The 52,285-nt window shown below is 40.5% G+C and overlaps 1 protein-coding gene across 3 annotated transcripts; it reads left to right on the top strand.

The window, feature by feature from the left end:
- The first annotated feature begins 6,476 nt into the window (after positions 1 to 6,476).
- Positions 6,477 to 52,064, top strand: LYN (LYN proto-oncogene, Src family tyrosine kinase). 3 transcript variants are annotated; one of them, XM_048508223.1, is made up of 12 exons: positions 6,477 to 6,725; positions 25,939 to 26,075; positions 27,753 to 27,798; positions 27,890 to 27,995; positions 30,928 to 31,026; positions 31,132 to 31,235; positions 32,264 to 32,413; positions 38,049 to 38,231; positions 39,309 to 39,385; positions 46,518 to 46,671; positions 48,843 to 48,974; positions 49,806 to 52,064. In XM_048508223.1, exons 2-12 carry the CDS (start codon positions 25,944 to 25,946, stop codon positions 49,988 to 49,990), a joined length of 1,368 nt encoding a protein of 455 aa, XP_048364180.1. In that variant the 5' UTR covers positions 6,477 to 6,725; positions 25,939 to 25,943; the 3' UTR covers positions 49,991 to 52,064. The 3 variants fall into 3 exon arrangements, with proteins under 3 accessions (XP_048364180.1, XP_048364182.1, XP_048364181.1); XM_048508225.1 differs by having other exon boundaries at positions 25,939 to 26,012; XM_048508224.1 differs by lacking the exon at positions 6,477 to 6,725 and adding an exon at positions 7,756 to 7,852.
- The last annotated feature ends 221 nt before the right edge of the window (positions 52,065 to 52,285 follow it).

The raw sequence follows: 52,285 nt of genomic DNA on the forward strand, positions 1-52,285 counted from the left end.
TTTGGGGTCATCTGCAAATTTGATTACCATGCCTTCTATTCCATCATCCAAGTCATTGATAAAAATATTGAATAGCACTGGGCCGGGACAGAACCCTGTGGCACCCCACTAGTCACTTCTCTCCAGGATGAAGATGAGCTATTCATGAGCACCCTTTGAGTTCGGTCGCTCAATCAATTACAAATCCATCTAATAGTAGCATTGTCTAGTCCACATTTCACTAGCTTACTTGCAAGAATATTAAGGGACACCTTGTCCAAAGATTTGCTAAAATCAAGGTATGCTACGGCCATAGCATTCCCTCCATCTACCAAGCTTGTCACTCTATCAAAAAGAGAGATAAGATTAGTCTGGCATGACTTGTTTTTCAAAAACCCATGTTGACTTTTTGTGATTACAGTATTCTTTTCTAAGCGCTGGCAGACTGTCCGTTTAATGATCTGCTCCAGTCTTCCCTGGTATAGATGTCAGGCTGACTAGATGGTAATATTAGGGTCCTTTTTGAAGATGGAGATAACTTTGGCCCTCCTCCAGTCCACTGGGACTTCTCCTGTTCTCCAGGAGTTTTCAAAGATTATAGCAAGTGGTTCTAAGATTACTTTTGCCAGTACTTTTAATACCTTGGGATGTAGCTCATCAGGGCCTGGAGATTTGGATTCGTTTAAAGTAGTCAGGTGTTGCTGCACTAACTATTTATTCGGGGCTGAATTTCTCCTACTGTATCTTCTGTTTCATTTTTCCCTGGGTGAGCTGCCTTTCCTTTTTGAGAAATGACTGAGGCAAAGAAGGTGTTGAGTAGTTCTGCCTTTTCTCCAGCCCCTTTTGGCATATTGCCATCTTCTCCATGCAGTGACTCTAGTCTAGCCTATCTTTTTTCTTCCTTTTGCTATGGATATAACAAAAAAAGGCCTTATTTGTTGTTTTTAACCTCTCTGGCAACCTCAGTTCATTGTGAGCTTTAGCTTTTCTGACTTTCTCCTGAGACATCCTGGTTATTTGTTTGAATTCCTCTTTGGTGATCTTTCCCCTTTTCCATTTCTTGTACATGTCCTTTTTAAATCTTAGCTTAGTTGAAAGTTTTTTAGACAGCCATCCTTAGACAGTTTCCTTTGACACCTCCCATGTTTCCTCCTTATTGGAACTGTTTGAAATTGTGCCCTCAAGATCTCACTTTTAAGAAATTCCCATCATACCATTCTCTTTTAGTATTTTTGAGCACGGGATCGCGCCCAGCAGATTCCTAAGCTTACTGAAATCTTTCTTAAAATCTGCAATGGGTGAATGACAACGCTTAGCATCCTCTTTCCACTGTATAACAAACTCCAGGAGAACATGATCACTCCCACCTAAGAACTTCCTACCACTTCCACTCCACTAATCAGCTCATCATTATTGGTTAGGGGCGGATCTAAAATAGATGCTCCCCTTGTTGCTTCTTCCATCCTCTGGACCATGAAATTGTCTGCAAGGCAGGTAAGAAATTAGTTGGACCTGATTGCCATGGAAGAGTTTGACTCCCAAGAAATATCCAGATAATTAAAATCTCCCATGACTACTAATTCTTTTATTTCTGAAAGTTTGGTCATCTGTTCCAAGAATGCATAATCTATCTCTTCAGAATGGCATGAGGTCAGACACAATGAGTTTGGTGCTGTTTCTCTTCCCCTTAATTTTTACCCAAATGCTCTCCACCTGGCTTGCAGAATTTAAGTCACTGACCTGCTCACATCTGTCATAATGTTTTACGTATATTGCTACTCCTCCTCCTTTCCTATTTGATCTGTTTCTCTGAAATAGGTTATACCCTTCAATTCTTATGTTCCAATCATGAAACTCATCTTACCAGGTTTCAGTGATACTTATAATATCATATTTGTTTTGCTGTGTTAAGAGTGTACGTTCATCTCTGTGCATTGGAGTAGAGACATCAAAGGCCATTTCCTCTGGCTGCTTCTTTAAGGTTTTTCCCCTCCCGCTGTTGGCTTCTTGACCTATTCGCTCAGTTCTCTCTATAACCTTTGGACTATCATCACTATCACAGTCAATCATTATGTCTTGGCTCACTGTTTTGCCAAAGCTGGGATAATGAAACCAGTGGTGTATCTGCCTAGGGACAAGGGGTACCCCTTGTCCCCGGACGCCACTCTTCTGGTCACATGGGGGGTGCAAAATCGGTCCCCCATGTGACCAGGAAGTCCTGCTGGGGGAGTCTGGGGGGGAGGTGGGCACCCTAAACCTTGCCCATGTCCATGGTGACATGGGTGGGGTCAAGGGCAGTGGAGCAGAGCCAAGGTGGGCGGGGCGGGGGCAGAGCCTGGGGCGTCTTGGAGACAATTTGTCTCCAGGCGCCATTTACGCCTGGTACGCCTCTGAATGAAACAGCCTTACAAAAGCTGGGCTCATTTCTCCAGGACCAGAGACAGAGAGTAGCAGTTGGACAGAGAACACTATTATGCCAGTTATTGGTGTGGGGGGACCTGCAAGGGGCAATTCTCTCCATAATGTTGTTTGAGATAGTTAAAGTAGACCTGGATGAAACTTAATCCATTGAAGATGAAGGTTCTGCGGCTGTGCTGGAACTACTAGCTATGAACTCTTGACAGTATGCAGCTATCACCTGTACTGACTGTCAAGTGCTTAGGCATGATCCTGGATGCTTCCTTATCTATGGAGGCCCAGGTCTCAAATATGGCATGCTTGGTTCCAGGTGGTATGCCAGATCAGATTCAGTGTTCTGGTACTCACCTTCAAAGCTCTAAAAAGTCTGGGATCATCGTCCCTGTAAGACAGCCACTCCCAAAATGCTTTGCACTCTACCAACAATTTACTGGTGGTGTCTGGCCCTATACCAGCTGTCCTCAGTCAGGACCAGAGGTGTTTTAAGCCAGGCCCCAGCCTGGTGGAACACTCTGTCAAATGAAACCAGGGCCCCTAGGAATTTTTTGCAATTCCACAAAGCCTGTAAGATGGAGCTGTTCTGCCAGACCCATAGTTGAGGACAGCAATGGTTTCCATCTTTACTGGCCTCCCCCACTTCTTCCCCCTTTCCCTCCCCCAATATGATGGATGATGGCTACAATGATACACGGATGACAATAACTGGATGAATTTATTTGAGGGTGCCAAATATGCTACGGAAATCATGAGATTTTATCAGATTTTATGAGCTTTTATCATTTTGGTTGTTTATAATACTATTATTCTTTGTTGTAAGTTTCCCTGAGCCCTGTTGGAGAAGGGTGGCATAGAATACCAATAAATTGTTTTATATTATGTTTTATGTTTTATATTATGTATTATGTTTTATATTATGTTGTATATGTTGTATATGTTATATATTATGTATTATGTTTTATATTATGTTGTTCACCGCCCGGAGCCCTTCAGGGATCGGGCGGTATAGAAATTGAAATAATAAATAAATAAATAAATATAAATAAATAAATAAATAAATTCCTAGCTCCTAAACCCATAACAACCAACAAAAAACATCGTTTTAGAAATGCACTGCCCCAATAAGAATAAATGGAAACCCATAATCACACACTGTGGATGATGGTACACAGAAACAAGATGCTTTCACTTCCTTTGCTCTCTAGTAGACTGCAGCTGCAGTCTGTCAGTTACAAAACAGGAGGAAGAAGGACTCGATGGTCTCTGTAACCATATCCCTTTTAAGTGTATTCTGCAGTGTTCATTGGACTAATAGGAGGGTTTGGGAGAAGCCATGAAGTGGTGCCATGAAGTGGTAAAGTTAAGGATTTTGTCAGTTCTGTTGCCACAGGACTGTCAAGATGTTTAAGTGACAAATTACTCAGACCACCTGGACAGAAGGATCAAATCATTTGTGCTGTTGTAACCATAAACTAATCCCACTTCAGGTTTCTGTGGGATGGCAGTTTATTATCAGCCAATCCCGGAGTTCATCTGCATCTCTTTGTACATTCTGTGTCTGCATCAAAGGGCCTGGACCTGGCCACTATCATCAACTCCAAGAGGCCTGAATGGATTACCATGACATTACACCCCTGTATCTGTAACTCCTGTGACTCTTTGTTTTAATTATGTTTAGCCACTTTGTCCCCTTCCGCACATGCAAAATAATGCGTTTTCAAACCACTGTTTGCAAGTGGATTTTGCTATTCCGCACAGCTTCAAAGAGCACTGAAAGCAGTTTGAAAGTGCATTATTCTGCAAATGCGGAATGAGCCTCTGAGAGTCTTTGTTCTAGATGGCTGGAAAAGCAGAATATAAATACAAAGCACATTAAGTTAATAACAGACTCTAAGGCATTATGGCCTTGTAGCAGTGGTGAGTTCTCCTGCTCACCAACAACATGCAGGCAAAGGGTGTACACAGTTTTTGATCAAGGTGTGTCCTGAAGCTTTCCAGAACTGAACAATCACTATTTTTGTTAATACTGGAATGTCGCCATGTATTGTTACCAAAGAAAACATGCTGCATATCAGCCAAAGAGACCAAATACTTGCTAATTTTTTTAACCATTCTGTACTTAAGTAATAATATAAATATGAAATCTTTGGGTTTTTTAAATTTATCTTCCCTGTCAGTCACACTGTATTTCATAGCTGTGCTTATAACCATGACCTGGTGGTACAAATGTACCAACTAGTGTGTGATTCACACTTCTATGCGGTACCAAAATGTGTATGTGTGTACTTTCAAGACACAGCTGACATGATGGCCCCACAGGATTTTCAAGACAAGAAACTTTTGGAGGTAGTTTGCCATTGCCTGCCTCTGCATCACATCCCTGCAATTCCTTGAAAGCCTCCCATCCAAATTCTGACTAGGGCCAACCCTACTTAGCTTCTGAGATCTGATGTGATCAGGCTAGCCTGGGGATATCCATGTCAGAAATACCAAAATATTGCTTTCTAATTACATTCTATGGAAGATTTTTTTTAAATTTCAGGCTTCCAGAAAGTTTTACAGGTAGATATTTTATTATTTAGTTACCATTTCTGTTTTCTGAGGCAGAAACAGGTGTCTGGAGTATCCTCATTAATTAAATGTAAGATCTGTCTTACCCCTTTACCCTCTGTAATGTAGTGCAGGGACAGGAATTCCCAAAACAAAGTACAAATGTGGACCACTTATCACAAAAATAATGCTGGTATACAGAGGAAGCACAACCTGTTAAATATGTCGGTGTAATCTTTAACAATCTTTATGTATGGGCTCAATTTATCACAGAGTGCATGACTGATCCAGGTATGCTTAGATATCTAGAAAATAACTGCATTTTCGAATCAGGTGGGGAAATATGTTTTGTAATATACAGTACTGGAATGATGGAATTCAAATAACCAATGAACAAAAATGCAATTATTCCCTAATCACTCCGAAGTTCAATACTCAATCCTTTTAATTGAAGAAGGTTCTATACTTGCCAAGGAAACAAAAAGTTAGGACTGGATCCTACCCCATCACTGAGCAAAATTTTCCCAGCAAACTTTAATGGCAACGTGCAAATTTGAACATGGGTCTCCCAATCCTACTATTTATCATGTGATTTGTAATACCAGTCTTACTACAAACAGTAAATTATGTGAGTTTGAATGTATAACGGATAACATTATGAAGTATATTTCTTGTTGATTTTCCTCTAGAGCAGGGGTAGAAAACCTGCAGCTCGAGAGCCGCATGCGGCTCTTCTGCCCTTGCACTGTGGCTCCACGAGCCGAGCCGCCAGCCTCATCCTTGCCCGCCCGTGCATCAACTGCCCGCGGTCGGCTGCCCATGGGCTTCCCCTCTCGCCCGCCCCATTGGAGGGGGGCGGGTGCTTTCCCAGCGGCTGGCAAGGCCGAGCCACCGGCTTCATCCTTGCCTGCCCTGCAGGCAGCAGGGTGGGCGCATCCATGCGCTTCTCAGAATGAGCGGAGTAAAAGGCAAAAAAACCCCAATATATATATAGTGTTATCTTTATTTTAAATGTCAAAAATTATTTGCGGCTCCAAGTGTTTTCTTTTCTTGTGGAAAACGGGTCCAAATGGCTCTTTGAGTGTTAAAGGTTCCCTACCCCTGCTCTAGAGTCTTGAAATAGCAGCCCTGGTGCTAGAAGGGCTTTCAACCAGAGTCCAGCTCAGTAGGTTAACTGCTGGCATGTACTTGCTCTGTCGACTTTGATCGCCTGCCCACCTTTTATTTCCCTTTGCCCTCCAGCAAGTAGGAAACAAAGAACACCGATAGTTATTTTGCATAAAACCTAGATAACGATCATTAAGGCCTTCCCTCTTCCCTTCTCTTTATTTATTTGTGGATGCTGCATTATAGCGGCGAGCTATTTTGCAGCGGGGGGCGACCAGAGCTACCTCATAGGAGCACCTCCTTAGTCCTGCCCCCTCTGCAAGAGCCTCACCTTAGTTTTAACAAACAGCACAAGATTTTCCGTCCGGCTTCAAGTGCCCCACGCGCCCACCCCGGCCTTCCCAAATCACTATGCAAATCCTCCCCGACCAGGAAGTAAGCAGCAAACCCTCGGCCAGGGGCCAGCCGCTGAAGTTCCTCTCTGCAGAAGAGCGCAGCTGGCCGCTCTGAGAATGAGCATTTCGACGTCGCCTTCTGTGTGTTTTCGGGTCCTTTTGCAAGAATCCCGAGTGGCCTAGTTTTGAGCGACATACCTACCGGCTGCGCCCCCCACTCCCGCAGCTGAAGCGACCGGGCGATTAATTTGCCGGTACCGGATCTCCACCTTCAGGAAAGTAAGTCCCCCCCCCACTCCCCTCTAACACGTTGGTCTGACGTCTGTTTCTTGTTCAGAGAGCTGGAAAACTGAGTTTCGGGGACGAGAAATGGCTGGACTAAAAACTGGTTAAACTTTTCCAAGTTCAGCCCAGAGTTCGTTGCCAACTAACAGCCGCGGCAAGCAGGGTTGCCGGTGGAGGGGAAGTCAAGTCGTGGTTGCCTTGTGAGGGTCAGAGCTGCCTCCGTCTGGTAGTTGCCTCTTACTAGCCAAACGTGGGAGATGCTACAGGTGGATAGAGAGTGGGCCAGCTGGGCGCAACATCGCCAGCGTTTACTTTCAGGGATCTCGTACGTTTGATTGAACCCAAATGTCGCCTCCGGGGTGGTTTTCTGTGTTTCCCGGCTGTATTAAAGATCTCCTAACTTCGCGGTGGGGGTGGGGGTGGGGGTGGGGGTGGGGGCGGCCAGCCATGGATCTCTACATTTACCCCAGGGATAGTGAGAATGACTGGAACGGCGGGACACCTGGATCCCATCCGCCTCAGAGTTGTCCAGACTAGCCTCGGGCAGCTTTCTTTTCTCAGAGGTCCTTGGCGTCAGATCAGATAAGCAGTTTGTGCCATTCGGTTGGGTAACAAAGAGCACAATAATAGTAAAGGGCTGCTAATATCCAAGCAGGTTGATTTGTGTCAAGTCCTGAAACCTGATATCCTCTCTTATCCTCCCCCTTTTAAAGCCCTGTAATGTGGACCATATGGGAAGCACATTTTTTAAAAAGAGGAAATGGACAGTTTGTGCTTCTGACCTCCTAGAGGAACCTTTCTCTGAACACGAGATAAAACCTGTTACAATGCATGAGTAAAAGGGAAGTCAGTGTTATTTTCACAAGGGCGCTCTCGGCTTCTGCCTGAGGGAAGGGCCACGGCCACCAGTCCAGTTTAATTAATCTATCTTGTGAGGCTGATGAATTTTAAAGGGCATTTGACCTATAGTTTGAATGCTTCCTAAGGATATTTGATAGCACTTTATTCAGTATATCCATTGACAGTGCTTTGCTTTTTTTAAACAACTCCCTGGAACATCTAATAGATCTACCATTCTCCAAACAGTGTCTAAAAGCAAATAGTTTAAGTGAAGAAACATGGTGAGTAGCCCAAAAGGTTTTTTTAAAAATGAAGCATATTTCTTTTATTTTTCAAGAGAGTGAAATCCTGGGCATGCTTGCTCAGAATGAAGTTCCACTGTCCTCAGTAGGGTTTAATCATCAGTTGATTAATTCATCTTGACTAAGAAATGTAGACTGTTGTTCATTTGATCAATTTACATTTTTACCCTGGGATCTATATCTTAAAGGTGTGGTTTCATTTTGTCTCCACTAGTCCTCTTGACTATTCCCCTTTCAAGTTTAGGATTTTCAAAGTCTTGTCACTGTTTATCCCATAACTCTTCTGGCTTTCAGTGCAGAATGAACAAAAGTTAACAGTTAATGAGGGTAGTGGATTACTGTGAGCTGACATAATACACTAAAACAAAATGTCTTAATTTTAAAAATGGGGCAATACAGCAGCAAAAATTGCTTCCTGTTTTTTCAGTTACCCGAAAGGGAACCAACTAAATGTGACATGAGGCGAGTACTAGCCGTTCTGCTTGAAAGCAGCAATGCCTTGGGGAACAAAAACAGTTGCTTATTTAAATTAAAACATTTGCTCTTTTGGTATATTTACCACCCACTCATCCCTCAAAGTGGTTAAAATGGTGAAGCAAGTCCGCACCTGCTTAGTTGCAAAATGTTTATATACCATTCCAGCTTATTCACTGGGGCAGTCTTTTATTTGGGTTTGGGGAATGTTATCCTGTGCAGTTCTAAATGGGGGAACTGTTCTGTTTCTGTAATTCCATATCCTTGTTACTGACTGGTGTTCATAAAAAATAATTTTATAAATTACCTTAATTCTTTTGGTCAGAAGGGTGTAATACAAATGCTATAAATAAATAACATTTAGTAACTTATCAATATGCATAGCATTCGAAAATAAAATGAAATGCAGATTTTCCCAAAGAGAGGAACTGGAGGAGGATGGGAGGTGACAGGAATAGAGGTCAGTCTCCTTTCCTCCTATGAGACAGGATGGGCAAAGGGGAAGTCAGATGGTGACAGAGTTTCCAACAGTACTAAAAAAAAACCCTCACTGTGTGCCTCCCCTCTGTACTCTACAGGCCATGAACAGTTGTGGGCAAGACATGAAACAAGTGAAGAATATTCAGAAAAGTATAACCATAGTTTGGTTAACTTGGACCTTGTCATTTTAAGCTCATTCATTGTTGTTTTAAGCACATTCTACAGTGACTATTGTGGTACTTTGGTATGAATAAAGCAGCTGTTGCTTTATCACTTTTATTAAAGATTTTTAAGCACACAAAACTGGTCTTGAGGAACATATAGCTTAGCAATGATAATTTTTATAATGATACTTTTATCATTGTTGATTAGATTTAGGCAGTGATTCTAGGTACATTTAGTTGGGAGTAAGTTCCACTGAATTCAGTAATCATCAAATTTGTTATGCTGATAATGGCAGAATGCCATTTTGGGAACTATCTTATGGAATACAACTTTGTAGTGTAGCGAGAAATATACTTCAAAAAGAATAATCCTTTATCATTACTTCTTTATTTTAATTGTTTAGAACTTCTACTATAGCATTGTGTAATACTATTAGTTTGATCAGATATTGTATAATGTACTTTATGATTTTTGTTAGATTATTATAAATATTGGTTAATTTCCATTATTATATCATTCTCTACTGTCAGAAACAGATATACATATTAATTGTCTATGTATTAGATTATTGGGTATCGTGTGCTTGTTTTGGCAGTGATCACCTACAGCTCAGACTGGATGTTGATTTTAAAAGCGCTGGTTTTGTCTTGGAAGCCTGATGTTGCTTGACTTGTTTTGTGAAAGACTTTTCAATGTTTTTCTCAAAAATATGTTTTTATGATAGTACTGCTGTTCATATTGCTTTGCTAATGATTTGTCTTTGTTCTCTGTGTGGGTATGCATGTGAAAGCTAAAGACAATGCTTTTAATCTATTTTGACCTACAAAGTTTTCTTTTCCAATGCATTGATTCCTCTTCCCTTTTTCTTTTCTGTTGTGCTGTTCAGGTAATATACTTACTCTTCCTTTTGCATAAATTATTCACTAATTATCTGCTTGGAGAGGCTGCATGGTGTACTGGCTAAAGCACTGGTCTCTAATCTGGAGAACTGGGTTTGATTCCCCACTCTTCCACATGACACCTGCTGGGTGACCTTGGGTCATTCACAATTCTCCCAGTACGCTCTCAGCCCTCATGGAGGCAATCAATGGCAAACTACCTCAGAACGTCTCTGCAAGTCAGCTGTGACTTAACAGCACACACAAACCCAATGAACTGCTTCTCTTGGGCCCTTTCCGCACGGGCCAATAACGATGCTCTGGGGACGGCAAAAATGCCGTCCCCAGGGAGCCGTTGGCACAGGCGGCGCTGCCAAAATGCAGCAGCAACAACCTGGCTCCCTTCCCCCTCCCCCAGGGCAGCCTCAGGCCTCCTCCAAAAACCTCCCTCCTGGAGGGAGGTTTTTGGCACAACAGCGCATTCCCGGCGGCGCGGTGCGAACGGCACCACTGGGAATGCACTGTTGTCCCCGTCCCTCTCCCACTCACCTCGTCGCCTCCATCGCCCTGCTGGCCTCCAAAGGCCCTCCCTCGCTGTCCTCCGACCCCTGGAGGTTGGAGGGCAGCGTGGGCTGGTCTACGGAGGCCAGCAGGGCGACGGAGGCGATGGGAGAGGGACGGGGAAGAGGCGGGTCGGCCGGGCAACGGTGCTCCATGGCGCTGTCATCCCAACCGGTTCTGGGACCGTCCATGCGGACGGTCCCAGCGTTGTCGGGTCGGTGTAATCTATGTGCGGAAGGGGCCAAGGTCTCTCCGGTGTCAGGTTTCTAAGCCTGGTTCAAAACCACATGAGCCATGAGGTCAAAACCTACAGTTTACACGAGGAACAGACATGCTTACATAACTAATAAAAGGATCACATTTCCCTGTGAAGTTATCCTAAATACTGCTGCAACAAATAGTTGGATTTGAATATATATTCACAGTACATTAGGATACTGTGTAGTGCATAGGATAAAAAGAACATTGCCTAACCTTTATTCAACACCTTTTAAGTATTAAAAGAAATGACTTTTGCACCCCATTATTTTCTTGTTATAAGTCTTTTTTAATGAAAGGGAGTTGGAGAACATAGTTTAAGACAGATGCCGGAATTTCAGATGGGGAAGTGAAAGTTTCTGAGGTAGTCTGGAAGAGGAGGGGGAAGTGGAGAAATCTATATTTGGAGACACGGAGCTCAAGTTGAGACGCCCAAGATATTTAACGTGATACCTAGTATGTGACTGATTTATGGTAAAATATGTGTGTGCTTTTGAGTACGCCTCCAGGTTACTTAAGTCTGTGTCGCATATGTGCAGTCTCTATGAGTTATGGGGTTAATGTCATAAGTGTCTGCTGCCAATATGGATACTGGCCTCCTTTTGGATCACTCTCAGGAGGCACTCTGCTATAGAGTAGGAGAAGTGGAGCTTCAGTACTATCTGGCTGCTTTAAACTCTTCTAAAGAAAAAGCCTCCTCTTTGCTGCTTTAACCTTATCTTCTCCAGTGCAAAACAATCTCCGTAAGTTACCTGTTGTTGAAATATGCTCTAGATATATGAATTAAGGTGACATTAATGAACTAAAACAGTAGTAGTAACTGAATGAAATTCTCTATTATGGGGCATCTTTGTGGACCAGACTATATGAACTTAAAAAAACTATTGTTCCATTTGTTCATTTATTTACTAATTACAATTTACTAATAAGTTGGAACTGATAGAGCACACAGAAAATGACACTGCACTCTTCCTACTGCCACCCTTTTGTAAAGGATAGGACCAGATTTTGAAAGCTGTCTGGTTTTATGGGAATATTACCATTTTGATTTCATTTCTCCCATGTGAGAAACAAACCCATGAGTCTCTATTTTCACATTTTTTCTCTCCTCACACTGAAATTTGCCAATAAGTTGAACACATTTTCAACATTGTTTGTATATCAATGCACAGGTGTAGCTGCAACAGGGACATGTGGGGACATTTGCCCTGGGCATCCCCCGTTGCGTCACATGGTAAGCAGAAAATCATTTCCCACCCTTCCAGGAAGGAGGAGGGCATGGCTGGGCCTGGGCACATTCGTGCACCACCCGGGACGAGGCCTGCCCCCGTCGGCCAGCCTGGTGAGCCATGGGTGTGCTTTCTGTCTGTCTGGAGAGCACACCCATTGGCCCACCAGGCTGGCCGATATCGTGTCCAGACCCAGCCATGCTAGACCTGGCCACCAGCTAAGTGCGGCGCACAGGGAGCAGGGCACAGGGGGTGGGGCACGCGGGCCATTTGGAGGTACCGGAAATTTTGGAGTCTGCCCGGGGCGCCATTTTCCATATTACACCACTGCATCAATGACATGTAAATTGTGTAAGGAGAAAGGACAGCAGTGAAAACAAAATAACTTGAATCCAATGCCAATGACCCCACACAAAATAAAAAAGGAGCACAAATGACCACGTGTAACACTTCTATCACTCATCTGTTCTTACATGTACTTTTCCCTGTCTCACTGTTCACTTCTCTTATTGGCACTATAAGAACTATAAAAACATGCACTCCTGTTTTATACATAAACTAGCAGGATACCTGTTCTTCGCTATGGAGATTATAAAAATTTCCCCTCCTTTTCCCTCCCCTCCCTTACATGCCACCCCTCACTCCCTCCCCTTCCCTTGAATGACACCTCTCACTCCTTCCCCTCCCCCTCCCTCCGCTAGGGTGGGTGGGCCATGTCCAGATGCCGGGCCTTCCCTCCCCTTCCTTGCATGCCACCCCTCACTCCTCCCCTTCCCTTGCATGGCAAAAAAACTGAAACTACTGAAAAATACTAAAAATATGAAACATACCTGATAAAATTACTCTTGAAGTTTGAAATAGCATGAATTCATAAAAATATTCATACTGGAAAAATACTGAAAATATAGAATGTACGGCATAAAAATACCCTTAAAGGTTGCAATTTCAGGAATTTATAAAAATAAAGATCCTTTAAAAGGGAGCAGCAGTGGCGTAGGAGGTTAAGAGCTCGTATATCTAATCTGGAGGAACCGGGTTTGATTCCCAGCTCTGCTGCCTGAGCTGTGGAGGCTTATCTGGGGAATTCAGATTAGCCTGTACACTCCCACACACGCCAGCTGGGTGACCTTGGGCTAGTTACAGCTTCTCGGAGCTCTCTCAGCCCCACCTACCTCACAGGGTGTTTGTTGTGAGGGGGAAAGGGCAGGGAGATTGTAAGCCCCTTTGAGTCTCCTGCAGGAGAGAAAGGGGGGATATAAATCCAAACTCTTCTTCTTCTTCTAAAAACACTGAGAATACTAAAACATAGTGAAAATATAAAAGTTACCTGATAAAAATACCGTGAAACGGTGAAAGTTTCAAATGTAATGAATTCATAAACACTATTAACTATTTACAAACGGTAGGATGAGTTTCTGTCTCAGGATAAAACATTAAAAGGCAAATAATCACCACCCCTAGCTTTGTGGTCTACATAACCATACTAATAACTTGTTCAGCATACAGTTTTCATTTCTCCCTCAGATTAAGTGCTCAAAACTTTCCTGTAAACAATATTCTTGGTTTTTCTCTCTGGTTGAAGGATGACCAAGTTGTCAGGTGAACTAACTCTGGAGCACTCTGAATGTCCCTCTTATTGTTATCACCCCCAATAAAGTATATCCGAAGAAATAACGGCTGCTGCTGGGGTCCCATCATGAGGCTTCCTATCCTGTGGTAGATCTGTCCCTGCACTTTGAATGTTGGCATGAAATTGCTCTCTTTCACCTCTCGGGTTCCAAAATACGTCATTTGGAAGCATCCACTGTATTTCCAGGAAGCAAAAGAAAGTGTTCTGCCATTGGATGCTGATGCGTGAGAAGGCTGTGAAGAGGTTCAGGGTAAGGTTGAATGGCAGGGAGCTGAACTTTACCGCCACTGCAGCACATTTCTGGGGGCTCATTCCTCCACTTCAGAGCATGACACCAAGCACAGCGCAATCGAAGTCCGAGATCAATCACCTTGTCTCCACAGTAATCAATGTGAGATCCATATTCAAAACCCAACAAATATTTTTTAGTCCAAGGTGATAATTTGATTTGTAATCTTTTTTTATTGTATTTGGCTGTAGCAGTCTGGTTAACATGAGGGTTGTTAGAAGAATACTTTTTCACAGCCTCGCTATGAACTTCGGGGTGACATTCAGCATACTTCATCAGAACCTCTCTATTAACTTCGGGGTGACTTTAAGCACACCTCATCACAGCCTCTCTATTAACTTCAGGGTGACATTCAGCATACCTCATCACAGCCTGTCTGTGAACTTCGGGGTTGTTTTTCGCATATTTTGCAGCAGCTTCCTGTAGTTGTCTTTTTCTAATTGAATCTGTTAATCACTTTTTGTGGTTAATCCCTCTCCTCCCTTTAGCTGTTTCAACAGAAGGAACAGGTTCGTATGCGGTGAGGATGTTGGTGGTAGAATCCAGTTGGGCCACCATTGGCTCCATTGTGCTTGTTGTTTGGTGGGCATTATCAGAGGAGACTTTGTTTCGATTCATTACACATGGGAGTAGAGGCATCAAAAGTGCCCTTCATTAAAGAATCTTCTGTGAAGCGAATCATTTGACTCACCAAACTGCATCCTTTAGCTGGCTTGGCAAGCAAGGTTTTGCTAACTGTCACCTTTAGAATGTTCATGCAGATGGCCAGAGTTCAACAGTAACGCAGATGGCCAGAGTTCAACAGTAAATGTGTCATAACTCAAGTAAAACTGAATATTTTGAAAAATCCTTTCTTAGTGAGCACCTAAACCACATAATGAACCGGTGTGCCAAATTTCAACTTTGTAGGTTAGGTGGTGTTTGAGTTCTTTTGATGAGTCAGTGAGTCAGTCTGTCAGTCAGTGGTATTTCACGTTTATAGATATAGATTATAGATAAAGATTACACCTTTCCTACTTCCTAGTTCTTCTTCCATTTAGAGTAAGAACAGGTACTTGCACAATTGCAGGCAACCTCTTGTTGCTTTTCTCCAAGTTGCTTCAAGTGTGTCATTTGCTGTATTAGATGTTTCTAGATTTTTTTGCGAGTTTTACTTCACTCCTGTAGAATCCACGGTTTCCACAGGGTAAGCAAACTATAGCATTCAAAGTGCTTCTGTTTGTTTTCCCTGGCTGCTATTTGACAGGGCTTGTATGGGGGACACCCAACAATAAAAAATAATTTAACTAAGTAGAGTTTATTATAACGTGTCTGAAAGCATGGAGCAAAGGCAGTCGTTGATACAACTGAGAGCAGTTTCTTAGTTTTATCTTTAATTATCTATTCTTGATTAAAGGCTAGTTTTCATAGAAATGTTGTGTAAAATACAAAGCAGAAGTCTTCGTATCAGTGCCATCAAAAGGTTTATATTCAGCTCTTTTGTGGTCTGGCTGGATCCCAGGCTAAGCAGTAAAAGTCAAAACTGCTATTTACAAAAGCAGAACAGCAAAAAGCAACTATGGGGACTGGGATAAAGAAATGCTTTTATATACATGAGAAAGCTTGAAACATTTATATGTGTTATGTGTGCATGTGTTAATATGTTAGGGCACTTTAGTTCACACTGAATGATACACTTTCAAACCACTTTCAGTTCACTTTAGCAATCATTTGACAGTATATTTTCCCTCGGGTTGTCAGTCCATCCTGGCTACAGGCAGGGGTTTGGGGGGTTATACCTTATCTCCAGACTACAGGTATCAACTCACCCCAAAATCTCTAGTAGTTTCCCTAACCTGGACCTGGTAACCCCCCAAACCTCTTGTGAGTCAATGGGGCTTACTTCTAAGTAGATCTGTTTAGGGTTTCCCTTAATTTCTTACATTAAAAGATTGTGTTTGTCTTGTAGTAACTTGTGATTCATTTTGATATTTAATAACTTTCTCAGGTTTCCTTTTTGTTGTGATCCATGTTGGTATTTTTCTACTATATTCAGTACATTCAGTGAGAAATCCATTTCCTGATGTATCTTTTTATTTTCCTCCCATTTCAGACATTGTTCTACTATTTGCTGTACTATCTAAGAAAATCTTACCCTAAACAGCAACATTTACACATTTTAGAAAATCATACCCCTAATCCCCTTCTGTACGGACAGAATAATGCACTTTCAATTCACTTTCACAATTATTTGCAAGTGGATTTTGCTATTCTGCACAGTAAAATCCAGCTTCAAAGTGCATTGAAAGTGGATTGAAAGTGCATTTCTGCACATGTGGAAGGGGCCCTAGTTTAGCAATAACAATAGAAAACTTGTAAAGCCTCTAACATAAAGTGACCAGATTTTAACACTGGTAAAGTGGAACACCATTGACCTTCGCGCCCCGCCCTTCCAGGTATCTACTTCCAGGCTCTCAAGGGTCATCCCGGGAGGTACACAAATACATGTCATCCAGGGGACTGTCCCGATACCCTTCGAGTGTCACACCTTTCCGTTTAACCCGAATGGACGATAAGAAAAGGTGCTTCAGATCCTTTTTTTTCAAATACCTTAACTCATCAGAGCTGCAGTCCTCTAACATCACTCCCGTAACCTCGTTAAAGCCCTTTCTTGGGCGCAGGGGTGTAGCTAGGGGAAATGGAGCCCGGTGCAAAATCTGAGTTTTGCGCCCCCCACCCTGTGGACGGCTTCCCCAAGACCAAAGGCCGCCTCCCCACTATGACCAAAGAACAATTTTTTGCTTACTGCGTGTCATCTCTAAGAAGTCAAGCAATCACATTATAGAACATGCACTTAACTCTCACAAATCTGAACACATGCTCACAACTCACAAATCTGGGCTCCCTAGTTGAAACAATATTGAAAGTGATGCTGTTTAGGGAATGTGGGTGGGTGGGATGGAATCCACCCTGAAAACAGCATCACTTTTAATGTTGTTTAGACTAGAAGAGCCCAGGGATTCTCCTTTTAAATCCCAATTTCTTTAAAGGGAGAATCTGGGCTCCCTAGTTTAAAAAACAACATTGAAAATAGTGATGCTGTTTCAGGGTAGATTCCCCACCCACCCCACAAACAAGCATCATTACTTCCAATGTTGGTTGTTGTGTGTTTTCCAGGCTAAGCGATGACCGTGTACTGGTAGATGCTTAGCCTTCCTAATAGTTTCACCTGCATCTGTGGCTGGCATCTTCAGAGAGTAAGATATCACAGAGAGAAGTCTGTTATACACTGTGTCCAGGACTTCTCTTATTACAAGACTTCTCTCTGTGATACGCCTCTCACAGAAGATGCCAGCCACAGATGCAAGGCGAAACATTAGGAACAAGATCTACTTCAAACCACCCACCACACGTGTCCAGTGAGCATGCTCATTTGACAACCAGTTGAATCCATCTGTGGAAAAGCCTTCAACAATACTTCTTCAATTATTTTAAATCTAGGGAGCCCAGGATTCTCCCTTTTAAATCCACTCAGAAGGGACCAGAAAGGGACCAATATCTGTAGGGGAAAATTGGAGTGTGCCTTGTCAGGGTAGCAATGAAAGTTAAAGCACTACTTCAAAATTTCAGGCTACTTTCAGGAGACTATCCTGATGATACCACCCAGGTTTTAGTGTGAAGTTTGGTTCAGGGAGTCCAAAGTTATGGACCCCCCAAAAAGGGGTTCTCCTGCATTCCCCATTGTTTCCAGTGGGAGCTAATAGTAAAACCATAAAACCATACTTCACCAAATAGCTGGCTGGTATCAGCAAGAGTCCTATCTCTGATGATAGACCACCCATGGTTTTGGTGAAGTTTAGTTCAGGGGGGGTCCAAAGTTATGGACCTCCTCAAAGGGAAGCTCCCATCTACTATTAGTCTCCCATTGGAAACAATGAGAATGGTGGCACCTTTTGCTGGGGTCCATAACTTTCGGGACCCCTTGAACCAAACTTCACTCAAACCTAACTTGATATCATCAGGAATGTCACCTGATGATAACCTGAAATTTTGGTACCGCTGAGGTTCTAAAACATTGCGCCCCTGCAGGCTCGACACAAAGTAAAAAACACTAAAATATTTTTAAAATGCATTTTTTTTTGAGGTTTGGGCAGCCCTTCCCAGGCATGCGCTTCCGGTACATCCTTGCACACCCTCTTCGGCCCCTGGTTTGCTACTGCCACTGCTCTCCCCAGTGCGCCTTACCAAATCTACATAGGCTTTCCTTCTTGCATCACTTCCTCACCATGCATTGAGCCCCCCCCTAATTTCGCTGCCTGCTCTTAGGTGGATCTGTTAGAAATCGGAACTGATGATAGCAGTGTCTTGAGAAATGCTATTCCTTGGAGATTCTGGTCTTTAACTTTCTACCTGGCACTGATGTAATTCCTTCTTCCCTCCAGGGCTACTAACAACTAAGCAATAAGCAGATTGCATTGACAATCTTTCTTGTCTTCTTAGTAGACAAAAAGTGCAAGCTTGAAAAGGTTTCCCTGTCACGTTTAAAAGTTTCTGGCCTTTTGAGAAAGCCACATAAAGGACAGGAGTTCTCAGAAACATGCACAGGAGAAAGCTGGGGCACTAAATTTCTAAACTGATGCTTAAATATACAGGCCAACTGGCCAGATTCCAAGGCTGGTGGCCTGGTGCTGGCATTGAGCAGGCTTCCAAAGAACTGAGTCCCTGAGAATCTCTTTTGTGGTGGGGGCTGTGGGTGAAATTGATGCTAAACTGATGCTTAAATATACAGGCCAACTGGCCAGATTCCACACAGAAAAAAATCCCAAAAACTTCTTATTTTTTGAAGGAAAAAAGCCCCCCAAAACTCAAGCCTTAATCTGAAACAGCCTCCAGGGTTTGGCCTTGAGAAGGGGACCCAGCCATTCATATGGCTAGCTTATTTCAACAAACTCGGGAAGGGGGACTAAGTGTAAGCGTCTCCTCAGTACAATAGAAGTCGAGTAAAACATAAGAAAGAGCCTGCTGGAGACAGACCAGGAGACCATCTAATCTGGCACTCTGCTACTGCGGCGAGCGCCCACCAGGGTATGCCTTTGGGAGCCTCACATGCAGGATGTAGAAGTAGCAATGGCCTTCTGCTGCTGCTGCTCCTGGAGCACCCTGATCTGCTAAAGGCCTTTGCAATCTCAAGATCAAGGGAGGATCAAGATTGGTAGCCATGGATGCGACTTCTCACTCCATCAATCTGCCCAAGCCCCTATTAAAGAAGAAGCTATCCAGGTTAAAGCATCCATCACCCTACCTGCTGTGGCAGCATTATTCTCCCAAACACTCAATCACGTGTTATGCGTAAAAATATTTCCTTTTATTAGTCCTAATTCTTCTCCTAAGCATTTTTTCAATGGATGTCCCTGCCCTGAAGTTCTAGTGTTCTGAGAATAATAGTATGGAAACTTCTTCACTATAAGCTCAGAAGCCTTCTACTGAACTGGGTCAGTGGTGGCACCATAAAGCAAAAGCAAGAATCTGAGAGTCTCTGCTAAGCTTTCAACATTTCAATACCTAGCAACAATCCGCGAAAGTCCCCACTCCACCCATTCAACCCAGGCATCTTCCAGAATACCAAGCAACAGAGACCTTTGGTTTAGAAACAACTTAGAAACGCAGAAGGGGATTTCGTTTTAGCAGCTCAAGTTCATCACCTATGAATCTGCCATTGGAAAAGACACAACAATTCAAGACTGGAAAAAGGTAGCACGCTTGCATGATGAGCTAAGAAAAAGAATGAAACTGGTTCTTCCCCAGCAAACATCGAATTGACCAAAGCACCCATGAATTTCACCACTTCCACTCCCTCCCTCCCCAACTCCCAATCTTTCTTGACCCCCCCCCTCCTGCGTTGGGAGATCAGGAGGAAGCCTCTCTTCTCCCCTCTCCTTCCATCCACCAGCCGAGCAAAGCAGCCGAAGGAAAACCAGAGCCAGGAGATCCCAGCCCACAAAAGTCCCAACTCCTGTGCTTGCTAGGCTAGCTGTGGAGACTGGAGTGAGTCGTCAGGCTCTCTGCAGGGAGGGGGAAGGGGAGTTGAGCAGTCAATTGCTCCTTTTGCTTAGGGCTGCTCAGGGCTCTCACCGTTGATTGCTCTGGCCTGGCTGCCGGGCTGGCTGCTGCAGGCTTGGCTTCTTTGGGATGCGGAGGAGCCGGAGGCCACAGCTGAGCAGCAGACTGACTGAGAGGGGGAAGGGAGAGGGGCCGGGGAGAATTTTGCGCCCCCCCACGTGACCCATAGCCACGCGCCCGGTGCGTTGGGCACCCCCTGTCACCGTCTACCAGGCATGAGACAGCTTCATGAGCAGCCAGCAAACTGGCAATCGGGACTTTTTTACAGAGGCGTATGGAGGGATCGCTGGAGAGCAATTAGAGTTGGTACCATCGGGTGGGTCCCACCAAAAGCGGGATGCCTGGTCACTATACTCTAACAGGAAGTATTTAACACATTTGTATGGAATCCAAAAACACCTCACTAATTATGCTGTGCACAGAAACCTGTATTCTTTGGCAAGATCAACATATACTATATAAATTCTTAGTTGGCCAGTGTGCTTGGTCAGTCTGCTAACTCACTCTCTCCTATTCAATCTGGACTATACATCAGTGAGACGTGAAAATACAAAAGGAGCAACCTTCTCTCTCATCCAAATTTCATTAATTTTTGAATTTGGATTAGTTGGTATTGTAGCTATATTGAACAGAATATGTTCAGTTTGGGTTTTAAAGGGTTATCAATACCATCTGTTTCCTCAAATTTATTGTATGTAGTCAGACATTGTATAGAAATGTCAAAAGTTATTCTTATGCAAGCGAGATGATATTTTAACTCATTCAGAGGGAGTGGTCTGTGATTTCTGCAGATTTGCTCTTTGAGCTGCAGGTCTGATCATGGTTACCTCATCGACAGTAGCAGATTTTCTTGTAGGAAAACCACAGAAAGATGGGAAGAACAAAAAAAATGTGCTGTCTCTGAATAAAATAAGCCCACAGTTCTTTGGACCCATTTGACTATTTTAAAAAACCCACTAATAAATATGTACATTCTAACTAAGGATAGACTTTTAAGCATCTGATGGTATATTCAAGTCTATGGGTGCATATACAATTTATTTATTTACTTACTTCATTTATAGCATGCCTTCTTTCCACAGGACAGCCAAAGTGGATTTATTATCATAAATCTCTTGTTCCATAGTTCTCACCCTAGTTTTGCTTTGTTCATATTATGATTCAGGCAAAATCTCCCATATTGAATCCAGACCTTATTTAAAAGGCATAGTGCAAAATATTAAATCCTAGGTGTGACTCCTTTCATATGTTCAGCTCTCATAACTTGAGAGGCTCAGGGTGGCCAAAAGGTATAAAATCCTAGGCCAGCCTTAGGAAGAACCCTTGGCATGCATGTTAAAGTCCTCCAATCTGTCAGTCCAGGTGTCTCTAGCACCACACCTGAGAGCACGCTAACTCAGAGAGGGTTCCCACTGGGTAATTAAGCAGCAAGTTGACAAGCAGAATGATTGTCTTAATTCTTAATTGCCATCGGTCTAAAATCAACGCCACCAATAGTTTTCCGCAATAGTTTGCAGTAAATGCTTGTTAGACTGATGCAATAAAGGGGAAAAAAGAGCTGATCTTAAGTACAATCTAAATCCACTGAGGTCAATGGCCTTCATTGTGAAATCCTATGGCATATTTTTGAGGTAATACCAAGCAGTGGTTTGGTGCAAAGTAAATGAGCTAGAAAGAGCTTTGAGCTCATACACTTCCTCTTCCTTCTCATGTACCACAAATTGATGAGATACTTCCTGGTTTTCAGTAAACTATATGATACAGTTGTTATTAGTAGTAGTAAGTTATAGTTTGCCTTGCCCTAAAAACCAGCACTGCCAGTAACAATGTAATGCTGTTTTCTGAGCAAGTGTGACACATAGACTGCAGATGGAGATGTCTGAAAAAACGAGAGAAGATAAAAGCTAGAAGCTTCTTCTTGGCTCATTTTTTTAGTACCAGACTTTAGTACCACTTATCATGAAAGCACTCAGAAAGAATAAGGACAAGGAGCAAGTTTCATGGTAAAACAAAATGAAAAGCAACCTAATTCCTGGCTGATGCTAAAGGTAACTTCCTAACACATACACTTGTATTTTTATCCTTTCATCCATCTCCAGAACTGGGTTAGTCTTGCATCCTCTTGGGGTTTTGCCAGTTTTCCCTCATGTTCTATGTTGTTTCCTGCTGACATCGACACAAAGAGAACTCCACTCTCCAATATGCCATTTTTAGTGTCTAGTTTCTTGTATGGAAAGGTATTCACCTCATCCTGAGGAAAGGGCCTGTTATTTTTCCCAAAGTAACCTAGTATACTCGGGATTTTGACAGTGGTTTGTGGTCAAAATGCTTGGAGACCAAATACTGATTGCAGGATTCTTTCTCTGGCAGTGAAGAAGCTGTCCAGCTTTTTAATGTTTTAATTGGATCAGCAAAATGTTATTTTTATTTAAATAAATATATAATTTGACCTAATAGTTTTATTCTGTTTTTAGCTTGGGTGAAACTTCAGTGTAGGGTTGTGCATTCAGATATATCTGGTCCAAACAGGTATCTAAAAAATGCCTTATCAGTATTTTCCAGATATGTTCAGGTCTCCAGATGGTATCTGGGATTTTCCTGGATACTGGGTCCTAAATTTAGGATTAACTGTATATTTAGGATTATATTTATTATATTAGGATTAACTTTATATTTAGGATTAACTGTAAATCTGGCTATTCTTTGCCCTGGACAAAACAAAGAATCCCACCCACTTCCCACTCCCATAGCAAACAGTGGAGGCTGACTGGGGGCACCTTGTTCAAGGGTCCCTAGAGGCCCAATTGACTTGAAATTTGGAGGTTATTTACAATCCAAGCCCTTTATTGGCATCTCATTGGGGGTTATTTAGAAGACAGGCATGTGCAACTCAGCTGCAATTTTTGTGAAATTTTATCAAAAAAGAGCCCCCCAGCCAGTGGAATAGGGCCCAGGGAGAGGGGGGCATCTTGCACCGAGTGCGTGCCAGTGCAGGGGCGTTCTGGGGAGTGGCAGGGGCAGACAGGGGCATGGTAGGGGCACAGGGCACACACATGCCCCAGGCACAGTTCCCCCTTGCTGCGGCTTTGCCCCCAGCCCTCCAGAAAATTTTCCCATAGGGGAAAATTGAATGATATTGGAATCCCCCCCACAAATAACCCTGGATTCAAATACCAACCATATTTTTTCAGTTCTCTGGATCCAAAAAGTGCTGGTTTTTTTTCTAGCTGCACATCCCTACCCTAAACTGCACTTAACACAATAAGTTTTTGTTATACTGTTGCTATTTAAGGAGCAGGAAGATCGATTTCAGGAAATGTAGTACAAGGGTTTAGTGTGATTATGTAAGGAGCTGCTGTATAAAATGTTGAGTGGAGTAGCTACTACAAGATACAGAAATAGTGTTTGTCGGAAAGCAATGGCATTTCAAAGCTAATAAGCACGTGTCTGGCTGTGCCTCACATCTAAAGTGTAACTGAAATCAAAGGCAAATGTAAGCAAAGGGCATAGGTAAGGTTTTTTTAAAAAAGCCTTGTAATGCTGGAATGAAAATAGGTGCCAACAGATAAGAAAGTTCAAAAATAAAATTTCAGCAGTGTCATACATATATCAGAAGGTGAGTGTCTGTACAAAAAGGAAGTGCCAGTGATGTCCTGCCTCCTATTTTTGGCTATATCTTTTTTAAAAATTATTATTATTATTATTATTATTATTATTATTATTATTATTATTATTATTATTATTATTATTATTATTATTATTTATTATTATTATTATTATTATTATTATTATTATTATTATTATTATTATTATTATTATTATTATTATTATTATTATTATTGGCTTTATAGACCGCCCTCCCCCGGAGGGCTCAGGTGTGCTATTATCTATATCTGTGCTATTAACTGCTGGTAACTTGAAAAAGTGGAAAAATAAATAATCAGAACAGTTTGAGTCAGATCCAGGTTTTGAGTGGCCCTGAGCAAAGAGTGCCCAGAGGCTACCCTGTCCACTTGCCCACCTGTCCATGTGTGCCTGTGCATGCTGCAGTTACAGATGTCTACGCTGCTTGCATTCTTTCCCCAATGGTATTGGTGGTGCGTGCAGTTAGCAGTGCCCTTGCCATTGCCTCCAGGAACACTGATACTTGGAGCACCATCTATGTGCCTTTCTCCAGCAGTGCTAAGAACCATTTGCAACTGGGAGCACAGGGACAGATCACCCTGAAGCAGGCAATGGAAGGGTGTGAGCACAAGCAGAAGAGATACTTGAGTAAGCAGTTGTGGGCTTCACTAGAATCCATGGGTCCTGGCAACTTACTCAGCTCAGGATCTGTCAATACCAGCCTCGAGAATGGGGCTATAATATTTTGGATGATATTTTATAGTTTGATCAGAAATCTGCTTTCTCACAAGTCCTGCTTAAGATAAACGTCATTATCTCAGTAATGTTTCTTAATGTTATACTTACGATATTAGCTGGGCTTTATCGATCTCCTTAGCTTTGCAGTCTGATTTTCTTCCTCATGTCTTTGAAAAACTGCTTGTTGTTACTTGTATAATTGTACATCCTAAAGTCATGTTAAGTATTATTTAATATAGCATTTAGAGTGTAGGGAGCATGCAACACCATGGCCAGGTTTCCTTTGTCCAAAAATGGGTGGAGCTAGCATACCAGCCAGAACTGCTTGAAGGCCTCCTGGCAACTGCCACCACCTGAGCTTCAAGGGACAACAATTAATTCAGGAGCTGTTCCTTGAGATTCTCCAGAACAAGACAGGTGGGGTGTTCATGGTCAATACCAGTACCTTGAATCCAAACTGGAAATGTAATGACTGATGTTATGAAAAGGAGTCCTTCTCCCTGATTTTGATAGCCTTTGTTATTATGGCACTAGAAATTTAAGACTAAAAAAAATCACAGTGGGGCCAAAGCATGAACACTCAGTAAGTAGCCCCTGGCAGAAGAACCAGTCCAGATTATTACTCCAGCATGTGAAATCAACCATAGCAGAGGATGGTAAATAAACCTACTTCCTTGTTTAACCACAGATTAATTTGGGTTGCAGCCTATTCTTATCAATCTCAGGTTCCCAGCTGTTCCACCATAAATAGTTCACATCTGAGTACTCCCTCCTCTTGTGGATGTTGGAGCAGTCCATGCATTTTATATTCATTACATAAAAAGAAGTAATCCTGTGACTAGATTCTATACTGACAAATAGAGCGCCTTCTATCAACTTCTTTCTAATTTAGCATGGAATTCTGGTACATATTGGCACTAATACATGTTAAGCAGCAGAAAAAATAAAGATAATACCACGGTGTCTTGCTAGGTTTTTTTTTATAAAGGATTTGATGCAGAACACATTAAAGGAATTCCCAATCATTTCCTGAAATGTTTTCATCATTTGTTAGTAGAAATTAGAAATTAGAAAATACTTATTTCTGTGTAATTAATCAGAGTATCATTCTGAAATTTTAAAGACTCCTAAAATTATTTTTTTGATCACTGGTAATTGAAAGCTTAATTTAAAATATATATTGAAGCTTATTATGAAATAATACAATTTTATCTTGGAGATTCTTCCAGTGTGTGAGAGAGAAAGGTAAAATGTTCTTTAGCTTTAGGGTACCATAAAACTCAAGTTTATTTTTCGAGCAGCGCACTAACATGACTGCTCATTTGGAGCTATTATGATGGGGGCACTACACTTAGCTATTGGGAGTAACAATGCACACAGATCCTCTTTTTTCAATTCAACTATAAACAACATTGTCAAAGGGACATAAATGATTCTTTTGGGCCCACTCTTTATTTACTAACCAAAATTCAGTTAGTAATCTTAACAGAATGATTGAAGTTATAAAAGTCCAACTTGAACTTATGAATATCCAGTTACTAGATGTTGTACCAAAAAATATTAGTGATAAAAGGAGATCTTTGTTATATAGACTAGACAAAATTACAGAATTTTTTGCTTAATTTTCTCTATTCCAACAGGAAATATGGGATGTATAAAATCCAAAAGAAAAGAGAACCTTCATGGAGATGGGCTAGATATGAAGACCCAATCAGTACGTAAAACTGAAAGAACTATTTATGTGAGGGATCCAACGTCCAATAAACAACAAAGGCCAGTAAGTAGATAGTCTCAGGGAAGAATTGCAACAGTGAGATCACAACATAACTGGCACATCTTAAAATTTAATTTTAAAAAATCTTGCAGAAGTGAAAACTGATTTTTGTCTGCTTTGTAATTGTTCAGCTTTCAAAGAATATTGCTGAAATCATTAGCTGTGTTGCTCAATTGGCTCTTGTGACTAGTTCCATGAGGCACAGAATAGAGTACTTTGCCTCATTGATATGTATGCAAGACAGTCCCACTAATTGTAGTTTATTAATCTGGCTTTTCTATTTACAACTGAATGATATCTCATTCTTCAGTGAGCACAGTTTATGAATTCTTGTTGATGTATTTGATGCTTTAACCTGGGATAATACTTTTAAAAAAGTATTATATTACACAATTTCTTACATTTTTATTGAACATTGTTATTGAAAAGTACTTCCAAAATATGCCGTTTGCTTTACGAAAATCAGACTGTTTGGTAACCTGAAAGGAGAAGTTCTTTTAGAAGTATGGTTACATAAATGGGAAACATGTTCTTTCATATGCTTACCTCATGGGCAAAAAAGGGAGAATCTCTATAAATGGGGGATGGGAACTTGTACTCGTTCTGAGTACCATGCTTTTGAATGTTATATATCTCTCAGGAGTTTAGAAAGAATTATTTCTCACTATAATGATGCCACTTTTTAAATAGTTTGAAGCTCCTTGTTTGCAAAAATTATTTCTGGGCTCCTGGACACATACAAGTTTCATGATTAAAACTGCTATGCTGTAACTTTATCCCTTACTTTTAGGAACATGGTAAATAACATATCGAAAACCCTTTTACATTACATATTTTTAGCATCAGTCCTATTAATTTTAAGCATTTCAGTTAGTCACTAACTAATATTTTTACTTAATATGTTACATTAAATGTGAAGATATGTGGAGTGCATAGTGTTTGATGTCATTTTGCTTGGCCCTAATAAAAAATATTTCATAGATTTTATTGTTATGAACATGTGCAGAGTGCATTTCCACACCATTTAAATAGAAGGGCAGATTACATTGTTTTTTGTTTTCAATCACAACTCACACTTCCCATTTTAGAATTATGTACATTCAGGACAAAGCCATTCAAGTCCACTCCTGTTGTTTTTTTCACCTCTCTTCCAGTCAGTCTTCAACAATTTAAAAAAATGATTTGGAAACTTGTTTCCCTATGATATGCAAGCATTCCACATAGCCCCGTTTTATCTTAGTTTGTACTTGGGCTGAGCATAGCAACAAAATACAGTAATGATAAAGGAAAGTATATACACAATGCCATGTCATCATTCAGAGTGACTATGACCTGTCTACACTGGTGCAGTGTGCGGGAGGGGTGATGAGGCAACTCCAGTGATAATCTCTGAACCTGAAGTTTGCTCTGTCTCCATTCTGATCTTTGGATATGGGAGATGGGGACTGGGTAGGGATTTACCTGATTCCTTGGACTCCCAAGGCAACACAGACTTGCTCAGTTTTGTACTTATGACCCACCCTCCCTCACTTGCTCGTCTGGCAAGAACCACAGTTATGAAGTGCTTCAAAATACTGGCCAAGGAACAAATATCTAAATATTTAATTAAAGGAGTGGATAATAAATCTGAGTTTATACATTTGACATGGACATAAACTGCCTTTTTTATTGCTATTCTAGCCAAAAACAGATGCACTTTTACCAGGTCAGAGATTCATGCCAGAAGGTATGTTTATAAAAGATATTGGTTACTACAAGTTTCTATTTATTGAAATCGATAAATAAATTAAAAGTATTTCTTAAATTTATATATTCAGAGGAGAAGGATCTTCGGGCCATTGTAGTAGCCTTATATGCTTATGACGGTCTTCATGAAGATGATTTGTCCTTCAAGAAAGGAGAGAAAATGGCAGTTCTTGAGGAGTAAGTAGAGGCATCACACAGCAGGGATGTACGTTCTACCCTTCCTATGGTGGAAAGAGTAGAACTTGGTTTGTTTCTTTGTATGTTCATAGAGAAGATTGAGATTACTGGAAAGATGAATTTTCTGCATAATATTGTACAGATTTTTTACAAGAATTATGTAATTCATGTTTACCCCACCTTTCTCCTCAGTGGGGTTTTATCAGTCTCCTCTCCACCATTTTATCCTGACAACAGCTCTGAGAGGTAGTACAGGAGGAGACAGTATGACTGACCCAAAGTTACCCTTGAGCTTCCATGGCATGAATAGAGATTTGAACCTGGGCCTCCCAGATCCTAATTTGACTCTGTTTTTAAATTATGAAATAATTGATAGTTCTAGAAAAACTCTCATTTGGTAGGAAAAACTCTCCTTTTTATATGAAGACACTCACAAATTGCATAGCTGTTGGTAAAATGTGCCCATCTGTGAAAGATACACTCATTTCTACTGAAGCTGCTGCTGCTGCTGCTGCTTCTTCTTGTTGTTGTTGTTAACAAAAAGTAGTGATTAATAAATGTGAGTTTATAAATTTGACATGGATATACATTATTATTATTATTTATTGTTACATAATTATTACATAATCCGGGGAAGGGCGGTATACAAGTATAATAAATAAATAAATAAATAAATAAATAAATAAATAAATAAATAAATAAATATCGATCTAATAATTATTTAATATTACTATTTAATTATTGACTGATAATATTTGATTATATAATAATAATAGTGCAATTTTATCCCACTCTTCCCAACAAGGCTGGGCTCAGAGCAGCTAGCAATATTCTATGTCAATGAACAAAACAGAGCATACAAGCAATATGACCAATGTAAACTATAAAACCAGAAATCAACAATACATCAGATGGCCCCATCCAAAGGCTGGGTGCCTGGCTGTGGTGCCCAGCCACACCAGCCCGCTGTCCCCAAGGAAGCTTCCTGGCAGTGTGGAGTGGTTTAAAATGTCCAAAAGTCTCCCCACCACTAGGAAGTTCCCATTAGGCTGAATAGACTGAGATCACCTTTTTGGTCTACAGCCCTGCCTGCCAACCCAACAGGGCCAATGGCCAAGAGGGAGCTGACTGATGTTTGCTCTTCCCTGGCCATGCCCCTGGATCAACCCCATTGTGGGGGTGCAGGGACTCTGGCACAACTTCCCACACCGTATCCCACCACTGGGGAGGGCCACAGCAGCCACCTGCTGGGATTTGCCCCTCCACTGAAGTAAGTGCCCTGGGGAGGGCAAATCTACGAGCGTGGCCCCATGCTGCTCCCACTGGCAGATTCGGGGCCCTTGGATGGGTCTGTAAAATACTTAAACAATGATGTCCTCCCTCAATGAGGGGGCACTGGAAGCAACAGTAATCTGATATAATAGCATAATCGGGAGAGCACAGAAACATATAGAAGAGGATCATTCCCTAGGAGGGTCGTGTAGGGGGACACAAAGATGTGAAATTGCTGCAGAGTAACTTGAGCAGCTCTTAGAATGCCCAGAAAGTGTTAGTGAAAAGATCTGTTTTAGGTTTTTTTTGTTTTTTTAAAAAACACCTTTATTTCGTAAATATTTGCCTCTGTGCAGCTTAGCTGATTGTTTCATTTCTGATGTTCTTCCTATTTCATGTTCCATTTCTCGGAATGAACAAAACTTACTAATGGTGGGAGTGGGCAAGGGCGGAATGCCCATTGGGCAAGGTGGGCAGCTGCCCAGGGCACCACCTTGTGGGGGGCATCGAAATGCAGGGTTCATTTTTGGGTATTTTAGTGATTTTCCATTTTTGGCCTGCAGGGGGCGCAGGTGCAGTTTGGTGCAGTTTGGTTCAGGGAGTCCAAAGTTATGGACTCCCAAAGGGGGTGCCCCCAACCCCCATTGTTCTTACTGGGAGCTATAAGCCTTATACTATAACTTTGGCCTCCCTGAACTAAAATCAAACTAAAACCTGGGGGGTATCATTAGGTAGTCTTCTGATGTGGGACCATGTCCTGAGACTGTGACTACAGAAATGTGCCCTAGTTTCAGGCCTGTCCCCGTTGACAGCAATGCATGAAACCTTAACGTATGAACAAAGATTCTGCAAGCAAAATTTCATGGGATCAGCCTTTGGGTGCATTTTTGGATGTATCAGCACTAAAATTTCAGGGTCTCCTCAGGAGACTGCCCTGATGTTACCACCCAGGTTTGGTGCAGTTTGGTTCAGGGGGGCCAAAGTTATAGACCCTCAAAACTGTAGCCCCCGTCTCCTATTAGCTCCCATTGGAAACAATAGTATTGTGGACCCCCTTCTACAAGTCCATGTAACTTTGTGACCTCTTGAACCAAACCTCACCAAACCTGGGGGGTAACATAAGAACAGTCTCCTGATGACACGCTGAAATTTCGGTGCTGATCCATCTAAAAATGCACCCCCTGCAGGCACCAATGTCCTGGTGCAAAAAAAATTTGGTCTTAGTGGAGTGGCCGCCCATGGGGGGGGGGGGGGCATCCAACTCAGGTTTTGCCCAGGGCTACAGTTTGCCTCGTTATGCCCCGGGGAGTAGCTCAGGATGTTTTCTATTATTCATGTAGCTTTCGTTAAAAGAAAGATTGATGACCCTTGAAATAGGGCTACACTGAATATGTTCCTTTATCCCAGTGTATGAGAGCATGATCTACAAATGCCTGGTCTGTGTCATATTTGGGCTTGGACTCACAATTTGCAGAGATATATACAAGTCTTCAGACCACTTGATTACAGGCATGCCTAGCAGACAGCATTATTTTATTCCTCGCCCTCCCACTCACCAGCAGTGAAGCCTGAAAGTGTTCTTCGTTTTTGTTTTTGGGAGAAGAATGAAGATAATTGTTCCTATCTGCTTAGATAAATGTTGCTCTTTTCTTTTTCTCAGGCATGGAGAATGGTGGAAAGCTAAATCCCTCTTGACCAAGAAGGAAGGCTTTATCCCAAGCAACTATGTTGCAAATGTCAACACCTTAGAAACTGAAGAGTAGGTTAACCATTTTCAACTTTTGTTATTCACCACCTATTACATTGTATGTTCCAACTGGGAAAGGAAAGAAAGATATAACTTTCTTTTCAAAATATTTTTCAGATGGTTTTTTAAAGATATAACCAGAAAAGATGCAGAAAGGCAACTGCTAGCACCTGGAAATAGTCCTGGAGCTTTCCTTATACGAGAGAGTGAAACATTAAAAGGTAGGCAATTGCTTTTTGAATTGCATCTGAATTAAAAGTGAACTCAACCTTCTGCCTTAAGTCTGTACTCTGCTAGTTGAGGGCTTCTACATGAGATCTCTTCAAGGCCCTTTCCGCACGGGCCTTTGGGCGCTTCGCCACCAGCAGGAATTCTGCCGGTGAAATAGCAGGGCTGTTCTAAGAGCGTGCCAGCGGCCCTCACAGAGTGTCGGCACAGGAGAGGCGGCTCTCATCTGAGCCGCCTCTTCCCCGTCTCTTCTCCCACTCACCTTGTTGCCACGCCGCCTCCCGATGGCCTCCTAAGACCCCCTGGAGGTTGGAGGGCAGCGTGGGCGGGTCTTAGGAGGCCAGAAGGGCGACGACGGCGACGAGGTGAGTGGGAGAGGGAGGGACAGGGAAAACAGCGCATTCCCGGTGGTGCCGTTCGCACTGGGCCGCCGGGAATGCGCTGTTGTTCCAAAAACCTCCCTCCAGGCCTGACGCTGCCCTGGGGGAGGGGGAGGGGAGCCAGGTCGGCGCTGCTGCGTTTTGGCAGTGCCGCCTGTGCGAACGGCTCCCTGGGGACGGCGTTTATGGCCTGTGCGGAAAGGGCCCAAGTGTACGAATTTATAAAGGTCATGCAAAAATCCTTTTTACTTCAACACCTCAAAAGATACTTTTGAAGGAGACAAAGTTCTCTCACAAATAAAGAGTCAAAAATTGTTTTCAGTGAATATGAACTTGGTTTGTTCTTAGTCTCATAGAAAAATAGTTGATATTGTTAGATAGTCTGGTGGCATAAGAGAAAGTTTGAAAGCTATGAACTTTCTTCAGATTATTTTATTGACTCTGAAACATGATTCTCTGGTCTACTGTTTGGGAAGGGGTGGGTATCACAATAACTCTTAGAAATTGCAGTCTCTCTTCCACAAAGTTTTTAGAATGAATAATTAATGTTTTAGCATTAACTGGTCAGGTTAGCAAAACTTGGATTTGGTGTGAATTTTATTTGTAATGCCTGCAGTGTAACTTTTAAAAAATGTCCACAGGTAGCTACTCTCTGTCTATCAGAGACACTGATAATATACACGGCGATGTTGTGAAGCACTACAAAATCAGAAGTCTCGACAATGGAGGATATTACATCTCCCCAAGAATTACTTTTCCCTCCATCAGTGACATGATCAAACATTATCAAAGTAAGGCAATTGTATTATGTTGTTGAAAATATTGACTTACAAAAATACTCTTCTGTTTCAAATCACTTATGTCAAATTCATTTTGATATACAGTAAGGCTCTAGAGTCTAGGAAGACAAAGCTTTGACTTCTATCACTTTAAAAGTAATGGTAGAATCAGATTAGTCTTTGGGTGGGGAGATTAAACAACGTTTAGAATCTTGTATGGACCTAAAGATAAATGGAAAAGTTATTAGTGTTGTAGTTATCTTGTATAAACACTGTAGCATTCTTGTGACCATTCTTGCTGTGAGAAAGAAAAATTGCTGTTGGCTTCTTACAGAGTACTGTTTGACTTGTGCACAGAATTTTTTTTAAAAAATAGTGATGCTTATAGTTTTTCCTTTTTTCCTAAATATGTGTTTTCACCAGATAAGAAAGAAATGCTTTGAATGCATTTTGGTTCTGATATTAATTAAGGCTATTCAGCATCAGTTTCTACTTCTTTTGATATAAAGGTGCTGCAAACCAATTTTTGGTTTAGAAATATAAACCTCTCAACCATATTTTCTAAGGCTGAGTAATGGTGGCTTTGCCTCAGAAGCTCCATTCATATTGTCGATGATACCCAAAAGAGAATTTATGCTAATGAAACTTTATGTTATTGAATTTATGCTATTGAAAGCTGCTGACAGTCTCCCAAAGTGATCTCAAACTGTGGTTTGGGGGTTTGCACAAGACTAAATAGAACTGACTCAACAGCAGTCACGTTCTTTTGTCAGCTTACTATCAAGTAGTGACAGATAGAAAAATCGAGTGGTGTGGAGTTGATAACACAAATTGCATTGTTGTTCATAAATTGCCTCATATCAATGTATTATTTAAGGCTTAGTCATGGCTGGATTCAACCTCTGGCTATTATTGTGCCTGTTCACCGCACCCAACCACTCCTACTGCCAGTTTTGTTGATCTTGCTGATTTTTAATTTTCAGAATTGAGAAGGATATAGGGATGCCAGTCTGGCTATACTGTTCATTTTGATATAATTTTAGTAAGTTAGAGAAAAAATAATCAAGTAGAGGAGGGGAAGTGGCTAGAATTAGAAAAAACAAATCTGATGTTCAACCAGAAATTCACAGGAGGCGGAGGATAGGGTTGTATGCAAATTCTACATTGTACATCCCAACAAAACTAGCCAACATTCTTGGCAAGAAATCTGTGAGTTGTATGTCAGCATGGGTGGATTCTGTAGTAAAATCTCAAGAGAATGCTATTGGGTATCTGTACCTAAGAATACTAAGTAAACCTTCTGCTGTACACACATCACAACTGCTACTCAGGAAATCCTGCCACCATCCAGGACTTGTGTATGAGCCAGTGATCTTACTACCTCAATAAGATCTTACTACCTCAACCAAACTGCCTTTTGCTCACAGAGTAAAAATTCCCCAATCCAGGAGTCTTTGAAAGTGCTTGGGATTTTGTAGCTAACAAGTACTGGTTATGGGAACAATTAAATGTAATCTTTATTCGTGAGTTGGTCTCTTAACTGAGAGTGGTGGCTATGATGGCTTATGTCAGAAGTCTGGAGAAGGCATGCATTAGTCCAAAACCACAGAAACCATGGGACAAAGATGCCTGGGAGATCCCTCGGGACTCAATTAAATTAGTCAAAAAGCTTGGAGCAGGTCAATTTGGAGAAGTTTGGATGGGTAAGATGCTTGTTTGGTTGAAATGCTGCTCAGATGCTTCATTTCTTGTAAAATAATTCTGACTTGAATGGTCACACCTGATTCCTAAACCTGTTTTTGTGTGTCCACATGCATATCAAACCTGCCTGTTTTTAGGAGGTTTGCCAAGAAGTTGTAATGATCCACAGGGTTTGTTCTGGGCTCTCACAGAACCCGGTCCACATTCCAGGAGACGTGATTCCAGTATATTGGAGCGGAAAGATATGTATTTTAAAAGATATTTGGATGCTTGCAGATCAGGTGATCCATATGAACTATTTTATGAACTTTTTTGTCAAGCAATTGGAGTAGGGCTGTGACTTAGTGGTAGAACATCTGCTTTTGTATGCGCAAGGTTCCAGGTTCATGTCCAATGTATGTCCAATATAGGGTCAAATAGGTCATGGGAAAGACCTCTTCCCAAGGCTGGGAGAGCTGCTGTCAATCATGGTAGACACAACACTGACTTTGCAAGACAAATGATCTGACTCTCTATAATTTCTGTTCTGCCCAAATAGGGTCCCCAACATCAAACATTAAAATAAACATAAAAACATGAAAATATTTCAAAATTTAAAAACATCTAAAATCAAGTATATGTCAACATCCCAACAAATACATTAATCATTATTATAACCTTAAAACTAAGGGAAGTCGGGGGGAGAACAGTTACTGAGAGCATGCCAAACAAAACTTAAAAATCTTTACCCACTGACAAAAGACAGCAATAGACAGATGAATCTCCCAGGAACAGGAGTTCCAGAGTTTTGATTAAAGCATTGTAAACTATTACAATTCACCTCAGTTCAGGTGTCACATCCAGTTAGTCAAACCGCATGAATCTGGTCACAAACTAGAAGTGGGTCTTTAGAAAGCAGTTTTTAACTATGTCTGCCTTATTTCTTTAAACACCAAAAGGGGGAAAAGAAGAACTCAACCAAAACAATGCAGAAAACCACAAACTATAAACTCTATACCAAAATAAATGTATTTGTTATATTGTGTACAAAATGAAGTTAGTTAAAAACACAAGACCTGAGTTTTTGGCTATATCCTAAACTCTGTTGATAATACAATAATGTCAGTAACCAACAATGGACCGCACAAATTTCAGCTTATTTAGCCTTATAAAAATAACACATACAGAAATGGACTTTATAGGTATTGTATGAAATGAAAAACATAAAAAAGGAGAAGAAAACAAAAAACACCTAGAAAAAATCCAGTTATCTTACAATATGGGTTTTATTTATTAGGTGTTCTCTCTTTGTGAGACTGGGAAGGAAGGAACTGGAAAAGATCCTTCTGTAAGGGTGTATTATTGGTGACCAAGACAAGTTAATTCATGCTGTAGTATTCCCCGTTACTATGTATGGCTTTAAATGTTGGACATTGAAGACAGCTGAAAGGAAGAAAGTTGATTCATTTGAAACATGGTATTGGAGGACAATTTTATAAATACCAGATTGCTGTAAAGATAAATTGATTGGATCCAGATAAAATCAAACCTAAACTATCCCTAGAAGCTAAATGACTAAACTGAGGCTATTGTACTTTGTTCACATTTGTTCACATTATAAGAAGATAGGACACATGAAGCACTCATGGAGTTCTTTTCTGCCAGTCTTAGTTGTAGCAATTTCATCTGTTGAAAAGAAAATACATCCTCTTTTGTTTGACCATTATTGTTAAAACATGGTTCTTGGTCATCATAGCATTTGCTATTTAATAAGCCCATATGAGAACTAGTTTGGACACTGAGCTAATATGTAGAGATTAGTGAAGCGCTGTCATCTGTAGCAGAAAGAACTAATTTCAGGAAGTTCTGTGCCTGCTTATATGCATACAAAACTGAAGAGAGGTACTTTTGATTCAAGATGTTTCCTTTTGTTTATGTGAGCCTTTTGACATTTATATTTGGCTTAGCTTAGGTGGCTCTCTTTGGGTTATTGTTACGTTATGGGTAAAATTACTGGACTGTAAACCAAACTACATTTTTCCTCTCCAGACTTCAGTATGAAAAGCTGGTGGGAAACATTTCAATTGCAAACATCTTGGAACACAGTATGATTCTGTGGCATTCCAATTGCCTTTGTTTTCCTGGAAGGCCTGTAGCCTCATTAGTTCCTAAGGATTATATTTTCTTAATATTTGATTTTTTGAATGATTTTATCATGGCAGAGAAATAAAGCAGATAAAGAAACACTGTGGAGTGTTGACTCACTAAATCCGCCTCATGATCTGATAAGAATCTGATGTTGTTGAATTTTAGAAAAGTGATAGTCTGTCTCAGCTAAAACAATAACCATCTTGTAGCTTCTTAAATGTCAACAAGTGTATAGTACATGGGCTTTCACAGACAAGAGCCTATTTCATCAGAAGTGACCACTGAAGAGGTTTGTGAATATGCACACCAGACAACCAGTTCTGTGAGAAGAAATTTTTGCAAAAGAAGATAAAAAAATGTGAACATTGAAAAATAGGGAACCTCTGTCAATTTTGTCCCTGAGGCAACATTGTCATAAATAATATTAGTCAATAGTTCAGCTGTTTGTTACTTGCTATTTTGGTACTGTGCTCTCTGATATCAGGAGAGCTTCTGCTGTCCCTATACAGTCCCTAAGATTTGCTCCTGGAAACCTATTTCCAAGTTTGTATCTTTAAATGAAATGATGCTTCATTCTTGCACAATTGCATGCCCCCACACCAATGACCAGTTTGAGGAGACAGCTTTGTATAGACAAGCTGGGTTCTAAAATGGTAGAAAATCTTAATAAGAAAGCTTAAAGAAAGCTTAGTTACAAAACTGTTAAAGCCAATACCTTAAAGTATATCATAAGTATAGGGCAAACTTTTGCCCAGTTCTGAACTTACAAGCCTTGTTATCAGCATATTAACATGGGAATAAGCTATCTATGCTGCAAGATGAAATAATGTTCTCTCTAATTCAACTGTTCTCCTCCTTTTTTTGATTCCCAAAAGACATTTGTTATCTAGATCACACACAGACTTTGGAATTCTCCACTCCCCTAGATCCACAATGCAGAACATTATCTGATTCCCCTATAGAATGTAATAAGCAGATAGCAGGTGGTTGTGAAAAACAAATACTGCTGCAAGGCTAAAGTGAACCAAATACTGTGATGACAAGGAAAGGTGTTCCCTCCTCCCTCCCTCACTTTCAGGTGACTGAAGTGACAATTAGTCAAAGCCTGCATAAGAACAATAGCAGCCTGTTAAGAGAAGCTTCACTTTCCTCAGAATGTAATTCTCTCATATATCCTCTCTGCATTTCTCAGGTTCAGCTGCCTGTAGAATTTGAGATATATGTGTTTACAAACACATTGTGGCACATGTGTTTACAAACACATAGCACCCATTACCATGTCTTTTCAAGTTTCTACATTCTCTTCTTCTCAATCCTCTCAAAAATACAAGTAGCAACTTTCTCTGCCTCATAAAGAGTGACTCAACTTGTTCTATTCCAGAGGATACAAGAAGGTTGGCAGATTTTATTTACAAATATTCATTCATTCATTCCACTTATAAAGTCCACTCTCCTGAAGGACTCAGGGTGGCTTTTAATAGGATCCACAACAAAACATAATAAAAACAGTACAAAATCACAAATATAAATGTAAAAATAAATATAAATACTAAAACCAGTATAAAACCAGATATACTACCTAAGTGTTATAGTTCTGTTTAATAATCAGTTAATGGGTTGATTGCAAAGTTGTATTCTATCTATTCAGATATATATTTTTTTAAAATACAGTATATTATTCTGGACCTTTGATGTGTGCAGGAATTAATATAAAATCAGTCTATTATAGACTTAAAGGCAAACAGTGATGCATTTGGATTAAGAAAGGTACTTCATAGGACTATGATTAACAGCTTATTTTGCTTGGTTTTCATTCTAGGTTATTACAATAATAATACCAAAGTTGCAGTTAAAACTCTGAAGCCTGGTACTATGTCTGTGCAAGCTTTCATGGAAGAAGCCAATCTTATGAAATCACTTCAGCATGACAAGCTGGTTCGACTGTATGCAGTAGTCACCAAAGAAGAACCTATTTATATAATAACAGAATACATGGCAAAAGGTAGGAATTACTGATTTCAGTAACAAGAAAATACTATGTTTATGTGTATGATTGGAAGAACAATTTGTTACGCATAGAAGTGGCTAAGGATATTTTTTACAGTACAGTTTTGTGTCTTGGACAATATTACTTCATGTAAGCAGTATAACAGAGAACTGCCAATGAATAAACAGCTGGTCATTTCAGAAGTTAAAGGCATGTACTAAGATTTTGACTCACATCTAAGTTCTTATTCAAGCTAATGTCTTGTGAGTTTTGTATCTTTATATGTTGAGGGCATAGGCAGGAAGTGGTTATCTCAGATATCTACTGGTTTCTGTATTTGTGCAAAGCTGCATTAGCAGGAGATGAATTACACTATACATATTGTAAGGATTGCTTATACCACATTAAATATTATATGTTGACTAGGAATATATGCATTTTACAGATAATATGTATAATCAAATTTCAGAAATTTTTCTTTATGTGTAAAATGAAAATGATTGGGTAACTTTGGGCCAGTCACACATATTCAGCCTCAATGCTGCAAGTATTTGGATGGCTCACCTCCAAGGAATAGAATACTACAAGTATAATGTGGAGCCATGCAATGGCAAACTACCTCTGAACATCTACCTTGAAGACCCTATGGGTCACCATAAGCTGTGACTTGATGGCACTAACACACACACACAGGTTACTTTGAATGTGAATTTATCTTTGTGAAGATTCCAACTACAGGAGTCAACTGGCTACTTCATCAGCAGTTACATTTCTTTGACTCATTAAAAGCAACTGTTATTGGGTTCTCATTAGTTTGCAGCATGTTTTTAAAAAGCTGCTCTTTAAAAAGTTGTCTATGAGTATAAGGCTACACTTTTGGATCCTTCATATTAAAAAAATGGATTCAGCTTGGTATAGTGGGTAAGAGCAGGTGGATTCAAATCTGGAAAACTGGGTTTGATTCCCCACTCCTCCACCTGAGTGGCTGAGGCTTATCTGGTGAACTAGATGCCTTTCTGCACTCCTACATTCCTTGGGCTAGTTTTTACTTCTGTCCTGTTTTTAAATTGCTTTGAACTTTTATTCACACAGGTAGCTTGTTGGATTTTCTGAAGAGTGCAGAGGGTGGGAAATTACTGCTTCCAAAGCTTATTGATTTCTCAGCTCAGGTAAACAAAGTATTAATATACTATAATATGATCTGATAAATATATAAGTACTAGCAGGGCACCCGTGCTTCACTATGCATACTTCATCACAGGCTCTCTATGAATTTCGGGGTGACATTAAACATACTTCTTTGTGAACTTTGGGGTGTCATGCAGCATATTTCCTCACAGCCAGTCTGTGGACTGATGGGTTTGTTTTCGTATATTTTGCAACAGCTTCCTGTAGTTGTCTTTTTATATTGCAATGTGTTATTGCTCTCTTTCACCTCTCGGGCTCCAAAAGACGTCATTTGGAAGCAGCCGTTGTATTTTCGGGATGCAGAAAGGAAGTGTTCTGTCATTGGGTGCTGATGAGTGAGAAGGCTGTGAAGAGGTTCAGGGTCGGGTTGAAGGGCAGGGAGCTGGACTGTACCGCCACTGCAGCACATTCCTGGGGACTCATCCCGCCACTTCAGAGCACAACACCAAGCACAGAGTGATCAGAGGCCGAGAGCAGTAAACTTGTCTCCACAGTAATAAATCTGATGTCCATATGCAAAACCCGACAAATGTTTAGTAATCCAAGGTGATAGTGTGGTTTGTAATGTATGTTGTTAGTATTTGGCTGTAGTGGTGTTGGGTAGAGGAGTACTTTTTCACAGCCTGTCTGTTAATGTTGGGGTGACATGCAGCATATTTCCTCACAGCCTGTCTGGACTGATGGGTTTGTTTTCGCATATTTTGCAGCAGCTTCCTGTAGTTGTCTTTTTATAATGCAGTGTGTAAAGCGCTTTCTGTGTTTAATTCCTCTTCTCCCTGTAGCGGTTTCAGCAGAAGGGATAGGTTCACATGCATTGTGATTTGCGTTGTGGTCACAATACATGGAGGAAGCTTAGCGTATCCAAGTGAAGAAGAGATACTTTGGCCTCACCTGGACCTCCCTTTCACAGCTGCCTGGAGGTCAGGTGTATTGAGACATGCTTTGATGTACAGTTTCCATATTTATTATTTAGATACCAAGTTGTCATTTAAATAGATTTTCAATAAAAGAATTTTAATATATGACCATTAAAAGTTGTTTCTTGTTTAGTGGGGCAGATTAATCATAACATTTATCCTGATGGTTTAGGTTGTTGCTCCTAACCATGGCTAAATTGTGTCAGAATAAGTTTGATTTTTATTTTCTTCAAAACCACCTCAAAACTGGTTTAGTCACAACCAGCCAGAGCTGGCAGGGGGCAGAATAAATAGCAAGGAAAGCCGTAATCATCTGCCTCAGCAATATAGCAAGCAATTTTTTTACTACACTTGGCAGATCACTACTGGTGGTAGAAAATAGTAACATGACACACCTAGGATGTACTATAAATAGTTTCCCCAGTACAGTGGTGGATAGTGTTTGGGTTTAGACCCTAGAATGCAGAAAAGAGTATATTTTGAAATTCTAAGGGCATATATGTAAGTATAGCTTTATTGTGTAAACGTAAATTTAATTATGGAGGGATAATTTGTTGTACTCACAGCACTGTTACCTGTGTGTCACCATTTCCTGTAATGCTTGACTGAATTGTTATGAGGTCATGGAAATATTCATGTATTTCCTAACTGCAGGCTTGGACTGTACCGAGAGGACAAATTTTGTGTAAGGAAAGGAATAGCTGCATGCGACTGTTAAATAGAATGCAATGGTTGTGGTTTAGTGATTAAGGGGACAGGGTACAACTGCTGCACAGATGGATGGCCCAGCAAAAAGACTAATTCAAAGTGACTGATGTGGAGTCCTCTAAACTAGGATAAAAGTGTGGGGAAGGAAGAGTAGAAAATACTCCAGTTGAACTCAAAACTTTCTTTAGCTGTTGGGTACCCACAGCAAATCTGTAAGTGCTGTTGCCTGATTGCAAATAGCACCATTTTCCTTTGCAGGGTCTGGAACCTTTTATCTTTGTCAACCATAAGGAAGCATTGTCATGCAGACATGAAACTGGAGCAGGCTCACAGACTGCAAAGTTGTACAAATGCTGCTTTTGGGTGGGGGGAGCTGAACTGTGGTGTAAATTTTCAGGCTGTTGGGCAGTCCAATTAGCTGTTGAGCAGTCCAAACTCAAAACTCACAAAGTTGGATTTCTTTATCCAGATCCACCCTTGATTCAGTGTAGTGTGGGAAGCACCTTGTTTTTGGGTTCTCTTGTCAGTTTAGAGAAGGGCTCAGTGTAATTCCTATCTACCATTATCAAAGCAGGAACCAAGAGGGTACAGAAGCCTTTTAGGAGTGGAGATGAACTCTATTACTGCAGAGGGACAGAAACAATGACATTAATGGTGGGGTAACATTTTGCAATCTGTCAGGTTTGCACAACTTTACTGTCAGTTTCATCTTCCCTATTATTGCAAAGGCCGTTCGTTCTTTCTAGAATAAGCAGCAGCTGGTTGGAACAAGCACACTATTCAGTTTTCACTTTAAAGGAAGCACAGTGAAAAGAGAAACAATGAGTGTGGACAATGCACACAAAGCTTGGGTTTGGTTTCTTTCAGATTCTGTTGAAACAATATTTGCTGCCCCTCACAATGGTATAAAGAATCCACAGCAAATATCCTTTGAACAAGCCCTTAATTTCCTAACATAAAAACTAACCTTAATTTGACCTAACACTGTAAACAAAGTAACAAAATCTTCTGTTTCATATTATCTTACTGTACCTTTGTTTATATAAGACTACAAATTCTTCTATTTTTATGAAAATATTGGAGTGTGCTAGTTTCCAATATTACAATGGCACAACTTGTTTATCTGTTGTTAAGATCCAGATGTAGATGCTTGTCCTATATTTGTAAACATTTCTCTTCTTGACTTATCCTTACTATCCCATGTCAACAATATAGGGATGCTTAAGCACTTGCTGGTTTGGCTCATAACCTGTTCACTGCTGTAAATGTTTGGGCAATTGGGTAAACTTAGACCTGCAAAGCAGGGGCGTAACGAGGCAGCCCTGGGCAAACTGTAGCCCTGGGCAAAACCTGAGTTGGATGCCCCCCCCCCCCCATGGACGGCCACTCCACCACGTAAATTTCAATTCTTTGTACCAGGACATTGACCATGCTCTTGTGAGTGCATGTTTAGACATATCAGCACCAATATTTCAGCATATCATCAGGAGACTGTCCTTATGCTACTCCCCAGGTTTGCTGAGGTTTTGTTCAAGGAGTCCAAAGTTCTGGACTCCCAAAGGGGGTGCCCCATCCCCCATTGTTTCCAATGGGAGCTAATAGGAGATGGGGTTTAACCAGTTTGAGGGTCCATAATCTTGGCCTCCCTGAACTCAAACTGCACCAAACCTGGCGCGTGCCATCATCTCCAGATGATACCCTGTACCCTTGGTGCCGCATACATCCAAAAACGCACCCCCTGCAAGGAACATCCCAGAAAATCCGCCTAAGAATTCCAGTCCTGCATTGAGTTTTCTGAATTACTGTCAATGGGTTAGTGCAGGCTGTGGGGTGCACATTTCTGAAGGCACAGTCTCAAACTTTTGTGGGTCTCAGACCAGTGACTGTCCCCTAATGATCCCCCCCAAGTTTGGTGCAATTTGGTTCAGGGGGGGCAAAGTTATGGACCCTCAAAATTGTAGTCCCCATCTCCTATTAGCTCCCATTGGAAACAATGGGGGATAGGGGCACCCCCTTTGGGAGTTCATAACTTTGAACTCCCTGAAGCAAACCTCACCAAACTTGTGGGGTAGTATAAGGACAGTCTCCTGATGATACGCTGAAATTTTGGTGCTGCTAGTCTAAAACCTGCGCCCCCTGCAGGCCAAAAATGGAAAACCACTAAAATACCCAAAAACGAACCCAGCATTTTGATGCGCCCCACAAGGTGATGCCCTGGGCAGCTGCCCACCTTGCCCAATGGGCATTACGCCAGTGCTGCAAAGTTAGAGATCTGAAGCCTCTGATCTCTGACTTTGCTTTGCCTTTTCCCAGAATAATTTTTTCGAGGGGTGGGCATCAAAAACCAGATCCTACTTCACCTCCTTTGCTAAATTTATGCTTAGTAACTTATTCCACCTAATTCACCAATTCTCTAAAAAAAAAATCGCTATGCTGTCGGTGTCCCTGCAACTCTGATAGGCAGCAAAACTTCCAGGGCTGATCCCCCAATCAACTGAGAGTTGGCTTTCGATTCCTCTTCCTTTTTCCTAGCAACACAGGGACCTAGGTAATTTGCCCAAGAGGCAGATTGGAAGCTAGTTTGTAACTGATCCCCCAGTCAGCTGGAAGTTAGCTTCTAAATAATCCTGTTTAGCTGTACACATTGTTTTGCCCAAGCTGAACAAAATGTGCATTCAGCTCATGATATAATTGTGAGTATCAAGCCTGGTATGTTCAGCTGCTTATCCAGTTCACTGCCAAATCTTCAGCGTCTATAATCATATCCACAAGTAAAGACATTTTGGGAAAACCATATCTACACACTTTACTGGTATTGTAACCCAGTAGTGTGTTCTCACAGAGGAGGACATTAGAACAAGCAAATGCATTTTGACTCATGGGATACAACATTTATTAGGATGTCGTTAAACTTCTTAGAGAAGGGAAATAGGCAAAATAAAGTATACTATCATACTTTCCATCCAAAGTCCTCTTAATTCCACAGATGTTAAAATAATCTCAGCAAACTGGGACGTGTTTATTTAAGTCCTTAGAGTGGCACTGAGGAAAAATGTGTCCACTATACACTGAGCACAGTTTGAAGGGGTCAGTTTTGAATTAAAAACAACCGAGTTTGCTACTGTCCTACTGGAGTTTCACTGCTTGTTCCAGACACTCATTAGTAACCGGGGGGGAGGGGGGGTTGTGCTTTTTTTTCTATCTAAAAAGAAAGTTATTTTCCCCTTAATTCAGAATGTATAGAAATTAACATAGGACGAGTTTGTGTTGGCCTTATTTGAATTTGTTGCACGGAATGTTATGGTGAATGAATTTTTTTGCAATTGTGTCCGAAAAAAAATAGCCAAGCTGTAAATATGGAAGGTGCTTTCCTTTTAGCAGGATATCCACAAAGCTTTTGTAAAATGAAAACTTATGGGGAGTATAAAAATGTGTACTTGTCCCTTTTATTCAAGTACACATTTTTCCTGCCTTATTTCATCAGTTTAAAATATTTGAGTAAAAACTGTATGTTAATTTAGGTTTTCACTTTTGCCATTTCTCCAGTGGTATTAAAAATATTTAGTTTTAGTTATGGTTCATAAACAACTGGACTATAACAAAACACTTTAACTAAGAGCGTTGGCAATGAATAGCATACAGTTATGTAATTTTTAAAGGCTCCTGCCTGCCATGTTCATGGCAGGGTTGCCTTTGAAGTTTTTGATGTAACTGTTGCAATGGAAGCTGAAAAGACCAGCCACTTTTGGGATTAAGAAATGGCTTGACTCCTTGGCCATCTGAATTGATGTGATAAAGGTTTTAAAACCTTGTATGAACTTCCTGGGATTGTGTCTTAGGGTATACCCTCTTTCACAAGATATTTGACTGCACAATTGCAATAGAATTCACTGAAAAACAGCTACTAGAGAAGCTTGAGTACATGAAACTGTGTGAAGTCCAATAGCTGGAGCAAGAAACTCTGTGTGTTTGTGTGTGTTACGTTTGTATTGCATATGTAACACACAGGGCAGGAAACTACACAGTAGTTTCTGTAAGAAGTTAGAGACTTTGTGTATATCTTCTGTCTGTGGAGGTTCTATGTGTGAAGCCCATGCAACAGGTAGAGTTTGGGACAGGCCCAGAGCACACTGTAACAAATCACACAGATTCATTAATTTAAAAGTGACCAACTGTAACAACAAGGGACATTACTCTACAAGACTGCTATTATTCTTTGGCAGAGACCTTAGCCTCAGCACTCAGTGTTCTACAACCTACATGGTCAAATTGCCCAGCCACATCCCAAGGTGAATTTTTTAGCTTTTGAAAGGCAAATATTATGAGTTAATAGCAAACACTGTTCAACATTAGCAAGAGACGGGGACTCTCCATTTGTTTCAAGGATTATACACAGATGTTTGAATTAGACTTCATGCAATGTTTCTCTTTTTTTAAAAAAAAGTATTCAGTCTTGTGATACTGTGGTGGGAAGTGCTGTCAACTTTTTTTCCATTGCCTGGCACCCTAAAAGAGGAACAAGGAGAATGTGCAGTTTCGTTTTGTGAATAGTGATATGCATGTCAAATACAGGACTGCTACTTAAGGGGTGTTTAAAAGGGTTTCCAAGGTTGCTGTGTTTACTTGTAGAATGTACTTCTAATGTTGTCTATATGACAAACATTGAATTTAATTAGATCAGTCCCATTGATTTGTGTGAAAGTATTTTAATCTAGTTAGTAATCTTGATTACACTGCATGTTGCCTAACTTCCTGAATGAGCGTAAAGCAAAACTAGGAACTGAATTAAAAAGTTTTTGCTGAATGTCCCTTTGATGAACAGCCATCAGCACTTCCAGCCTTTATTCATTCCACTGAACTTTGTAAAACAAGGGGCAATACATTTGTAAAATAATCCAGTAGCTTTGTATCTGTTTCTTTGTTATGATACTGAGTGGCAGTAATCAACAAATTCCAAAGTACAAAGTTGGCATGGGAGGGGGGGGATGGAGAAGAGCGGGAACCTGGGCTTAATTGTTTTGAAGGGAAGATTCTGACACCACCTTAGTTTCAGAAGGCATTTAAATATATACATAACTATATTTTAAATATTAAATATATATTGACTGAGTCATTGGTGAATAGTTCTTAATATGGTGATTAAGAATTCACAAGATTTACTCACGGTAACACATATCAGGTCCCTTCCTGGAAAACCATTGGTGGGATGGGAGGGAAGGAGAGAAGACAGAGCCCCCCAATAGGAGAAGCATGGCAATTCATGCTTCAAAAATTATGTACTTTTTAAAAAGACTGCTGTAGTCCATAATTATTTCTCCTATTTCTAATTTTTTTAAAAGATTAATAATTGTGTAAATGATTGAAAAGGTAAAATGTCCAGTATATGGGAAAATGTCTAAGTTATTTTCAACTTGTTAGATTTGAATCTTAGATATAGTTAGTGGTACTTTCATTTCAATCTTTGCACTATCGTTTTCTCTTGGTACAGATTGCAGAGGGGATGGCATATATAGAAAGGAAGAACTATATTCACCGGGATCTGAGAGCAGCTAATGTTCTAGTTTCAGAATCACTGATGTGCAAAATTGCTGATTTTGGACTAGCCAGAGTAATTGAAGATAATGAATATACAGCCAGAGAAGGTAAGTATCATGTTATATTATAAAACAATTTTGTGAATGATTATTTCTTATAAAATAATCTGATATTTGAAATGCCATTGCTACATATGTATATAGACAATGGTAATACTACTATATAAAACCATATAGGCTGATTGCTCAGGGGACGTTTAACTTGGGACTCTTGCATGCACAGTGGGCTTGCTGAGGGCTCACCTCGCATTTTTATGTTTACACATGAGGAGGCAGCCCAGTGCCTGCTGCTCAGCTGCTTCCTGAAGTTTCAACTTTCTCCTTTTGCTACTCCTCTTAGCTCCACCGATCAACAGCCTTAAAGGCATGGATCTCACTGATATTCTCTTCCCCTCCCATCCCCTATACCAGGGGTAGGGAACCTGCGACTCTCCAGATGTTCAGGAACTACAATTCCCATCAGCCTCTGTCAGCATGGCCAATTGGCCATGCTGGTAGGGGCTGATGGGGAATCAGAATCCTGAACATCTCGAGAGCCACAGGTTCCCAAATTCCTCGCCCTATAATACAGACACTCTGAGTTCACTTATATCTCCTTTCTGTTCCTGGCAAAGAAATTTTTGTTTTTAAAAAAGAAACTTGTCCTTCTAGTCATCAGGGAGGGCAGAAGCAGAGTGGGGAGGTGGGGTGGTACTAGAAAGAGACCCTGTGTGATGTAGATGTATTGATCCAAGCATTTAGAGAAGTAGAAAGGAGTCAGCAACAGGGAGAAGGGAAAGGGGGAAACATACAAGAGGAAGTACGGGGGTGGGGGAGGAGAGCCAAGGTGGCTGGCTATGGGCGGCTGGAAGAAGTCTGAGACAAATCTGTGCCCACTGGCAAATCTGCCCACTCTGGCTGCAAAGCACAATTAAATTCAAGTGGTCTCACTTGCTGCATGGAAGCAGGGCTTGAGGAAATACATCTGTAAAAGAAATCTTGCGACAACACACAGTCAGGCAGCAGATGCCTTGTATGTAATTGGCCATAAAGTGGTGTCTTGCCTTGTCCCACATCTTCAAATAAAGGTTTGCAAATCACAATCTGCACTTTAATCAACTAACACAACCGGAACATGAAGACTGTTCTTTCCTTACCTGGTTAAAGGAAGTATCGTCATGTTTCCAGAGAATTTTAATTAAAAATAATTTTACATTGCATATAGTTACCCACTTGTGTTTAGCCAAGTGCCCCTCTCCAAATCTCTAGGTGTTGTGTATTGGGTCCTCTTTTTTCTTTGAAGCCATCAGGGTATCCTACCACTGCATCTCTTTTTTGGAGAAGATATTGTCTCTTGGTTATGTTGGCAACTTCTTGAAGTTTTCTAACGGAAACATTGACATCTTGGGTAATGCACTTGCACAATGCCTTCGGAAGGCTGACGCAGTTCTGCACATTTCTATGAGGAGGTATAGCAGTTCAGACATACCTAGAGTGGAAATGCTTGAATCTTTCAGACCAGTGTTTCCCTGCACTGTCTGCAGAAGAAGACAAGATTGATCTGGCCTATCCTCAGATATCCTACTTTGCTTCAGTAAGGAGTGCATGCAGTGGAAAGGCAACTCAAGTAACCCTAACCTTAATGCAGGATATTACTCTCCCTTAATGAGAGAGCAATTTTTATTAAAACTGTTCAGCTCTTACATGCATTTCAGTTATTAAAAACAGGACCTTCAACTTTTAAGTGACACTGAAATTCTTAACTCTCAAATGATTTTTCTGCAGAGGCAACAGGGTAAAATGTGTAGCAAAGAGTGTTTTACACTAAGCAGTAAGAAACACTGAATGGAAAAGTATCTAACAAAACAGGCTTTAAAGCTCATCTAGTGTGAATGTTACTTTGGGACAATATTCTTTTTGAGGAATATGTATATTGTTCATTAGGATCACAGCCATAATGTATTAGGAATATTTGAATATTTACTGTGTTAAGTGGTATAGCTTTTTGTATTGTACTGACATACTGTAGCAGCCATACATGTATCTTCACTGTTAGCTCAGGGGCACTTAGCCAAAAATTGCCTTTCCTAACAGTTCAGGGTTGAGTAAAGAAGCATGCCTATTTGGAAGAAACAGGTCTCATAATGCTTCTTAAAAGCTACTGTCCTCTGAATCCTTTCTAATTCCTTAGTCAGTTGTCTTTCTTAGTAATTTCAGATGCATTTTTACCCCTTCCATAGGTGCAAAATTCCCTATCAAATGGACAGCACCAGAAGCCATTAACTATGGTTCATTTACTATTAAGTCTGATGTGTGGTCATTTGGAGTTCTTCTATATGAAATCATTACATTTGGAAAAATTCCTTATCCAGGTTTGTACCTTTTAATTTAGCTCTCTTTTTTTTTACCATAGTATTTTCCAACTGAAACGTATTCAAGGCTTACAACCTGTTATGAAAGAGTTCAGAAGTGCATAGCAATAATTTCATATTCATAAGGCAGCTAGTTACTTTTATTTTTAATTCATCTTTCTTGCTGAGAAACAAGGTGAATGAAATAATTATAAAAAATAATGGAATAAAAAAGCTACTGCTTTACTCATTGATCAGCAACCTCAGACTGCATCCTTGACTTTAGAATGCATGAGCAATAGTCCTCAGCCAACTTGATAGCTATCTATTTGTAGTCATACTTTTTTAACGTGACCAGCCCTCTGTAGTGTTTACACAACAGAAAATAATTAATTTTGCATCAACAATGGCATCCTGTTAGATAGCATGCTTTGCTACAAAAGCAGGTGTGTTTGCTGACATAGAAAACTGAAACCAAGCAGTGAAGTTAGAGCTAAGTTTTACAAAATGGGGAATCAGTTGGAGATTCTTGGTTATGTTTTGGAGGGCGGTGGTGGTGGTGTGGGAGGGAAAGTTGAAGATACGAGTAGGTTTGTTGGTGGGTGTGAAGGAAAAAAGAAAGCAGGAGAAGGGGTTGGCAGGGAATGCAAAAAAGAAATAATGTCTTGGGAGGAGGCAAGAGATCCTCTCTCTGCAAGTGGGTCCCTCACTTGTTTGACCTGAATTGTCTCCATTGCCTTCTTTCCTTGACTTGCTTGAAAAATCCAGGAATGTTTAGACAATGTAAAACCCACTTGCTTTGATGTGGCCAGATCAGTCAGTTTAAAGGAGTTTTGTCTTTTATTGTTTTAGGAATGAGTAATTCTGATGTAATGGTAGCTCTTCAGAGAGGTTACCGTATGCCGCTTATTGAAAGCCTGGTCCAACCGAGTCCAGTGATATCAAGGAAACCTGTTGGAAAGATAAAGCAAATGTTATTCCAATATTTGATTATTTATAGAGCGGTTTCGTTTACTTCTACACAGCAAGTCATATGACAATACCAACAGCAGCCATAAGAAAAAGACTCTGTTTTCCCCCATAGACAATCTTGGGAAATGAAAATGAGGTTGAGGCAGTTACTTTGGATATACTGGAATACCATTATCATGAAACTAAAAGCTGCAGTTCAGCTGGATGAATATGTACAATGTAAATTATCATCATCCTGATTAAGGTTAAAGTCCACTATTAATGCTTCCTTTGCATTTTTACTTAAATAAACATCCAGATGATATGAGCTTTGACTCAGAAGACAAAAGGGAGTCACACCAATGCCAAACATGAGGAAGAAACAGCTGCAAAGATAATGAACAAATGCAAGTTCATGAAGGTAATCAAATGGCACAGCTATGCTCTGCATCATAAAAAGGGATAAATCTTCTGTGGCAGAGGAAACATCTGGATGTTCTGGTAGAACAGAAGCTTCAAGGGCTACAGTTGGAAGTAGAAGAGCAATAGTAGAAGTGACATGAGAAGGAAAATAGTGGCTACAATTTCTGTTGGAAATAAAGAACTGTGTGCTGTCTCTTAACTTCAGATTACAAGGGGGACTTGACTAGAGAATCAGAGAGATAGAGGGGTCAAGGCACTGGATATTCTTTACTGTTCTGACACTCTCTCTTTGATTTGTAGATTGCTACTCTCAGGGAAACTTCCTGTCTGCTTCTTCTCACACCTCTACTTACACGCACATTTTTCCATCTTGCAACCATGAGGCCGGCATGCAGATCCTGTATCTTTCCTCATCCTGATTGGTCAGACTAAATTGGGAAGCTATATTTGTGCTATCCTATCCAGAATTCTTACAATAAATGAAGTATACTAGTTTGAACAGAGAAAATGGCTTTGAGTAATTTTGTTCCTGGCTCTTAACAGAGATTGGACGGCTTTGCTGGGCATACTAAAGCCTTGCGCACTTGGGGAGCCAGAATCTGAATATGCCAACAACATCTTCTCCACTTCAGTTTGTTCATTTTAAAATCTCTACCCAATGTTTTATATAGCTGTAAAATAGCTTTATATAAGTTTCGTATAGGATTTGGTTCATTGGTCCATGATTTAAAGCATGGAAATACCTATGGTATCATTTCCCTTCCTGTCAATCCTAAATACCATACCATTTTAATATTCAAAGGTTCAATGCAAGAAAAAATTGAATTACATTTTGTAAGTATTATAAAACATTATATATGACATTTAAATACACTTGGGTAAAAGCAGATGGTTTCTACTGTTGGTAGAAAGGATTTTCATGAATCTTTTCTGCCAGAGACAATTTTAAAAATTACTTCCACCCCTTCCCCCCACTATTAAACATACCTAGTTTCAATTGGTTAACAGTACCAAGGAAGTTATTTTCACTGTACAACAGTTTTTAAGTTGTTGCTGTTCTTATTCTTAACTCGTTATATTTTGCCAAATATAGTATTACAAAAGGCAAAATTAAAATGAAACTTTCTTCTTTGGAAGTATAGCTTGCTGTTTGTACAGCCAAAGAGTCTGGATCAATTTGTACACACAGTCTTGGAACCTGTCTATAATCACCATGTGCAGAAGAAAACTTCCAAGTCTTCTCCTTACTACAGTCGCCTGATATTCTGCTCTTGGATAATTGCAGATTTCCCATCAACAGCATGAATGGGCAGTGTGTGTGTGTGTGTGTGTGTGTGGGGGGGTATTTATGATATTTGACAGGATGCAACCCACTATCTAGAATGGTAATGACTGCACTTGAAAACAATTAGAAATCTTCAGAAGTGCAAGTTTGGGACTGAAGTCAGAAACTGGATGAGAGTTAACTTTGGTAATCTTGTTAAGCTGTGCCTCTACTTTTTCCTCAGACTTTTCTCTCTTTATTATGTTAACAATTGGAAGACTATGGTACTAAGAAAATAATTATACACAAGCTGATTACTATAAAAAATCTGATTCTATTCAGTTGCACAAAAACTTTTTGTAAAAAAATACTGTTTTAGAATGAAGGAATCTTTTGGCAGAATGACAATCAGTATTCCAACCTGTAAATATTTACATGGCACTATAATTTTTAATAAATAACCGTTCTTGAAACTTTGAACTTACTAGGTTTCTTCATATGCTTTAAGTTGTTAACTGAACGATGTTACTAAACAGACATGGTTTTAAATTAATTTAGATTTCTGGGTTATTCTGGCTACTTTTTAATCTATAAAATCCTGGAAACTGTAGTTTTAAGACTAGAAATGCCAAAATCAGTTATTTTAATAAAATTGTTCAACTTGCATTTTAAGACTAATAAGGTAGTTGGTGAT

This window comes from Sphaerodactylus townsendi, linkage group LG09 (genome assembly GCF_021028975.2).
Source record: "Sphaerodactylus townsendi isolate TG3544 linkage group LG09, MPM_Stown_v2.3, whole genome shotgun sequence".
In the NCBI taxonomy this organism is placed as follows: Eukaryota; Metazoa; Chordata; class Lepidosauria; order Squamata; family Sphaerodactylidae; genus Sphaerodactylus; species Sphaerodactylus townsendi.

Coding starts and splice junctions, on each gene's coding strand:
- LYN (XM_048508223.1), top strand. CDS start 25,944: ATGGGATGTATAAAATCCAAAAGAAAAGAGAACCTTCATGGAGATGGG. Junction 31,027..31,131: donor AACACCTTAGAAACTGAAGA/GTAGGTTAACCA, acceptor AATATTTTTCAG/ATGGTTTTTTAAAGATATAA. Junction 39,386..46,517: donor TTATTGATTTCTCAGCTCAG/GTAAACAAAGTA, acceptor CTCTTGGTACAG/ATTGCAGAGGGGATGGCATA.